This window comes from Lactuca serriola, chromosome 9 (genome assembly GCF_051521515.1).
Source record: "Lactuca serriola cultivar US96UC23 chromosome 9, Lser_US96UC23_V15, whole genome shotgun sequence".
Lineage (NCBI taxonomy): Eukaryota > Viridiplantae > Streptophyta > Magnoliopsida > Asterales > Asteraceae > Lactuca > Lactuca serriola.
In genome coordinates this window covers 110,709,935-110,782,023 of record NC_136416.1, presented here as the reverse complement: position 1 = coordinate 110,782,023, position 72,089 = coordinate 110,709,935, and the positions used below count along the sequence as shown (strand labels likewise).

The 72,089-nt window shown below is 34.1% G+C and overlaps 4 protein-coding genes and 1 long non-coding RNA gene across 5 annotated transcripts; 3 read left to right on the top strand and 2 right to left on the bottom strand.

Annotated features, from left to right (window-relative positions):
* Positions 1-8,114: 8,114 nt before the first annotated feature.
* Positions 8,115-11,559, top strand: LOC145072537 (phospho-2-dehydro-3-deoxyheptonate aldolase 1, chloroplastic-like). The gene is made up of 5 exons (XM_079018983.1): positions 8,115-8,764; positions 9,263-9,540; positions 9,774-10,050; positions 10,234-10,479; positions 11,200-11,559. The coding sequence occupies exons 1-5, from the start codon at positions 8,186-8,188 to the stop codon at positions 11,446-11,448; spliced, it is 1,629 nt and encodes a 542-aa protein (XP_078875109.1). The 5' UTR covers positions 8,115-8,185; the 3' UTR covers positions 11,449-11,559.
* A 1,922-nt stretch (positions 11,560-13,481) lies between these two features.
* LOC145073746 (uncharacterized) lies at positions 13,482-15,026 on the bottom strand. The gene is made up of 4 exons (XM_079020249.1): positions 14,631-15,026; positions 14,374-14,456; positions 14,013-14,215; positions 13,482-13,878 (listed from the first exon to the last, which is right to left on the bottom strand). The coding sequence occupies exons 1-4, from the start codon at positions 14,993-14,995 to the stop codon at positions 13,768-13,770; spliced, it is 762 nt and encodes a 253-aa protein (XP_078876375.1). The 5' UTR covers positions 14,996-15,026; the 3' UTR covers positions 13,482-13,767.
* A 17,441-nt stretch (positions 15,027-32,467) lies between these two features.
* Positions 32,468-39,883, top strand: LOC145075253 (putative glycosyltransferase). The gene is made up of 16 exons (XM_079021553.1): positions 32,468-32,876; positions 33,249-33,359; positions 33,464-33,522; positions 33,607-33,749; positions 33,839-34,036; positions 34,120-34,319; positions 34,619-34,718; positions 35,906-36,403; positions 36,905-37,027; positions 37,145-37,225; positions 37,298-37,629; positions 38,568-38,813; positions 38,881-38,965; positions 39,051-39,225; positions 39,299-39,455; positions 39,532-39,883. The coding sequence occupies exons 1-16, from the start codon at positions 32,722-32,724 to the stop codon at positions 39,659-39,661; spliced, it is 2,793 nt and encodes a 930-aa protein (XP_078877679.1). The 5' UTR covers positions 32,468-32,721; the 3' UTR covers positions 39,662-39,883.
* Positions 39,884-40,742: 859 nt separating this feature from the next.
* Positions 40,743-42,671, bottom strand: LOC145072968 (small ribosomal subunit protein eS6-like). The gene is made up of 6 exons (XM_079019488.1): positions 42,546-42,671; positions 42,394-42,458; positions 41,753-41,810; positions 41,559-41,667; positions 41,203-41,475; positions 40,743-41,114 (listed from the first exon to the last, which is right to left on the bottom strand). The coding sequence occupies exons 1-6, from the start codon at positions 42,549-42,551 to the stop codon at positions 40,876-40,878; spliced, it is 750 nt and encodes a 249-aa protein (XP_078875614.1). The 5' UTR covers positions 42,552-42,671; the 3' UTR covers positions 40,743-40,875.
* A 6,212-nt stretch (positions 42,672-48,883) lies between these two features.
* LOC145076701 (uncharacterized) lies at positions 48,884-50,279 on the top strand. Its single transcript, XR_013692762.1, has 2 exons — positions 48,884-49,640; positions 49,738-50,279. It is a non-coding gene; the product is annotated as an uncharacterized LOC145076701 (long non-coding RNA).
* The last annotated feature ends 21,810 nt before the right edge of the window (positions 50,280-72,089 follow it).

The following is a 72,089-nucleotide window of genomic DNA, read 5'->3' as shown; positions in this document are numbered from 1 at the left end:
TCGGGTTATCATCAGATGAGGGTCAGGGAGGAAGATATGCAGAAGACCGCATTTCGGACGCGTTATGGCCATTATGAGTTCGTGGTGATGCCGTTTGGGCTCACCAATGCTCCTGCCGCGTTCATGGACCTCATAAACCGCGTATGCAGACCGATGCTGGATCGGTCTGTGATAGTCTTTATCGATGATATCTTGGTTTATTCCAAGACTCGGGAGGAACATGAGGAGCATCTGAGAGAGGTGTTGGAGACCCTGAGGAGGGAGAGCTTGTATGCCAAGTTCTCCAAGTGTGAGTTTTGGTTGCGCGAGGTGCAATTTCTTGGACACCTCGTCAACCAGAACGGGATTCTGGTCGATCTGGCCAAGGTCGAGGCCGTGATTAGATAGGAGGTTCCGAAGTCTCCATCTGAGATTCGGAGTTTCATGGGATTGGCAGGCTACTATCAGAGATTTATCCAGGATTTCTCCAAGATAGTCGTACCCCTGACGCGGCTGACGAAGAAAGCCATGATCTTTCGGTGGGGACCCGAGCAGCAGGCTGCATTTGAGACGCTGAGACAGAGACTGTGCGAGGCGCCGATCTTAGCCCTGCCAGAGGGCGTGGAGGATTTTGTGGTTTATTGTGATGCATCCATTTCTGGGTTGGGCGCAGTACTGATGCAGAGGGGGCATGTCATTGCCTACGCTTCGAGGCAACTCAAGCCTCACGAGGTGAACTACCCGACGCATGATTTGGAGTTGGGGGCGGTGGTTTTTGCCCTCAAGATTTGGCGACATTACCTCTACGGGGTTCGATGTACCATCTACACAGACCAAAAGAGTTTGAGGTACCTCATGGATCAGCCGAATCTGAACATGAGGCAGCGTCGGTGGTTGGATGTGGTGAAGGATTATGATTACGAGATCCTTTACCACCCGGGGAAGGCCAATGTGGTGGCCGATGCGCTTAGCCGCAAGGCGGCGCCAATCAGGGATGTCTGCTTGAGGATGACCATGGTGACTCCCCTGTTGGAGCAAATTCGGGAGGCTCAGCAAGAGGCTATCAAGGAGGAACATCGGAAGAGTGAGCGTGTAGTGGGTCAGGTGTCCTCCTTTGATTATGATAGCCGAGGACTGTTGACACTACACCGTAGGGTGTGGGTGCCGTATCACGGAGGCGTGCGCCAGATTTTGATGGAGGAGGCACACAAGTCCCGATTCTCTATTCATCCCGGGGCGACAAAGATGTATAGGGATCTTCGTCTGGATTACTGGTGGCCCTGCATGAAGCGGGATGTGGCATGGTACGTCGAGCGGTGTTTGACCTGCAGGAAGGTCAAGGCCGAACATCAGAGACCGCATGGCAAGATGCAGCCGTTGGATATTCCACTGTGGAAATGGGAAGATATCACGATGGATTTTATCACAAAGCTTCCCAGGACCGCACGTGGAGTGGATTCGATTTGGGTCATCGTGGATAGATTGACCAAGAGTGCTCACTTTATTCCGATTCAGGAGAGCATATCGGCCGAGAAATTGGCCGACATCTATATCAGGGAGATTGTGGCACGGCATGGGGTGCCAGTATCGGTGATCTCGGACAGGGATGTGCGTTTTACTTCCAGATTTTGGAAGAGATTCCATGAAGAGTTGGGCACTCGTCTGCATTTTAGCACTGCCTTTCACCCGCAGACGGATGGGCAGAGCGAGCGGACCATCCAGACTCTGGAGGATATGCTGCGGGCGTGCGTGCTAGACTTCGGTGGTAGCTGGGATACCTATCTTCCCCTGGCCGAGTTCTCCTACAACAACAGCTATCACGCGAGTATCGACCGCCCTCCCTTCGAGATGTTGTACGGACGGAGGTGCAGGACCCCGATATGTTGGGGTGAAGTTGGCCAGAGAGTCATGGGGAGCACCGAAGTGGTGCTCAAGACGACCGAGAGGATTCAGCAGGTCCGGAGCAGGCTTCAGACTGCTCAGAGTCGGCAGAAAAGTTACGCCGACAAGCGTCGATCCGACTTGGAGTTTCAAGTCGGGGATATGGTTCTCCTGAAGGTGTCGCCTTGGAAAGGCGTCATCCGATTCAGGAAGCGTGGCAAGTTGGGCCCGAGATTCATCGGACCGTTCAGGGTTGTAGCCCGGGTGGGCAAGGTGGCGTATAGGTTGGATCTGCCAGCCGAGCTCAGCCAGATCCACAGCACTTTCCATGTTTCTCAGCTGTGAAAGTGCTTAGTGGACGATCCAGCGGTAGTGCCGTTGGAGGATATTCAGGTTGATGACAGCCTGAATTGCATTGAGCGCCCAGTCGCAATCCTCGACAAGAAGTCGAAGGATTTGAGGAACAAGAGGGTGGAGCTAGTGAAGGTGCAATGGCAGCACCGCAAGGGTTCGGAATGGACTTGGGAGCCGGTGGACGAGATGATGGAGAATTACCCCGAGCTGTTTCAGGATCGAGCAGCAGACTTCGAGGACGAAGTCTAAAATAAGTAGGAGAGATTTGTAGCACCTGGTTCCTGGTACGTAAATCTTATTTGCGTATTCTCTTTCTTTTTGCCATGGACTCGGCGAGTCATAGGTCAGATTCGCCTAAGTTGGCGACTCGGCGAGTCCATATTCTGGACTCGGCGAGTCACCGCTGTTGGATGAAACCCTAAGTTTCAGGGGTTTGCACCCTATTTAAGCAGCCTATCCGCCCCAGGACAGCCCCCATTCACCCCCCAGAGCTCCCAACCCTCGTTCTTTGCTTGTTCCTTGAGAGTTTAAGGCTATTGTGTGTGTTTTTGAAGGTTTTGAAGGAGGAAGGAAGTAGATCCAGAAGAAGGGAAGCCATCCAGGCATTTTTGTGTTCTTCCAGCAATTCCTTTGAGTTATAACCCGTTTTCCCCATGATTCTATGCTTAGTACTTCATTTAGGTCTTTCTTGGACAAATCCCCAAGCTTGTATGTGCATTATATGTCGTAATAAGATGTTTGGCCTCTGGATCTAGGCAAGATTGAGCTCCAGGAGCTCAGATCTGTTAGCTTTATGGCCCCATGTTGCTTGTTAACCCTAGATCTACCCTTTTGAGACATTTTGAGCCCTAAAATCCATATTGGTGAATATCCACACGTAAAGTTGGAAACTTTACGTATGATTCGTGTCCTAGAAGTCCAGATCTGTGAATGGCATGGACTGGAATCGAGCAAATCTGTGTATTTAGTGGGTGCATGGCAACGACTCGGCGAGTCGTTCATATGACTCGGCGAGTCTGCTCGCGAGTCTGCGAGTTTGTCCCTTTTTCGTAGTTTCGAGTGAGCAGTGAGTCACGGGGTGTGACTCAGTGAATCGGAAGCTGAACTCATCCATGGAGGTACTCGGCGAGTCAATGCCCTGATGGGCGAGTTCAAGGCAATCTCCTTAGATCAAGAACAGACTCGGCGAAGTTGTTCATACAACTCGGCGAGTCTTAGCATAAGTGTTCATCGGATGATGATGAACTCGAAGAGTTGTTCATACAACTCGGCGAGTAGGATGAAGGACTTGAGTATCTGTTAAGAAGGAGAACTCGTCGAGTCGTCGCCTAACTCAACGAGTAGGATCGGGATTCAGGGCAAACGTTTGGGTAGGGACTCGGCGAGTTGGAAAGCCAACTCGGCGAGTCGGGTCAACTGAAAGTTGACTTTGATTTGACTTAGGTCATAATCAGGGGTAAGATGGTCATTTTACCCAAAGGACAGTTAGTAGTGTTTGATTGAGTATGTTGTGGGAATTGCAGCCGGAGGATTTCCGGAGCAGCAGCAGTAGACAGTCAGTTCCCGCTCAGTTCAGCAGCTACTTCGAGGTGAGTTACCTTCCAGTAGTGGTGGGTCTACGGCCACAATGTCGGCCCACCAGCAGGAGTCGTATGTTAGATGATTGTCTTTGTGATATCATCTAGGTTGCTACTATCTGATATGTCATATGCTAGCATGATATGTTGTATGTGATAATAGTAGAGTTCGGTTGTTAGGACCGGAGGGTAGTCAGACACCCCAGAAATGTCTGACAGTACGTGATGATATGTTTGCATGCTGGCCTGTTATGTTATATGCGATAGTGGTAGTAGGAGGGGACTAGTCCCCGAGGATCGGTTGTTAGGACCGATGGGTAGTCAGCACCCCAGAATGGCTTGACATGGGTAGTCAGCACCCCAGAATGGCTTGACATGGGTAGTCAGCACCCCAGAATGGCTTGACACGGGTAGTCGGCACCCCAGAATGGTCGTACCAGGTAGTCAGGCACCCTAGAATAGCCTGGCAGTATGCGTGTTATTTGTTTGTATGGTATGTGCTACGTTGGGGGAACTCACTAAGCTTTGTGCTTACAGTTTTCAGTTTTGGTTTCAGGTACCTCCTCAGCTAGGGGAAAGGAGCCGGCGCGGTAGCAGCATGTCATACACACACTCTCCGGTTTCCGCATTTACGAGCTTCACTGGGATTTATACTCTGATATTTTGATGATTGTATGATTTGACTTTTAGACATGGCTTACGTTTTGTTATAGTTTGATCAAACAATGTTTTAAACTATTAATGTTTTTCCAAAGTAATGTTTTTAAAACGAAATTTTTGGACGTGAAATTTGGGTACTTACATCATCACTTTCGACCAGGTGCACGACACGCACCCGACCATGTGCGCGATGCGCAGTTGCGCACCCTTTCCCATCTTATAAATATTTTTGATTTCCAGCTATTTTCTACACACCCTTTCTCCTTTTCTCTTACGATACTTTCTAGATTTTAGCCCTTTACTCCTTAGTTCCTAGCTACTTTAGTGAGTCCCTGCGGCATCGAAGAGACGACGATTAGAAGCTCTTGGGTCAGAGTTAAGCCCGCATAATCCCGATGTCACTAGAAACTCTTTGTAAGTTAGGATACACTTGCTATGTTATAAGTGTAACTTGTATTTATATTCATACTCGTAGTTATAACTATGTAAATAAAGATTTATCAATAATCCCAGTAATAATACCGATCAATCAACTTACGAGAGAGGTGTCTAGAATGGTAATGTTGGATTGGTTGTTGGATTTTAAAAAAGCTAAATGCCGAAATGATCATGTCTCCCAACTGTCCTACATGGCTGATCCTTATTTGATAGAGCTATCGTTATTCATTGGTGATAGGTCTAACCTATATTACCAAATTGCCCTAGGGATTGATAATCTCTAGTATTATATGTTAACACCTGTTAGGCGCATACTCTCCAGTTGAATCAGGCCCCGTTTGATACGCATCTTTCCAGGTCCAAACAGATCTTTCTGGCTAAATGGACCCGAAAGACTGTTTGATTTGCACAAAAGAAGGGGTCTTTCCCGGTAAGATATGTCTTTCCCAGAAAGCCCCAAAATCATATCTTTCTGGCTGAATGAGCTGGAAAGACAATTATACACCAAACCCGGCTCTTTCTTTCTTTATTGGATTATTAATTTTTTTAAATAACTTTTTTTAAATTTATTTTTTTATTGAAGTATTACTTTTTTTCATCATTCAGCACAGTCAATCATATATACAATCAAACAACATGGTTTCTTTCCCAGTCAGAAAACTTTCCCAGACAACACTTTCCCAGATAGAAACTATCAAACGGGACCTCACTCGGTTAGCTGCTAACCATCTAAGAAACCGTCAAGTGAGTTTTTCTCACTATATTATATACTCCAATATGTATCCTATGTATGTTAAGATATAGCTACCCTGTAGTATGCACTTAGGCAATTAGACTAGGATAGTTAGTTGTCTGTTATATGGACTGTTGTTATATGTTGATATGTATATACAAAGTTGATGGCGGACCAAATTCGTGTTGAAGGCCAATAGCCTTGGGCGGACTATCTTTATATTAAAGGCTAAGGGGAAGCGGACCAGCTACGTGTTGAAGGCTATATAGGGCGGACCAACTATATGCTGAAGGCCAAGGTGTGGACCAGCTATTAGCTGAAGGCCAATATGTGTATGCATTGTATGTATGTTGTGGTATGTGGTATTTTGAGGGAGTTCACTAAGCCTAGACTTACAATTGTTGAATAATTGTTTTACATGTTGTTCTTCGGATCGAGGAAAGGCTCTCTCATGACTCTACTTGCATCGAGAACAATAAATAATATTTAAGACTTCCGCTAAGACTCACTTTTATAATTAAATATGTAATATAAAGTGTGTAAGACTTATAATTTGGATAAATAAAATTAAAAATTTGTCTGTGAAAATCAAGACGTTATATTGGGGTTAAAACATAACAAGTTTGTATATATAATGGCTTTTGTGGAATAAACTCTTTTCATCTTCATCGAATTTTGGGTCTTTTAGTGGCACAAAACAAAACCATAATCTCTAATCTTCCATCAATACAAATTGTGAAATCGGGTCGATATTTCTTTTACTGGCAGAAAAAAATTTATAATAAAACTTTTTTGGTGGTATTTAATAAATTGTATAACACAAAATAAATACTTTTAAATGACATTTTTATATTATTGTGCCACTAATAAATATGAATATTAGTGACACAAATTGTTAAATGCCCACTAAAGGTGTTAATTTTTATAGCGGTACATAAGATATGCCACTAAAACATGATATAGTGGCATAAACAAAATATGCCACTAAATATGTATGCTACTACATAAGACATGGTGGTCAAGAGGGTCAGGTCTGGTCTTGACCATGGCACGGTCAACGTTTGTTACGACGCGTTGACCGTTGACTTTTTGATCGGTTGACTTTTGATCAAAGTTTACTGAAAGTGTATTTTAGACCATTGGGTAAAGGAAAAATGGTATTTTGCCCTAGTTAAGGATTAGGAAAAGAAAGACTCGTTTAGAGATGAAAGTTAAGAAGTATACCTTAATTGCTAAATTATAGTTAATTCATATGTAGTGTTTCGAGGCGGTATTAATTCCATCTAGCTTGTTGTGTTGATTAGCTAAGGTCTCACAGACTTCCTTATTATGTGAAATGCGTGATTATTAGGGGTGACAACTTTCGATTCAATTCGTAACCCGACACTGACCCAACCCGAAAATAGACGGGTTTGGGTTGGCATTTTTGACCCGCCAACCCACCAACCTGTTTATTTCATGGGTTGGGTTATCTGTTTGGGTTCGCGGGTCAACCCGTCAACCCATATATATATATATATATATATATATATATATATATATATATATATATATATATATATATATATATATATATATATATATATATTTAATTATTAATGAAAATTGATTTCCACAAGTATTCCTTCCCTATTAGTATGTGACTAATCTGCGTTTGCGGTTCGTTAATCAAAAAAAGAAAAAATACATGTCGTTATTTTTAGATACTCACAAGTCACGAATGAAGAACACATCTATTTTCTATGAATGTTTTCATTTTTCATTTTTAGTTTGATGTTATTGACTTTATGGATTGTTGTTGAAAACCTTTTTTTATGTTAATTATTTTAATCATTTTAAAAATTTATGTTGAAAAACCCTCAATTTTTTAAAATACATTGCTTATTTATTAAACGGGTTATATGGATTGAGTTTGACCCATTAACTTGTTAACCTGTTTAAGTATATGGGTTGGGTTGAGCTTATGTTTTCTGACCCGCTAACCCACCAACTCGTGACCCGCCAACCCGAACTCAACTCAATTGTCAAGCCTAGTGATTATGTTATGCACGACCACAAACAACCACTTGCAGGGAAGTGTGGTCATTTTCGGGCTCACGGTTAGATTTGAGTTCATATATCTTCCATAACTCACCTACAAGTAAAATAAAAAACACATCAGCTAATAATTTACAATTTAGTGATTTAAACATACACAAAACCAGTTTACAATTTCGTGATTTAAACATGCTCCAAACCAGTGATGAACATGGACAGATAAACATATACATCACCAATTTCTAGTTATATATTTCTACCGACCGTTTTTCCAATATCCATACTTTTGCAAAAAAAATAAATAAATAAATAAATAAATAAATAATCTCGTTTTTTTGTTCTTTCACGAAAACAATATGATTTAAAATTTACAATTTTACCGGAATACCCTTACCTACCTAACCCCCCTCGTCGAGAGCTTCCACCAAACCTGCCACCGATTCCCTCCTCCCTATTAATTGCCCCCATTCCGTCCCTCCACTCCCACCTACAAACACAAACCAAGAACGCATACATTTTCATCAAAATGGCTCTTGCTAGTAACTCTAACCTCCTCACAAAATCTTTCCAAATCCATTCTCTCCCACCACAACTGAAATCTGTCTCCACCACCACCACCACCTCCGCCGCACCCACCGCCACCACCAGATCCATCCAACCAATCTTCGCCGTCCATTCTCCCGACCCATCGAAGACCCCCATTGACAAATCATCATCAAAACCTGCTTCCCCAGCCACCGCCGCTACCGCCACCACCACCACCACCCCAACAACCGCCCCAGATACAAAAAAACCCAAACAATGGACCATCGAAAGCTGGAGAACCAAAAAGGCCCTACAACTTCCGGAATACCCGGATCAAATCGAGCTCGAATCGGTGCTCCAAACCCTGGATTCCTTCCCGCCGATCGTGTTTGCCGGGGAGGCACGTAACCTTGAGGAGCGGCTGGGTGAGGCTGCTATGGGAAATGCGTTTCTTTTACAAGGTGGCGATTGTGCTGAGAGTTTCAAGGAGTTTAATGCGAACAACATTCGTGATACGTTCAGAGTCATTCTTCAAATGGGTGCCGTTTTGATGTTCGGTGGTCAAATGCCCGTTATCAAGGTCACATTTTTTTTTTTAATTTTTAAATTCCATCATTCATTTTACCTCTTTTTCGTGTGTAATTTTAAGCTTACTTATCAACACTTTTAAATACTTTTGGCTATCACATGAAATCCGAATCATGAAAAAATTCCAACATATCTGAATTTTAAATTTTTTAAAGCTATGATCTTTGTGGAGTGTAGTAAAGCCTTTTGATTGATTTAATATAACATAAGTATGAACACAAGCTTAATATAACATAAGTATGAACACAAGCGAATATCTGTGGAACTAAATTATGCGACTTTCTTTCATTTTCATAGTGTGAATATCGTATGAATATATCTAGGTATGCCACGTAGTTCTTTTTCAAAGTTAAAACAGTTAGATAATTCATCATAATCTATAAAAGATGATCTTTATGGATGGTGTTAAAGCTTTTTGAAAGATTTAGTTAATCTAGATTATGAATTACACTGAAATTGATTTTGGATTGTGGGAATTTGAGTAAACCAGGTAGGAAGAATGGCTGGACAATTTGCAAAGCCTAGATCGGATCCTTTTGAGGAGAAAGATGGTGTGAAATTACCAAGTTATCGAGGGGATAATGTTAATGGTGATGCATTTGATTTGAAGTCCCGAACACCCGATCCTCAAAGATTGATTAGAGCATACACCCAATCTGCAGCTACTCTTAATCTTTTGAGGGCTTTTGCTACAGGAGGTTATGCAGCTATGCAAAGGGTTAATCAATGGAATCTTGATTTTTCAGAACATAGCGAACAGGGTGACAGGTATGTTGAATTTACTTATTTGCCCCTTTATGATTAGGATATGGTTTCATATCGTATATGTCCATGCGCGTTGTGTTTAGTTATTTGCATGAAAATTGCCCTTAAACCTTTTACAACTTTGTCCCCTTATATCTTTCTACTTTTGATTTTCCCAAGTGTGCAATCATTTTCTCAAATACTTTTTTTGAAAATTATATAATTATGATGTGGTTTTTTGAATTGTTGCATGGTAGATACCGAGAGCTGGCTAGCAGAGTTGATGAGGCACTCGGGTTCATGTCTGCAGCCGGTTTGACCGTTGACCATCCAATCATGACCACCACCGATTTCTGGACATCACATGAGTGCTTGCACTTGCCATATGAGCAATCTCTTACTCGTTTGGATTCAACTTCTGGCTTGTACTATGATTGCTCTGCTCATTTCCTCTGGGCTGGGGAACGAACTCGTCAGTTGGATGGCGCCCATGTCGAGTTTCTAAGAGGAATTGCAAATCCCCTTGGAATTAAGGTATTGACCTTCACATACATTTTGCCTGATACAATTGTATCAGGCACGATGTACATGTGTCTGATACAACTGGTAACACAGTTGTATCAGACACAAGGTACATGTGTCTGATACGGAATGGAAACATCCATTCAGTATCAAACACATTGTGATTATAGAGAGCTAACATATGTTTTTGAAAAGGTGAGTGACAAGATGGATCCAAGTGAGTTGGTGAAGCTCATCGATATTTTGAATCCCGAGAACAAAGCAGGAAGGATTACAATAATAACAAGAATGGGAGCGGAGAACATGAGAGTGAAACTTCCCCATCTTATTAGAGCCGTTAGAAGAGCGGGTCAAATCGTGACGTGGGTCTCGGATCCTATGCATGGCAACACCATCAAGGCTCCGTGTGGTCTCAAGACTCGACCCTTCGATGCTATTAGGGTAACTCACTCTTCCCACTACTTGTGCATTTACATTCTTTGTTATAATTTGGCCCCTGGATAAATGATGTTTAAAAAAGATAAAAATCGTGGGATATAGCAACATTGTAAAATGCTTAATTAGCTACCAATATAGGCAATGTACTTTTTTTTTTGCTTATTAGCAACGTGCTTAATTACTTTTGTTTGTAATAGCAACGTACATAAATTCATATATAAAACTTGTAAAATGCTTAAAATTTTTGATTCTACATAACTATTATTATCGGTAAAGAAATTTAAGTATGTTGCTATCATTGGTAAGTAATTATACGTACATTGCTATTATGGGTTTATATATTGCTATTATAAAAAATATAAAATATAAAAAACATAAGTACGTTGCTATTTTGAGTAAAGAAATGTAAATACATTCTATTATGATGAAAATGATAATAATATAAATGTATTATTATTTTCATCATAATCAAAATGTATTATTATTTTCGGGCCGACCTTGTTGAGCTTTTCTAATATTCTCCCAAATATACCCTTTATTAATTATTAAAAAAAATAAATCATTTTACCTATTTCACCTGACTTATCAGCTAGTTTTACCAAACATCCTAGTTTATTGGATTGCAGCTAGTTTTTCAGCTAGCAGATAGTTTTTCGACTAGTTTTTCAAACATAGGCTAAGTCGTATAATAATAAATCATACATGGAATGTTGTTTGTACTAGGCGGAAGTGAAAGCATTTTTTGATGTGCATGAGCAAGAAGGAAGCCACCCGGGAGGAGTTCATCTTGAAATGACAGGACAAAATGTGACGGAGTGCATTGGTGGATCTGGATCCGCAACAGTCACCTTTGATGACCTTGGATCGCGATACCACACACACTGTGACCCGAGGCTTAATGCCTCTCAATCACTAGAGCTATCCTTTATAATCGCAGAGCGCCTAAGAAAGAGGAGAATGAAGCAATGTTAAGAGCTAATTAGTTAGTTTCTTTTAAAACATTTATGTTGTTGTAGACTTTTTTTTGTAGTTCATAAGTTATGATAATAACAAGAGCCAATGAGTTAGTTTCTATTTAAAACATTTATGATGTTGTAGACTTTTTTTGTAGTTCATAAGTTATGGTAATAATGCGTTGTGTTATTAAGAAATTTTTAATGATATGAGCAATGGGTTAGTTATATCCTGAGAAGTTTTTTGATGTGGTTATCTCAATTATAATCATTTTTATAATTACAATATGTCATATAATCCTTAATTTCATTTACTCCTTGATATTCTACATACAAAACATTAACTTAGTGATGACATGTTTGTCTCAAGAACTCCCATGATTGGGAAGCTGATTTTTCCACTGAAATTTATATACATTACCAATTATGCCCCTCATTTAATCGAAGACATACAAAAAGATCTACCATTTTTTATTGAGACCCATGTATTACATGGGTTTATTTAAAAAAAATATGAAATTTTAACAATTTGAAAATCTTGAATTTGTAAGAAAAATGAGAAAATTTTTGAATTATTAAAATTAATGAGCCTTTAATGTATTGAATACATTATATATATATATATATATATATATATATATATATATATATATATATACATCATTTTTAATAAATACCTTACATATTAAATGTAGAATTTTAATTTAATAAAATGAAAAATACAATAAAATGACACGTGGAAAATAAAAAATTTAAAAATTCTATAAAATGTCATGTGTCCAAATAAATGAGTAGAGGATACGTGGCAAAAAAAACATTCATTTATTAGAGTACACTTGTTGGTTGCCGCGTCTACATACCAAAACTATGAAGTAACTTTTTATTTTCTTCTCTTTTTCATTCTTTACATTACTATCATTTAAAATATTTAATTTTTTTAATACTTAATTTTTTTATGAACCGAAAGATTCACCCCATTTTAATACTTAAATAGGACTTGAAATAGCTAGCTTTATGTCAACACTAGGCGAACACCCCGTGTTATGTAAAATACAACAATATATTTTAAATCTTTACAAATATATGTTTTTAAATCAATGACATTGTTGTTAGTTCTTATATAATAAATCTTATAATACGTTGATATAAACATTGTTTGTTTTGAATTATATGATAATGTTTTAAAATTGTATAATCCTAATTGTCTCAATAATTTTTATTGTGGGTTATTCATGAATAAAATTAAATGTAATATACTATCTTTGTATGATATTTTGGTTGTTAAAATAACAAAATTGTTCTCTTTGAGAGAATTGCTTTTTAATTGCTAAAAATAGTTAGGTGTTGTTTGTTTTGGAAGTGGTTAAATGTCTTTTGTCTTTTTTCAAGTTTGCGGAAGAAGACATGCACTTACGAAACGTCTACCCGCTAAAAAAGAAAAGTGCTCAAAAAGTACTTTTGTAAAAAAAACAAACGACCCCTTAGTGTTCTTTGAGAAAATGACTTATCGGGGTAAGAATGTTTTAAAATCATTCGAAAAAACATCGAAGTTTTACATGTTCAAGAAAAATATCATTCAACTGAAATCTTTATATAAAAAACATCAATAAAATATATATTTTCTTCGCATCCCACCTAGTGGTAGCCGGTTCTTGTGGGTTAATTGTTGGTTATGATTAAAAAATTGTTGAGTTGGCCCAAGATTAATAACATGAGAGAAATAGTGGATGACATGGCATTTATGTGTGTATTTTTTCTTTAAATCCAATAACTTTCCCATGTACATAAGCAGCACCCAAATCCACTTGGTAATTAAGATGAATAATGCACTATACCAAAGCTCAAAACATTTGCTTAAGCGGTTGAATATATTAACATAAAAGATACAAACGGAGTAAATAAGCCTCTACAACAAAGCAAAATAAACTTAAACATCAAGTTAATTGGGAAACAGATTACAACAACAGCAATACATAAAAACGCAACTAATAAGAGTAAAATGTTTCATGTGTTCTATAAATTGTATTGTTGCTTTACTCATAACATTTTCATAAAATTTAGTGTAAATAAGTCGAGACACATGTTTTGTACGTGGTTATGTAAGTTTCGATTTCATATATATTTTAGGTGTCATCGTGACTATACTATTTCAAAAGGATATATACAATCCGTATTTGATGAAATATTAGAATGGACTAGTTCAAAGCAAATAGTATGCTAACAGTAAGAATATATATTACAAATAAATGAAAAAATTGATTTTAAAGCTTCTCCTAATCATAGGTCAAACTTTAATACGTTGACCATCGTTATCTTTTTCTCGAATATCAATAACTATTCAGTCTTTATGGGAAGAAACTTCATCCTTTTCCACAACTTGCATGGAAACCTTTTCCTCGTTTGCATGGGAAAGAATCAAGGACTCTAGTTTATCTTCAGCTTCTTCCACCTGCGCCATATATTGACATTTTCAATATTTAATCTTTTTAATTTCAATATATAAACTCTACGTATATTAATAGTTACCCAACTTTGACCCCTTCAAGTCATATGTACGTGCTTGAAAAAGATCAGTATTCAAACCTTGTCGATGATATCATTCGCGATATGAGCACTCATTGCTACTCCTTCGATCAGCTCATCAATGGCTTCCAACCTTTTTCTGAGTTTACTATCTTCAGGAAGATCATCAGTAATGCTATCGATCACCTTATCAACTTTTCCAGCCACATCTTCCATAACTTCCGCTATATGCTCCGCCATGTCTACCACTGTGTCCACTCTATCTGTTTTGTTGTATTAAAAAGATAGTTATATATCATTTAGCGTCTTTGTTATATATCTATACACAATAACGTCAATAGAACGCATAAAATAATTAGAAGCAAAATAAAATATGAAAGCTTCGTTTTCACATTAATAATCATCGGCAATCTCTTCTTACTTTTTAGTGCAATCAATGGCCCCCATTTATGCGTGATAAAAGGTAAGACGAATGTCAACACGATACACATAACCCAACTTTCCCTGAAAATTACACAGAAATTACACGTTAACTACAAATATATATACAGATGAACATAAAAGGTATATTCTGTTTCTCTTTTGGTTGCTTCAAAATTTTGTCGAGATCACAAGTGAATACATTGTTTAAATTCAAGACATACTCGAAAATTACTGGAAAAATTGGTAAAAGATTACATAGAACCCGAAGGTGATCCTGAAGGAAGAGGAACTCCGGGAAGTGGAGTAATATTGCTGTATACAACAAACTTTCGTCGTGCAATCATCAACCTGGGGTGATACTGCAAGTTTCTGCTATTTAAGCCATGAACGCTGCATGAGGCAAGATACTTTGTTTTTGAGATTGCTGCATGAGAAGTTGATTTAACTATAGAAGATGATGTAGTGAGACTTGGGCTTGTAGATATTAATGGAGCAGCATTTAATGTCGACATGCACAATGACATTTCTTGGCTTTCGGTACTTCTGGTTGGAATTAATGTTGCTGTTGCTCGGAATCGAAGTCTTGATAGATCTGAATTAGCGAATACTGTTTGAAACATATTTATGAGTAAATTTTGTGACTGAAGAAGAAAAATGGGATGACAATGGAGTAGTCGAAGGGTTCTATGTGTACTTATAGATATTAATGAAGATATAGAGTACGATTCAAGGGTCATAGAAGTAGAGCTACCACACGTTGTTTGTTTATGATCAATGGTAGAGCCGTAGAGGTTTCCTGTCAATTTCATTTGTTATTATCTTAAACTAAGTCAATACCGATGCACAGTATATAGAATATATGTATCTAGTTAAAATATTTATATTTATAAAAGGAAAATTTTCAATAAAGTCCCAATATTTTAGGCCAATTTACGGTTTAATCCCATATTAAATTTTGTTTACAAAAAAAAGACAGAATACTGGCTAAAACTTTGGATTAACCATTCGTGGCCGGTTTCACAGATTTAGCCAATATTCCGGCTTTTTCGTTAATTCGTCAAAATATTGAGATTTTTTTGTTAATTCAGCTAAAACTTTGGAATAACTCTTTTATCAATATATTAAAAATGGTTTGTTTTTCAATGAATGTATTTTTTTTTTCATCTCTTTTTATATAACGTTATATATTTAGTTTTAAAAGACACGAAATTTAGAAAAAGTATCTATACAATGCAAAAAACTAACAACCTTCATAAATTTGCTGAAAAACATAACTGGACGATAGAGTGCTCCATGATTGCAAAATGAAATTCATACAAAATTATTGTATCTTTTTTTAATTTCAAGATTAGTCTAAGTAATGGAATAACCAGAAAACATATGTAATAATACTAACCGGGTATACTTAAATCTATGAATAACCTTTCTCGTTTATATTAATTTCTTGTTGAATCATGCACTTCAACATACTCATGTTAAACTTGTACCTCAATTTGCCAAAGACAGTAGCAACATCTTAGTAGCAACTAGTATTGCCTTGGTTAGACCACAAAACACATACTCGCTTAGACTTTGATTCCCTTCTTTGACACATGCACACACATGTTCTAGATCAGAAACTTTTATGCGTGTGTGCGCACATAAAAAGGAAAGACAGAGGTCTATCTAAGGGATGTGTGTATGCATCCTTTATCGCATCATTCCCAATTCTGCAATAGATAGAAAGAAACAAAGGAAGAAATAGGGCATATGGATTAAGGTTTTAAACAACCAATAGAATGAAGAAGAAAATGAGTATGCCTAATTAATATTATTATGTATGTTTTGTGGTAATTCTAGTACTTAGACCAATGTTGAAATCAAAAGAAAATATACAATAATTTCGTATGAATTTCATCTTGCAATTATCGAACACTCTATCTTCCATAAACATTTTCAGACAAATTTATGAAGTTTGTTAGTTTTTTCGATTGTATAGATACTTTTTTTCTAAATTTCGTGACTTCAAAACTAGATATATAACGTTGTATAATAAAATGAATAAATACATTCATTGAAAAAACAAACCATTTTTAATATATTGATAAAAGGGTTATTCCGAAATTTTAGTCGAATTAACGAAAAAGTCCTAATATTTTAACGAATTAACGAAAAAAGTCAGAATACCGGCTAAATCTGCAAACCAGCCACGGAGGGTTATTTCGAAGTTTTAGCCAGTGTTTTGTCCTTTTTTGTAAACAAAATTTAATTTGGGATTAAACCATAAATTGGTCTAAAATATTAAGACTTTATTGAAGATTTTTTCTTTATAAATATACTAAGTTATAATCCGTGGAAACCACAAGAGGTACGGTTAAAAATTTTATATAGACAAAAATAAAAGTAATAACTTAAAAAAAGGCATATGATTCTGGATGGTAATTAACTACAACTTTATTTGATAAGTAAAATAAGCATAACACTTTAAATAGATTTTTAAATACTTCATTGAACACAACATTAGAAGTTTTATTAGTCAAATTACCATTCTTATCTAAACTCAATAACTTCAATCATTCTCTTCTCTTTACTCTGGATAAAGCAACATAACCGTGTGAGAAAATCGGTTCTCGCAAAAACAACCCAATCAAAAATTGTTTGCCTATTTGACTTCTCATTATCGGTGTCATATATGTATAACTGAGAGAATTTTGGTTTAGATCTATTTGAGGGTAATAGACTTCCAATTCTATGATAATTTTGGCTGTCAAGTCTGAATATGTATGGACCTTTACCACTTTTAATGGATGCATCAATTTTCCCACCCAATGAGGTAAATGAAAACATTGAATTGTAACGATGAATGATGTTCATGAAGTATTTGGATTTAGAAACTGTTGAACGGTAAGGATTTAGGTAAGTTGGCGATGCTTCTTTAGAATCTGGCAACTCAACCTTGCCATAACCACAACATAGTGAAAACTTGTATTCTATTTATCTTTTCCTCTAATCGATTAATCCATCCATAACTTTACATTATATATTTGACATACAACATTCTAATCACTATGATCAATGTAATCTGTTAAAAAAAATTAATGTCAAATATAACAATCTATATAGTTGTAAGAATTTCATAAATTTAAGATAATAATTAATTCAAATATATTTTTTTTGTGATGGTTACATTTTGAGACACCTCTTAGCTATGTTTGCATGGGTATGTTGATCATTAACTTCTTCATCTATTGTCAAGTCAAACATAGGAATTGCAGATATGTTGGTAGGCTTCCTTTTTAATCATTGGGTTGGTCTTGTTAAATTCACAGAGGAATAAGGTTGAATTATAGTCTATGAGTTTATGGATTGTATGCCATTGGAAAAGAAATAGTAATGTCTGTTATTTGATATTGGTTTTTGGATGTTATTATAAGAATATTATATTCCTATAAAAAAAATGAAAAAATGATAGAAGAATTAGATAGTATAATTTTTGTTAGAATTTATATACATTTAATGAATGACAATAATAATAGGTGGTAGAAAATTACTCATACTATTGGAAATGTTAGATGATGGTGTTCTAACATTTCAAACTGAAGAAGGAGATTGTAAGTTTCTTTGTTCATATGAAAATGATGTATAAGTGCTTGTATTTTCATTACCAACATTTTTTGAACTGTTTGAAGGTAGTAACCGTCAAGAAGGATTGTGTAACCTCCCGATTCCTAGGTATAAAATTTAGTATTTTAAAAGCCAAGGTTCCCTTGGAACTCGTCGAGTTGATGGCCTCAACTCAACGTGTTGGAAGGCCTTGGGCCACGCATCTTTTTGGACCAACTTGATGGGTTGGGGAGGCAAACTCGACGAGTTGGTGGCTGAGTAAGAAACCCTAATTTTTAGGGTGTTGCACCCTATTTAAAGGCCTTATACCCTTTGGATGGCCTACTTACCAGTCTCATCTGTCCAGAAACCCTAGTTTCGTGCATCACCTCCCATATTTGTGTATGTGTGAGCTTGAAGAGTGATTTCTTGGTGTTCTTTTGAAGGAGCTTAAAGTTTGAGGTGACTTAATTGAAAGGAAGGCTATAGATCCAGAACCTGCTCTTTTGTTGCAGTCATTTTGAGATATAAAGTCGACACCTTGCTTATCTATTGCTTAGATCTATTTCTTGGAAGTCTATTGTTATATTTAGATCTATTTCTTGGAAGTCTATTGTCATATTTGGCTCATTTTTTGGGTTGAGTATTTCATGAAGTTACTGTCACAAACAGCATTTTAGGGCTAGAAATCTCTATCCATGTACAACTAATTCCTTGATGTAACCATGTAACTCTATGTGTAGTATAAGTAATTTCAATACAATATGAATTTATACATTCAAGAACTGATGTTTCTAGTCAGAACTCCCTCACGTAAACTCTAAATATAACCTAATAAGTATATTTACTCAACTTTGGTCCTTAGCCCAAGTTCTCTCGGTCCAAACCCCCTTATGGGCCAAAACTCTCTTATTGGGCCTAATAAGTCGGTAACCTCTCACATTGGCTTTTTTGGGCCGAACAACCATAGTTGGGCCATTGTTGGGCCGTAAGAAATTATTTTAAAGCTTAATGGGCCACAAATCACTATTGAACTTCCAATTGGGCCTTGAAAGTCCGGAAATTCAGTATTGGGCCCCTTTGGGCCGAAAACACTTCCATTTAGTGTTATTGGGCCGAGAACCCAATTATGGGCCCTAATGGATCAAAAATCTCTTTTGGGCCCTCTCACTGAACCAAAAATCTTTATTGGGCCAAATTCATTTCTTTTGGACCCATTATTGGGCCGAAATCATTTTGGGCCCGATCCAAGCCAAAAACGTGCAAACCGAAAATACCATTGGGCCTTGGATGTTCTTGGTTGTCTTCAAGCCCAAAACTATTTCTTTTCGCCTCCTCATAAGGCCCGATCGAATTCTTTTAATAAAAAAGGATAAAATTAGGAATTATTCTTGTGACACCTCACCATTATCTTGCATGTAAGCATGCAATTTATATCCCATACATCTATGCAAATTGTATTAGCCATTAAGTATTAACCCTTAATATCTCTTTCCCTTTCCTCCTTATCTTGGTTGATCCTCTCTCATTCACCCTCACATTCATTTCAAACTTCACACACACACACACACATATTCCTTCCTCTCTAATCTTCAAGTGCTCTCTTCACTTCTTGCTCCTAAAAACCGTGGGTTTTGGGTGTATGCAATAAGAAGTTCACTTCAAGCTTTACATCTTTGGTAAGTTATATAGCATTCAAGCATTTTAGTTCCATGTTACACTAAGAATCCTTCCTCATACAATTTCCTTTTCGTGTTCATCCTTCTTAAAACCATATAACCACTGAAAACCTCTTCAAGAAGCTAGGTAAGGCTGAAAACTCCATTCCTCTTCCTCTTCACAACGAGAAAGCTCAAGGTGAGCTTCATACCCCTTTGTTTTCTTGAATTTTCCATCTTTAGGGGGGGGGGGAATACAAGCTTATTTTTGTATAAAAGCTTTGTATATATGCTTGCATGTGTATGCTTTCATGTTATGGTGTGTGAAATGTTATAAAATCATGATAAATACCCATGAACTCGAGATTTCATCCAAGTTTGAAGTTTTGGGAAATAAGTTACCTTATGTAACTTCATAAAATGTTGGATAGGTTAAACATGTTGAAAATTTATCAAGAAACTAAAGAAAATATCAAAAGGGACCATATTTGTCAATAAAGTGAAAAATGGGCCTTTTATTTACACTTTCGGTATTTTGGGCCAAAATAGTCATTTTTTATAAAAATGGGTCTTTTATGTCATTTTCGGTATTTATGGGTTAAAATTGACATTTTTGGTAAAAATAGACCAGTTATGACATTTTTAGGTAAAATGTGCCGAAAATGGGCTTCTTAATAAACTTGGGTCATATTTGGGACTTTTATTTAAAAAGGGTCGAAAATGAATTATTTAGCAAACATGGGCCATTTTTGAACACTTTTGCAAAAATGGGCCTCAAATGAGAAATTTAGTAAAAATGGGTCAAGTTCGACAACTTTGGCATTATTGGGCCATTTATGTACATTTTAGTAATAATGGGCCATTTAAGGTCATCCTTGATAAAATGGGCAACTTATAACAATTTGGATAAGATTGGGGCCTTATAAGACAATTTTATGTTAATTGGTTCTCAGTGTCAATTTTATGTTAATTGGGCCTTAGTGTCAATATTATGTAAATTGGGCCTCTCGTGAACATATCGTCAACAATAGAGTGTTTTGATAACAACGGTGAAATAACAAGCTATTCTGACACTTTCGATAAAAATGATTATATTTTTGCTATTTATGAGTTATAGTAAAAAATATACACTCGTAACATTATTTTAACACTAAATAATGAAACACATTATTTGCGTAAAATTCCGTTAAGACTTTTGTGAGACACTCCTTCACTCGTATCTACCTAGTGTACATAGAAAGTCTTGTAGTCATAACCAGAATCTCCTGATGGGAGAGCGGGAATTTGTGTATAGATCTATACGGGGTTGCCATCCCACACATGAGCTGCTCGCTACAGCTAGACAGACCAGTTTAGGGTGACAAATGTCTTCTCGGTAACCGACACCTGAAGAACGTCAAGACAGGCACTCCGTCATATTAGCATGATTATAATGACTCACATAGAGAATAACAACACAATAAATTTACGGAATACACATACTCTACTCATGTTACAAAGTACGAACCATACATTCACTATTTTACGTTTAAGTCCACCACTCAGGTCTCAGGGTTAAGACCACATTTTATTTTATAAATCAGAAAATACAGGATTTTCCAGGGAAACACCCTCTATACCCTATCAACAATGATACACATGCTATAATACAAGATTTGATATGAAACTCACAAACTATTTATTTTAGAAAATATCGGATTTTCTGGAGTTTACAAACCAATGCAAAGTTTTCATATAAACATGCTTATGAACTCACCAACATTGTATATGTTGACACTTTTCAAAATAACTTGCATTCTCAGGAACTCACTAAACAGGTTGGCAACTAAGGAATTTGGATGTTGGTTGTATTTTTGTTTTCACCATACACATGATATTTTTGGGATGTAATGTATGTACAAATACAATGATGTAAACCATGAATGTTGTTATATTTTATGTATGGTGATGATGATGTCTATGTTTCATTTATATACACTTGTTATGATATTACAAGATGAAGTCATCCGCCCTTAGACGTTTCCACCGTTCCGGTTCGGGGGTGTGATAGTTATCACTTCAGATCTAGACGTTTTGTAACGCCCCGTTCCGAATCACTTTCCTAATTCGGAACTATGGCCTGAGGATATGTTATCATGGGGCTTAGGGCCTTTGTTAAAGAGATAGATCTAGACCCATTTAGGTACGGATAATGTAATTGAGGTGATCCGGGAGTTGGGTTGTGTCTTGGAGCCAAAAGGTATATCGGTAAATTGGAAGTTTGAGCTATTTATGAGTTTTAGGTTTTATTCGGAAGGTTTTAAGGTTTGGACGTGTTGTTAGCAGTGTAGGGCTTCTCGCCACCTTTTCGTGGATATAAGGTTCGTCGGAAATGGACCTCGTATGAGGAAGATACGATACTTTGAAGTTATTCACAATTTTAGTCCCTAGTGAAGATTTATGGCAAGGCAGTCCCATGCATGCATGGATTAGCATGCGCGTGTTTAGCTGTGTACCCCTAATGTAAGTTGGGTTACACCCAACGTACAAAGTCAATTGGTTGCGGGTGGTTTGTGAGTACGTCGGGCGTACTAAGAGGTACGTGGGGCGTACTTCATTCAGACCAAAACCGTAATTTTAGGTTTTGGCACTATAAAAGGAACATAATGCCTCAATGGTCAACCTCCCTTTCACCCTAAAGAAGCTACTACGAAACCCTAATCCATATTTGAGTGATTTAAGAGCTTAGAAGGACTTGTGAGAGCATTTTGGTGTTTTGGATCCATTCTTCAAGGAAGCAAAGGTCAAGGAAAGGTGTTGGTGCAAAAGAGAAGTTTGAGATCTGGGATTGTTGCTTCATTTCAGACATTTTCAAGGTATAAAGTCTTGAACTTGGTCCTTGAGTGCATTAGATCTCTTATGTTGAGTTTTGAACCTTTTAGTCCCAAGAATGGAACTTTATGGTTTCAAATCCGTTTCTAGGCTTAGGTTTGCCACCCTTGATACTATATGAGTCCCTAAGGTAGAAAGTTGCCATCTTGAAGGTCTTAATGGGCTTATGCAAGAGTTATGGTCATTTCCATGGAAGTTAGTTGCCATATTTCAAGTTTGGGTCCATTTGGTGGGTTGCAAGCCACCAAGTAATCGACTTTATGGGTTAAGACACTTTAGTCGACTCAGATTTTCATTTGGAGCTTAAGGTCTTAAGGGATTAAGCCTTTTTGGATTTTATGGCTAAACAGGTTAGTACGTTGGGCGTACAAAAACCGTACGTGTAGTGTACAAGATATGCAAGTTGTACGCTTAGCGTACAGAGGAGTACGCGCCACGTACTCAACAGATTTAGGCTTTTCATATTTTGGGCCTCGGTTTGGGCCAATGCATGGACTTTGTTTCTTTAGGCCTTAGTGGGCCATCAAAAGCCATACATTTTGGGATAAGTATATGTTTGGGCTTTAGGGTAAGGCCCATTAGAGGGGTATGCCCAATTTAGAAAATTGGCCATTAGTGGGCCACTAGTGGGCTTGGGAAGTCTCCCTAGTATTGGGCCTTAGGTATGGACCAAATCAGATTAGGGGTAAAATGGTCATTTTACCCTAAGGAAGATTATTGGTTTTGACTAAGTGTTATTTTGGTAATGGTAGCTCAAGGAGTCGAGAGATCAACAGTTTGAGGATCTGCCAGCTAGCAGCCAGAGGACTATCTGTGAGATTCAGATTTGTGAGGTGAGTTTCCTCCTGTTTGAACGGGTCGAAGGCACCAATGTCGGCCTATATTTATGTTATGTGGTTCCATATTACGATTCGATATCGGCCGGTGCTCGAGGAATGTTAGTATGCTTGATGTCTTCGCGATTCCTGCATGTGTCTGTATTGTATGTTCCGGATTACGGTCTGATGTCGGGCGATGCCCGAGGAATGTCTGTATGCTTTTTGAATTACGGTCCGATGTCAGGCGGGGCCCGATGAATGTTTATATGTATGTTTCCGAACTCTGGTTCGATGCCGGGTGATATGCGATGAAGGAATGCATGTTTAGTTATACTTGTTGTCTTTGTGATACTTGTATGTGCATGGTAGGGAGGTGAGTGTGGGCGGGGTCCCGTATCTCATCACTAGCTGAGTGTGGACGGGGTTCCATATCTCACCATTAGCAGAGTAGGGGCAGACCCATGTTAGGCGAGGCCTTAGGACTGGAATATATTGTTGGGTTTTAAGCACTATAACACTCCTATAGTGCACATGAAACCCTAGATGTTGTGGATCTATGTTTTCTCTAATTATACATGCAATTTCAATTTTCCAAAGCATACATCCTAACTAGCATACAATAGAGGATATAAAACTCATAGTTAGATGAATACCTCTTATGTAGTTTGAAGTTCTTGGCCTTAGAAAGCTTTAGCACCTCAAGGGTGATGCCTTTAATGTGTCACAAACACCAAATGCAAGATGAGACTTGAGAGAATAGGCTAGTTAGCTCAAAATCGATTATCACTCTCTTATAATGAATGGTCAACCGATTTTTGCTCTAGGGAGTTGCTTTTATAGTGTTGCAAAGGCTAGGGTTTCATCCATGCAAACCATAATGCACCACAACCCTTCATATTACTTAGGCTCCATGGGTTAAACCTCCATGGACTATCATATTGGTTTAACCCGTCCTAATTAACGATGGATCATTGGTCCACACTATAAGAATCATTGATTTACTTAATCAATACCCGTATATTTAATCAGTCTCTTTTGATCACAAAATTAATTCCAAATTAATTCTTGATCAATACTAATTAAATAATATGATTTCTAAATTAATATATTATACTTATAATATATTAATAAATCACAAATAACCTTATTCTCAAAAGTCCATCCTATCAAATTGCACTGGTGAAGGCAACCCAAAAGGACAATGCTACTATCGGGTCAAGTACATCCCAGTTATAGTTGTGGGCTTAGAAATCTAATCCAATAGTCTCCCATTTAGATAAGTCTAATAACTATAGCTGCCAATGTAACTTTAAAATCCGACTTAGCAATCGTAGCTTTCAAAAGTCGCTGTCAAACTCTGAGCTAGTTAGTGATGCGTCCTTTAGATAAGGGATCATATATTCCTCTGTTCTTCAAGATATCATGCAGACAAATACATGGAACATAGTCATACTTATTGTCCTACAGTTTGTTTCCCGATTTCCGATTTGTTTGACATAGAATATAACTGAACACATCAATTTAGTTTTGACCGGGCCCGGCACATAAGTCAAAACAAATCATCGAGGGGCCCAAGGTATCACTTTTAATCCTCTTAGGATAAAAGGAACATATAAACTTCGACATTATATGCTTGTACTAACTACTCATTAAATCATGCACAACGATATGTTTTTAACATCAAGTTACTGATGCGTTTACATATCATCAATGCACAACCAACTCATAGTCAACAACTCATATATCTTGGTTTGAAGATTATATGATATTATCGTCTCACAATCACTCGTGATAAATTTCATGAAGTGATTCATGTGAGCATGGGTTTAATCTAATACTCAAATCTTATTTCAGGAGCACTCATGAATGGTGTATCAAAACTTTTGCTATGTCTAACACCTTAGACAATCTATAAGCCAACTCATGACAGTCTAGCCTCATAACCTACTTCTAAAGTATGATCGACTGTGGATAGTTTGAATAATCTTATTATTCTGGAAGTCAAAACATGAAAAAGTGAAACAATAGTAAATAATTGACACAAGACAGTAACTTTAGTTATAAATAAAACTCCTTTTATTTAATCATCAAGTGTCAATTACAATTTAGCTATTACAAGTTTCTAAATATTTACCTAATCACTAAAACTAATCTTGGCCGTTAGCCCAATGCCCCTTGCATGCTGCAAGTGCCTAACCCTACTCAGTCCCTTCGTAAAGGGATCTGTTGGGTTGTCCTCTGACGATATCCTCTTCACCACGAGGTGTCCTTCTTCTACTTGATGTCTTATGAAGTGGTACTTTCTGTCGCTATATGGACAAATTGAATCCAAGCTGAAAAATGGTAAAAATAACTATTACATAAGGATTAAACGGTAAAGATAATAAGATATATATATATATATATATATATATATATATATATATATATATATACCCGAGTATGTTTTTATGCTAAATCTCTGGCTGAAATCCCCAAGTGCCCATATGCTTCTTCATCAAACATAGTTAAGATTGTAGAAGCAGAATCGTCTTGTACACAAACTGGAATCATGTATCTAAAAAACAAAGTTATAACAAATTAAACATGGTTAATTAAAAAGAAAAAACCTAATTTGTAATTTAAATTGATTTCATAAAAAACCTTGGGACAACAACTTTAGTGGACTTGTTGCATTCAACATTTTTACACTTGAAAAGTTTCACATCTTCATTGCTACCCGGAATTTCGACTGCCTTTGTATGATAGTCAGGAAAATTTTGGTAAAACCAAGGTTTGTCTTGGCGGATTCCTATTATAGTACCCACAATTAGGAACTTTTCAATCTACTTGAAAGAAAGTAAGATGTTAACAACCATTTTTATATAAAGATATGTTTCTAAAAATATTTATTTACCCGGACAGGTTCTTTACTTCTAAAAATTGTCTTAACCTCATGATCTTTTAGGAAATCATCATTGATTGAAACATGTTTAGTCTGAATTAAGATGATAGTACCGGATGATTGTGAAGATCCATTCTCTTTAGCCAATCACCTGATTCATAAATACAAAAAATCAATCAAATAAAAAAGAATAAACATAAAAGAAAGTAACCAACTTTTCTCTAAACTGATTGATTTCATCAATCTCGTTGTTGATGAAGACAGTTGTCACACCACGAACTCGTAATGCCCATAACGAGTCCTAAACGCCGTCTTCTGGATATCCTCATCACGCACCCTCATCTGATGATATCTAGATCTCAAGTCTATCTTGGAGAACCAATACGCCCCCCGCAACTGATCGAACAGATCATCGATCCTCGGTAGTGGATAATGGTTATTGACCGTCAACTTGTTCAACTCCCGGTAATCAATGCACATCCGGTGTGAGCCATCCTTTTTCTTGACAAAAAGGATTGGCGCTCCCCACGACGAGCTACTCAGTCGAATGAATCCCTTCCCCAGCAGCTCCTGAAGCTGCGAGGATAACTCTTGCATCTCTGGTGGCGCAAGGTGATAGGATGCCTTGGCAATAAGCGCTGCTCCCGGAACTAAATCGGTATGAAACTCCACCTGCCTCTCTGGAGGCACACCCGACAATTCCTCGGGGAAAACATTCGGGAACTCGCGCACTATCGGAACCTTGTTGACAGAACTAGGCCTTTCTGTAGCAACTCGTGTATCCATCACATAGGCTACAAACCCTCAACAGCCCTGTTGTAGACTCGTCGGCTATAGAAACTCGTAGAGGGCGACTCAACGCCTCCCGTCGGATACTGATGTGCTGGCTAAATGCTAATGACACGAAAGATCGACTCGTACCCGAGTCAAATAACACTAAGGCAGGTACAGAACTCACAAGAAAAGTACCTATGCATATCACAATATAAGAATAATATCTCAAACTCAGAGAAAGTAAATAAACGAATACATACCAGCCACGACATCGGGCGCTGCGCAGACCTCCTCCGCTGTCAACTAAAAGGCTCTCCCGCGAGCCTTCGGTGCCTCGGCCTTCGCTGGCCGAGCCTCTATAGCCCTAGCAGCAGATGAAGACCCTTGAGTTGATCCCTAAAGTAGCTATGGGCACTCAGCCTTTCGATGGCCAGTCTGGTTACAGTGAAAGCAAACTGTAAACCCCTTGGGGCAATCCCTCACGAAATGCCCCTCCTTGCCACACTTGTAGCACACCCCTGCTCTGCACACTCCCTCATGGCTCTTGTCGCACTTCCCACAAGTGCGACCCCTCTGTTCCCCAGATCTCGAATCAGCGGGTTTTACCCGCTTGATTGTCGGCTGAGACTGTGTCGGCCGCCTATCCCTCCTTTGAGACTCGGCCTCCTCCATGGCCTGAGTCTCTAGCTCGATCTCCCTCTTCCGGGCATTTTCCTGGAGCTCGGAAAATGTCCGGTATGTTGAGTTCGCCACGAACTCACGAATGTCTCTCCTCAGAGTGCTCAGATATTGACTCATGCGTGCCTGCTCAGTAGACACATGCTCAGGGCAAAACAACTCCCTCTCATGAAACATCTGTGTAATCACCGTCACGGACTTCGTCCCTTGCTTGAGGGAAAAGAACTCCCGCGCCAATCGTTCCCATGTCCCTCTCCACTGGGGGAACATACTCATCTCGGAACATGGGGGTGAACCTCTCCCAGGTCACCGCTATCATCTTTACAGAAGTGAAATCAGCCGTCACAAATTTCCACCAGTCCTTCGCTCCCAAGCGAAGCTGGTTCAAAGAGAACCGTACCCTCAGATGCTCCGGACAAGAACAGGTGTAGAAGCATCCCTCAATGTCTGAGATCCACCTCATCTCAGCTATCGGATCCTGAGTCCCATCAAAATCTGGTGGCTTCGTGTTGCTGAACTCTCGGTACAGCAATGAATCACCCCCTGTGGTCTCGCGGCAGCAACAGCTATTGTGGCTGCAGCAGCAGCCGCCTAAGTAACAGCAGCGTACCTCTCGTCAAACGTCTCAATCAGCGTGGTCTTGATAGACCCAAACATCTCCGGAATGGCCTCCCGGATCATCGCGACCACCTCGTCATGAATCATCCGACGAATCTCCTCGTTGCTAACGCCGCTGCCCCCTGGTGTGTGGCGTGTCCCAACCATGACGTCTCTGAAACACAACACAAAAGATATCATAGACTCGCTTGAGTATACTCGCACTCGATACTCAACCCTACTTGCTCCTTGGTACCCTAAGGATTCTTACTTGGACTGTTCACTGATCCGGTGCTTCCAGTAGTACGGGCCCTATACTACCTTCCACAATGCATCGGTATTCACCCTAAGTCCTCCTCGTAGGATCCCAGATCACAAGTACTATATATCTCGTTAAACACATGCTACCTTCCAGTAGACCACACATAAGCTCCTCGCTGCTACCTACTCACTCTCGAAGTATCTCATAGTAGCAGAAATCTCCTAGGCTAAGGCATCACAAATCAGGCCACTCTAGTCCTAGATATGAATACCTAGCCCACTCTAGCATGCATATCATATTACATAATATCTCATAACACATAATGTAAGGGTATTTTGGGAAATCACCATTCGGGCGCTGGCTGATCGTACACACTGCTCCGTTTTGCTTGTCTAAAAATCTTTTACTCTTTTTAGAAAATTTGTTTATTTTATGAAAATATTCTCAAATCCTCAGTTTGCGTTCAGATATTCCCGAAGGTGCATCCGAATCCCTCAAACCAAGGCTCTGATACCAACTTGTAACAATGTAATTTTTCAAAACAATTTTTCATTTTTCAACACAATCAAACTTAAATAATATTCTCAAATCTCATGTTATCAAATGTTATCACAAATAAACATATCCTAGAATCTCAAAAACATAATCTTTAACCAGTGTGTACAAATCATGCCGGCGCCTTCCCGTGATCCTCGTTGGTACCTGAAACACATAACACATAACACGGTAAGCATAAATGCTTAGTGAGTTCCCCAAAATACCACATACAACACATAAGCCACTCGAGGCTATAACTCGGTATGACCCTCCGGTCAATGTGTCTCAGCGGAACCCTCTAGTCCCGTGGCTCGTTGGATCCTCCGGTCCGGTCTATATCGTTAGACCCTCCGGTCCGATCTATAACACATAGCATATATATATATATATATATATATATATATATATATAACACAATGCACATAAATCTAAAACATACATATGCACATAAGACCCTCCGGTTTGCACATACGTACCACTCAAGGTAATGTATAATGAGAAGACTCACCTTGGGTAACTCGGATAATCTCGAATCTCGAATACTGATCTAGCCTCCGCCTAATCAAATAAACAATTTTCATCTAATTAACAACGGCTCTCAAAGGCTAGATTGATCCCCCTTATAATTCCTCAGAAGGGTAAAAGACCATTTTACCCCTCCAAGACCCAAAAACCCAATTGTTGACCAAACCCTAAAAGTCAACGAAAGTCAACTCAGTCAACGATCCAACTTTGACCAGACTCGCTGAGTGCACTCGTGGGACTCAGCGAGTTCATGCGCATCTTTTGAATCCTTTTAAGGCCTCACTCAACTCGTCGAGTTAACCTTTCACTCGACGGGTTACCACTGATCCCGAATCGAAGGGCAACCCGACTTGACTCGTCGAGTCCTCTCATGGACTCGACAAGTTTCCTCCATGGCAACTCCTAAATGACCTTCTGGGGTCAAACCTTTTTCTCTAACTTATAGATCTGACCTGTAAACACTCAAAAGTCACGTAAAGGTCCAATCTTTATGCTCATGCAACACTCATATGGCTCTATTTGATGAATTAGCTCTTAATATAACAACCAAGATCCAAAACCCCAAAGGGACTGCATAAAGCTGGATGATTGGGACTCTCTGGACCTCTCAAGGTCCAAATCTAAGGTCTATTTCGCATTGGGACTTCTCATGCTTCTTATTCCTACTCAAGAAAGGGTAAAGAAACCCTTGATTAAATAAGCCTACACAATAAAGAAGAAAAGGGCCGAATTGCTACCTCAAAGTGAAGTCTCCTTGCACGAAAGTCTCATAACAACAACCTCCTTTGGTCCTTCTTGCTGGATCACTTCTCCTCCTTAGCAAAATCACAACAAATGGCTCAAGATGGCTCTCTCTCTCTCTCTCTCTCACACTTCACACGCTTAAATATGTTAGGGTTCTTTTCTCTGGAAAGGGTGGCCGCAAATGAAGGCCATAAGGACCCTTAAATAGGGCACATGCCCAAGGATTTAGGGTTTCTGTCAACAAAACGGACTCGTCGAGTCCATTCACCGACTCGTCGAGTCCACTCATTAAACCGGGTCATCATTCACGATCCTACTCGACGAGTTAGGGCATCAACTCGTCGATTCACTCCTCATATCTCAAAATAAATAATCATATGATCATACCTGAGAATCCAGATGTTACAATTATTTTAAAATTGAAATTTAGTTTATTTATAATTACACTTTGGTTTGATATTTATTTAACCTTATTAACCAACTTATAATTATTATTAGAAAGACACAATAATTTATCACTTTTAACTATTTACAAAATATTTTTTGGGTTGTTTAAATTAAACTAAAATTTATATTTATGTTGACCTTGTAATGTTATATTTAAATTAATAATTTAAGTATTTTATACAATTTATCACTTTTAACTATTCACAAAATATTCTTTGGGTTTTTAAAGTGGAACTAAAATTTATATTGAAGTTGACCATGTAATGTATTTAAATTAACAATTTAAGTATTTTGTCCAAACTGTTTAAAAGTTGTAGCTTTAAACTAATAATGGTTTACATGTAACAACATATTAAATTTAATAAATTAAATATAATATGTTAAAAGTTAAAGATATAACTTTATGAGTAGAAGTAAAGATATTATTTTAAAATTGAAATTTACTTTATTTATGATTACACTTTAGGTTTGATGTTTATGTAACCTTATTAACCAACTTATAATCATTATTAGAAAGACACTACAATTTATCACTTTTAAATATTTATAAAATATTCTTTGGGTTGTTTAAGTTAAAGTAAAATTTATATTTAAGTTGGGCCTGTAATGTTATATTTAAACTAATAATTTAACTATTTTATACAAATTGCTCCAAAATTGTATCTTTAAAATGATAACGAGTTACATCCAACAATATATTAAAAACTAATAAATTATGTATAAATATGTTAAAAGTTAAAAAACATAACTTTATAAGTAGAAGTAAAGATATTATTTTAATATTGAAATTTAGTTTATATATGATTACATTTTAGGTTTGATATTTATTTAACCTAATTAACCAAATTATAATTATTATTAGAAATAAATTGAAAAGTAAATGGAGTTTCAAATGAATGTTGTGAAAGGAAAAGTCCATGAAAGTTTCAAATGAATGTTGTGAAAAGAAAAATGTTTCATTTATAAGTATATAACAAAATATATATATATATATATATATATATATATATATATATATATATATATATATATATATATATGCTCAAAAAAATATCTTGCGGTTATATAACTTGAAAGGTGGGGTATGCTTTCCTTTTTACTATATTGATTTGGTTAATAACACAAGGGGAAAAACACACACTGCCAAGTAAGAACCTTTCCCTATTCACCACACAAAAAGAACCCAAAGAAGTAAATGTTGTAGATTGCATCCGTATCTCTATACAATATCTAACCTTACGACATGGAAGCGTTGAGGGGGCAAATTAGGCAGCTACACATGACATTGATCCTGAGCCTTTGAGAATATTTAATTCTTCAGTATCCTGCCTTATGAAACACACTAAACATAAACTAGCAAAAAGAAAATCACATAAAGAAATGCCTAAAATTGCAGCCCATAAAACCTAAAGATAGATATTGTAAATTTTATTTTATACAAATATGATGTAACTTCTATCATGGCATTGGTTTATAATTTTTTTTTTTTTTGAAAGAGCAGGTTTATAAATATGTTTCCTTACATTTTAAATGAATATTTGTTTTGTTGAATAAAAAATATAGTTTTAATTATAAAATAAAATACATACCCAATTGGTAGCTATATAAATTTGTAGAGCGATTTCTCATAGTTTGTCCTACTTTCTATCCAATGTGAAGATTAAACTTTGTCAAAACTCCGATCGTAGTGTAAAATATAGAACTTGAAGGTCCGAATTGCAATAATCAACAACTTTCTAGCTCCGTGTTTGTCACTTACGAGTTACGTCAACGGGAATCTGATCCTCAGCCGCACGCGGCGAATCCTCGGTTAGAAAATAGAAAAATCAGCCTACGCGCCACCGCACAATTGCCTAAACATTAAGCAGGAATCGCGCCCTTTTCCATTACAATATAGATACGAGTTGAGAAAGTAGTTATAGAGAGAAATTAAAACCCCTATTGAGTTTTGAGATTAAGGAAGCAATCAATGGAGGTGGACGCGAATTCGCAAGCTCAAGTTGTTCCGAGAGATCGGAGACCTGATGCTCTTGGAGGATTCCATGTCCTTCCGGATGAGATCGTTTGTTCGATACTGACTCTTCTCTCACCTCGTGATGTCGCTCGTCTTGCTTGTGCTAGCAGGTTGTTAAATTTCTCGTACTTTGTTTTCTTCCAAATTCGAAATTCAGGTGTATATTATGTTTATAGAAGTAAGAGAAGGTTACTGATTTGGGAGATTTCCGAGGATGATCATACTTATGGGCTTGATTACAATTAGAATGAATGCTTATTGTGATCTTCAAACAATAAGCAATTCGATTTACTTACTCCTTTCAAGTTTTCGATACGTTGACAAAAACTGAACTTAGATCTGTCAAAGATCTTACTGCATACTTTTTAATGTTTTCTAGCAATGTTTACAAAGTAGTTCTCTTGTCACAATCTTGCTAAGTTCATAGAGTAGGAATCAATTGAACGAAATTGAATCTGCTTAATTGGGGTTATGGTTTGCAGTGTGATGTATATCCTCTGCAATGAAGAACCTTTGTGGATGAACTTATGCCTTAATAATGAAAATCGTGAGCTTCAGTACAAAGGATCATGGAAGAGGACAACACTGAATCGGTAGGTTTTTAGAATTTCCTTTTGCTTTAATTCAATTTACATGTAATTTTCTCAGTGACATCTTTGAAAGAATATGATATTAACACGCCTAATATGAACTGCAGACTGCAAGTTCTGAGTAAATGTGATGATGACCCTTACAGAAAACCACTACACTTTGATGGTATTCAATTCTATCACATTCACATGTCATAGTTTTCAATCACTTTAGTTGCTTTACTAAATGTTACATCACTTCTATTTACAGGATTTAACTCTTTATTCCTGTATAAGCGATTATATCGTTGCTATACTCAGTTAAATGGGTTTGCTTTTGATCAAGGAAATGTTGAAAGAAAGACAGACATTTCACCAGATGAATTCCTTCAGCAATATGATGCACATAAACCTGTAAGTCATTCATTTAATTCAAAAAGTTATCTGCACTTGTATTTTTATATTATTTGATTCAGAAAGTTATGCTATCTTGCTCCATGTAGGTTCTAATTTCTGGATTGGCTGATACGTGGGCTGCAAGAAAAACCTGGACTCCTGAACAGCTACTACTCAAATATGGAACTACACCTTTCAGAATCTCTCAAAGAAGTGCTAAAAAACTATCCATGAAGTTTGAGGATTATGTGTCCTACATGCAAGAACAACATGATGAGGATCCCCTATACATTTTTGATGACAATGTACGTTTTCTTACTCTCATTTATTTCTCCACCTCCCCATTTTCTATTGATAGTTTATAAGAAATATGAGTTTGTAATTGCAGTTTGGAGAAGTTGCACCAGATTTATTAAAAGATTACAATGTGCCAAATCTATTCCCAGATGACTATTTTGATGTTTTAGCTAATGATCAAAGACCACCTTTTAGATGGCTTATTATTGGACCAGAGAGATCTGGTGCATCTTGGCATGTTGATCCTGCTCTTACCAGTGCTTGGAATACTCTTTTGTGTGGGCGTAAAAGGTAATTTTTATAAAATTTCAAGAAAATTGTTTTCTTTTATCATGCATGCTTTGATCTATTCCTTTGTGTAGTATGCTTATAAGTTGTTTTGGTGCTTAGATTCGTAGTATACTTCAATAACATAATGTTAAATGAATTTTAAAACTAGTTTTGGACTATTTTTTGTGAAAGAATAATATGCTACAACAACACGAAGGACTTCTTGTTTTTTGCCATGAGTATTTTTCAGTACTTCTTATGTCCTAAATTTGGCATATTACTATGAGTGTTGAAGTTATATGTTACTTTTATTTGAATAGGTGGGCCCTGTATCCTCCTGGACGAGTACCTTTAGGTGTAACAGTACATGTAAATGATGAAGATGGTGATGTTGACATTGAAACTCCATCATCATTGCAGGTAATATGATGTATAAATGATAAAGAATGTTGATGTTAACTTTGAAAAAACTACCCAAATATAGTACTATACTTCCACTTTTTTGAAAAATCTACCCAATCATAGCAGTGTAAATTGCTTTGTATTTGGATGACATTGCTATAACTAGGTAGATTCTTGGTTTAATCTCATAAAAGACCTTATATTTTGTGTTCTTTACGGATTAAACCTCATCTTTATTTTTTTTCATGAAAAAGACCTAATATATTTTTTTTTCCGGAAAAAAAACTCAACTTTTCTTTTTATTCCGGAAAAACCCCTCAACCTTCTAAATGTTTCCAAATAAATCCTCAAACTTTTTGAGTAGATTATTGAAATCGTCCCTATGGTTTGGTCAAAATTACACGTTTAGTCCCTAACCTTTTTTTTTACACTTGGATTGTCCCTGTGGTTTGATTTTGTTGCGTTTTTCGTCCCTTACATACATAAAGTTAGGGACCAAACGTGCAATTTTGACCAAACCATAGGGACGAAAAACGCAACAAAATCAAACCACAAGGACAATCCAAGTGCAAAAAAAGGTTAGGGACCAAACGTGTAATTTTGACCAAACCATAGGGACAATTTCAGTAATATACTCCAACTTTTTTAGTTTTTCATGAAAAAACCCTCACATTTTACAACTTCGTTTGCGAAATCTCCACTAAAGTCCCAATATTTTGGGTCAGTTTACGGTTTAATCCCAACATTTATTTTTTGAACAAAAAAAGTCCCGATTATCAAATTTTACACAATAATCTGTCATTTTCTATTGAAAAAAAATAAAGACTGTTTCATTAACATAAGCAAAATACAAAATATAAAATAATCAGGACTGTTCTGTTCAAAAAATAAATGTTGGGATTAAACCATAAACTAACCCAAAATATTGGGACTTTATCGGAAATTTCCCACTCTTTTTTGAAAAAAAAACGACTAAAAGGGCCAGATCAGAAAAACTGAAAAAACACAAGGTCTTTTTCATTAAAAAACAAAATATAAGGTCTTTTATGAGATTAACCCTAGATTTTTCAAAGTACAATGTTGTAGTAGGAAGAAATGAAAGTATATATATATATATATATATATATATATATATATATAACAAACCAACAAAAGTATGTTGCCATTTTCTTATGACATGTCATCTTTTATTTATTTATTCTCAGTGGTGGTTGGACTTCTATCCACTTCTTGCTGATGAAGATAAGCCAATAGAATGCACACAACTACCTGGTGAAACTATTTATGTTCCAACTGGGTGGTGGCACTGTGTTCTAAACCTTGAAACCACAATTGCTGTGACACAAAATTATGTGAACTCAAAAAATTTTGAATTTGTATGTCTCGATATGGCCCCTGGGTATCAACATAAAGGTGTTTGTCGTGCTGGATTGCTCGCCCTTAGTGAAGGGCATAATGGGGAATTCTCATCCATGGATGACAATGACAATGAACTTTCTAGAAAGGAGAAAAGAGTGAAAATTGATGACCACATGGAGGAGTTTTGTTATGATATAAATTTTCTTACCATGTTTTTGGATAAGGATAGAGACCATTATAATTCGTTATGGAGCACAAGTAATTGTATTGGACAAAGGGAATTGAGAGATTGGTTATGGAAGCTTTGGATTGGGAAACCTGGATTAAGAGACTTAATATGGAAGGTAGTAATTTTTTGAGTAAATTACACGAATAGTCCCTATGGTTTGGAGTAATTTGCACGTTTGGTCCCTAACAGCCTAACTTATTTTTTTAACTCGGAAGGTCCCTAGTATTTGTTTTTGTTATGCTCTTGGTCCCTACTGTTTGTTTTTGTTACGTGTTTGGTCCCTGTCTTACCTAAAATGACTATTATTTAAATAAGGAAAAATGGTGGGGTAGGTAAGGTAAGATGAGGGGGTGGGGTTGAGGGTGTTGTTTATTTAAATAAATTAACAAATCAAGGGCAAAATAGTCTTTTTAGGTAAGACAGGGACCAAGCGCGTAACAAAAATAAACAATAGGGACCTTCCGAATTAAAAAAATAAGTTAGGGACCAAACGCGCAAATTACCCTAAACCATAGGGACCATTCGTGTAATTTACTCTTAACTTTTTTCTTACCCTTTTTTGTTTATTTAATCCTTTTTTTCTTTTTTTAATTTACATGATGATGTGGAATTTTAGGGAGCTTGTATTGCGTTACATGCTAATAAATGGTCAAACTGCATGGAAGAATTATGTGCCTTCCATAATATTTCTTTGCCTGTAGATGAGGAGAAGTTTCCAGTTGGCACTGGTAGCAATCCTGTAAGTTCATTTTCCAATAATTTAAAAAAAAAAAAAAAAAAAAAAAAAAAAAAAAAAAAATCTTGCAATTGATTACAATATGAAATTTTAAAGTGATACAATTTGTATTTCCAATAGGTTTATCTTGTAGGAGACAATGTTGTGAAGATTTTTGTGGAGGATGGTTTAGAAGCTAGTATTCATGCATTAGGAACAGAGGTATTATCTCTTTACCTTTATATACTATAACTGAAACAATCCTTATGTAATTTGTTTTGTATCTCTATGCAGCTTGAGTTCTACAGTATAATGCAGAGATCGGATTCCACTTTGAAACATCATGTTCCTAATATTTTAGCAAGTGGGATAGTTTTTATCGAAAATGGAAAATATAAAATTGTGCCATGGGATGGAAAAGGCGTACCTGATGTAATTACTAAAAATAGTACAATTCAAGAAATATTTTCTGATACTGAGTACCCTTTTGGCATCTGGAGCAAAAAGCTATTTGAGTATAGGAAAGCTGATATGAGTTTGGACGAATTGGTCATTTCTGGTGGACAAACCAACATTTGGCCCTACATTATTACAAAACGATGCAAAGGGAAAATATTTGCTGACTTGTAAGTACACTTTTGCTCCATTAATTACACACGTCATAAACCCTAAACCCTAAAATTTCTTCTTTTTTCCTCACAAACTCTCATGTTAAAATTATATATATATATATATATATATATATATATATATATATATATATATATATATATATATACATTTTTTTAGGAAATTTCCGATAAAGTCCCAATATTTTAGATCTGTTTATGGTTTAGTCCCGACATTTATTTTTTGAACAACAGAAAATGACAGATTAGATAATCGGGACTTTTCTGTTCAAAAAATAAAGAGTAAATTACACAAATGGTCCCTATGGTTTGGGGTAATTTGCATGTTTGGTCCCTAAGTTGTTTTTTTAACTCAGAAGGTCCCTACTGTTTGTTTTTGTTGCGTGCTTGGTCATTTTCTTACATAAAAAGACTATTTTGCCCTTGATTTTTTAATTTATTTAAATAAGGTGAGATAGGTAAGTTAAGGTAATGTGAGGTGGAAGTGGGTTGGGGGTGTGTTTATTTAAATAAGTTAAAAAATCAAGGGCAAAATAGTCTTTTTATGTAAGACAGGGACCAAGCGCGCAACAAAAACAAACAGTAGAGACCTTCCGAGTTAAAAAAATAAGTTATGGATCAAACGTGCAAATTACCCCAAACCATAGGGACCATTCATGTAATATACTCAAAAATAAATGTGGGATTAAACCGTAAACTGGCCCGAAATATTGGGACTTTATCGGAGATTTCCCTTTTTTTATAAGAATGTAAGGCTAAAATGAACATTTAGATTGTTTATTTAGTCTAGGAACTTGTTCATAATCTCTCATTTGTGCAAAAGACATAAATACCCTCCTCATCCACATTATCGAAAATAGCCTTGATTTTTATTCATTTGAATGGATAGATTCAAATTCAAAATTGTTGATTAATATAGTTTTCTAATTTTTCAGAAGAGATACACTCTCATATAAGGAGGTTTCGAATCTAGCTTCCTTTTTAGGGAGGCAATTGCATCATCTCCATGTCTTACCCGTTACTCCTCTGAACGATTCAGCATATTTACAAATGGGAAAGGAATTAGGGTTGAACCATGAGAATGATTTTAATGAAAAAACCAACCTCCCAAAAGCATCAAAGGTTTTCTTCACAATTCTCAATAGGAAAAAGAAAGATGTATCAAGTCGTTTGACTAAGTGGTAAGTTGCTTCAACTTATATCATTCATTTGTTTATATCATTTCATTTCTTGCATATAATAATACAGGGGTTATCCAATTCCAAGTGCACTAATTGAAAAAGTTAATGAATATCTCCCAAATGACTTTGTAGAGTTGCATAGTTTGTTCAAGGTTAGTAGTGTCCAACTAATTTCATTGTTCTTCATATGCACTTGTATTATTTATTTGTTTTGAATTTTCTTTTTTCTTACTTTAGGATAAAAATGGTTTGTTTGAAGTGAGGAATTCTTGCTCTTGGGTACACACGGATATAATGGATGACAATATTCACTTGGAGCAGTGCTCTAGTGGTGTGAATGGGTCAAATAATGACAAGGAAATATCATCATGGCTTCCAAGTTATATTTATGATTTCAGCAATATGTCTCTAGGTAACAAGGGCATTCTCGTCTTTTTTACATAAACATAAACGAGTTTCAAATTTACTTTTTTTTTTTCTTTCAGGTGATCCAATATTGGATTTGATCCCGATTCACTTGGATATATTTCGTGGAGATTTACAGCTCCTGAATTTGCTTCTTGAAAACTATGGACTTCCTTTTGGGAAAAGAAATTCATGGGACAATGGAAGTGTAGTCAGAAGAATATCGTACCTAACAATGTAAGTCATTCATAAATAGGCTATAAATAGAATATATATAAATAAATTATTGAAAATGGTATTGATTTTTGCACAGGTGTTATTGTATAATACACGAGGAGAATATATTAGGGGCGATTTTTGGTATGTGTAAAGAATTGAGGAGTGCAAAATCATGGGAGGAAGTTGAGGAAACTGTGTGGGGTGCTTTGAATAACTACTTTTAGCTAACATATTTGATTTTTGTATTATTTTTGTAACATTTTTGAGATAAAGTAATTTACCAGAATTACAATATTTTTATTCGGTTTGCTACATTTTATACCTGGATAGTGTTGATGGAATGGTTTGTTTTTATTCCAATAAAACTGTAAGAAAAAAAAAAACAGTATGTTTTGATTGATTGAATGGATCATTTAAAGTAATATAACCAATTCTTATTTATGTAATTCTTAATGTTTGATTTTTTATTTTTTATTATAAATTTAATGTTTATTATTATTATTATTATTATTATTATTATTATTATTATTATATACTTATTTTAGTTTTGATGAACTTCATAATAATTAGTTTTCGTTAGTTCTATACGAAAAATTCTTTATATATACTTTGATGTAAAATAATTAATAAGTTTTAACTATATATTATTATTTCCAATATAATATAATATAAAAATAATGACAATTTATTTTAACATCCAACTTTCCTTTTTTTCAGTGATAACCTACTTTCAATTTTATTTTCTTTTTGTAATAATATTGAACAAGTTAAATTTGTCCATGTATAATATTAGAAATGAAAGTAGGGGGCTATAATGTGAGGCTTTAACTTTTGCAACATTTATTAGACTTGGAGCTTTATATAATGTTAGACTTCAAAAACCAAGCTGAAAATCGAAGCTCTTTAAAGGAACCAAAACATATACCCGAGAAAGCTACTACTTTTATAAACCTTTAGTTTTGTTTTTGTTTATAACAAGCACCATAAACTCTTGTAGTCTTTTAAAAAAAAAAAAAAACAACGTTTTTTATTATTTAATATTTTAGTTTTTTAGAAGACATCAAGAACGACCTAGTTACACACACTTGAAAAAGCCATTTAAATTTTAAACTGAAAATTAAGCTTTAGTAATCACTAATTATCATCAAATAACAAGTTGTTTATTATTTAATATTGAGCTTTTAGTAGACATCAAGAAATTGGTGCTGAGATATCACTGACTTTACATGTCCTATATTACGTGTTAGGTTTAAAATGAATTTAACTTGAGCACTGCAAAATCAAAATCCCAAAAGCAAAAACATATAGTCCAAACAGCCTCACTTAACAATAATAACATCCAACAATAAAGTAGAGTTGAACATCAAAACAAAAATCCAAAAAACATCTGATCAAAATTATGACAAAAACATGTTGTGAATCAAAAACAACATAAAACCTAAGCCACAATAGATGGCTTAGATGCAGTAGAAAGCCTGGATCTCTTCTTAGCTAAACTCTCACTTCGCTTCTCCCTCTGCTCCTTCAATCGGCTTGCAAGAAGCTTCTGATACTCAGCAGCCTCCGACTTTGCCTTGGCAATTCTCTTCTTCTTATCAGCAATTCTCGCCCTCTTCCTTTGCAAAGTCAATGGAGTCACCAACCTTTGAATCTTTGGTGCTTTACTCACCTCCTTACCTGTGTTCACATAACAATCCAATTAGTTCTCATAATACAAACACTCTTTTGAAATACTTCCTAACATCATACAAAATAAACAGCTCACCAGCTTTGTTGGTGAATGTTCTTCTGTATGTGTTAACATACTTCCTAACATCATCCTCTTTTGAAAGGTTGAAAAGCTTGCGAATCTTTGACGCCCTTTTTGGACCTCTCATTCTTGGTTTCTCCACATCAGTCAAACCAGGAAGATCGTTGTCTCCCTTTTTCACAATCACCAAATTCAAAACCGAAAGGTCTTGGCTCACAATGCAACCGCGTACTGACTTCCTCCTCCTCTCTCCATTCCTTCTTCCATACCCTCGGAAACACGGTGTTCCTGATACAACAACATACTTTCATTCATTTGTTTTTTATAAGTTTTAAAAATTTATTCTCGATTGAATAAGTAAGGTTACTTACCTCTGACCAATAGAAGGCGAACACGCCCTGGAGTCAAAACTCCTTGTTTCATTGGGAAACCTTGCTTGTCACAACCTCCCATGATTTTGAAGACGTACCCTTTGAATTCCTATTATATATTTTTAATTTAAATAGATTATTGATATATAAATATAATGTTAATAAAAGAAAGAAGAAATGTGAAGTAAATGTACCTCTCCAAGGGCATCTCCATTAACTTCCTGTGAGATCCTCTTGTCATAGAATGCTCGACTAAACAATAGAAAAAAAAAATTAAAAACGGTAAGGAAGAAATTGCTAAAATTTCACTTCTTCAATTATTCATGTTTAAGTGTTTTTCTTCTTCCTATATCATATGATATAATAGTTTTGGTTTTATACATTTGGATCCTAAAAAAATAAATATTACCAAAAATAACCTCTATGAAGCCCTATACTTGCAACATCATCTGATAAGTGGTCCTAGTTTTATATACATCACAAGTAACAAAAAAAAAATAATATCACTTTGAATTTAAAAGCTAATAATCATAATCAATAAACATAAAATGACAAAAATCCTCAAAGTTGATCAAAATGTGTATATCATGCTTTGAACAAAATCAGGTAAACAAGCAGTATAAATCTATTTGCATTTCACAGTACTTTGAATTTACCTCAAAATATGATCACTTATTAAATAGACCAAAAACCTTAAAACAGATATTTGAACAAAATCATTAAAACAGATATTCTACGAAACCCTAATGTTATTCCAAGAAATCGCCATTAACAATGACCTCTGTTACAAATCCAGAACACGAAAACGTACATGAAACAACAAAATTAAACTTACAGTTTCTGATCATCGTCAATCTCGAGCTTCTTCTGGCACCCAGTGGTGGGATTGGCAATGTTGAACTACGAAAACGCAGATATAATTTAAGAATGTTTAAACTACCGGAAACACAAATAAAGTTCATTGTAAATTTTGAATAGCATTCAAACCTTCATCTTCAGTCAGATCCTTGAATCTGCGGCGGCGTTTAAACAGCAGCTAGGGTTTCCGCTCAGCAGTTCAAGGGGTTGTGGTGTTGTTACGTTTATATACAATGTTTTGGTGCTTTTTTTACAAATCGACCCCTTGTACTTTACAAACTAGTTAAAGTCGTGATACCAATGTTCTACAAAAAGGCCCATTTAGTTTCACTTTTTTATGTTCTATCCCGGTTTTGAAATATATATATATATATATATATATATATATATATATATATATATATATATATATATATATATATATATATATATATATATATATATATATATATATATATATGAGTAAGACCAATTGAGAACATTAAAAAGGTTGACAACACGAGAATACATTTGGCTCATTTAAATATTTAAATCTAAGGCTATTATCAAACGGATAATTTATGTTAATTCTAAAACTATTAGTAGTAAAGTGTAACCTTTAAATGACATAAAGGTATAACAGTAGTTGAAACTTTAGGTCATCCTTATAATTTCTCATTCCCACTAGGGATAATGGTTCCGCGACGGAACCGGTACCGACCCGTACAGTTTCCGATTTTCCGAATACCGAATTTGATTGAAAGTTAATCCCAAGTACCGAACAAAATTAACATTACATGTACCAGTACCAGGAATGGTACTAGTACATACTAGTACCGGTACCAGTGGTACCGATTCCCAAATTTTATGTATTTTGGAGTACCAGGTACCATCCCATATATTTATATTCGGTACGGTTCGGTACCGGTTCCGGTACGGGATCGAGATTTGGAAAAAACTGCTCATCCTTAGTTCCCACACTTATTTTCATTAAAGATTGTCGTCTCCCTATTCACCCCCCTCTCAAACGATTTTCGTAGCCCTAATCGTGAGAACACCAATCTCCAACGTCGCCTCCTCCTTCAGCTGCGCTAACCCCGAAATTCGCTGAAGCCGCTTATCCACACAAGTAGTGTCACAATCGGTCGTGATCAGACTCTTGTCGTCGTTGCTATCTTGTGCTAGCTGTCAAACTCACCTCGTCGGAGCACAAGAACCAAAAAACATACCATCATCGACATGAAAGGTCTCTTCAAGTCAAAACCTAAGACGATCTTGATTAAGACGTGGAGAAATTATCGGAAGAGGGCAAAGCAATTGGTCCCACCAGTTTTAGGAATCATATTCTTACGGCGAATGCATGTATAAAATTAAGTAAATATATAGGTTGTGCAATTCTTACTTTTTAATTTTTAGTGGTGTTAGTGATTGACTTTTTAAAATAGGGACATGAAAGCTTTTGAAATTTAACTAAAATATCTTTATTGGAACAGATTCATAGGAAAAGTTTGCCCAGGAAGCTATTTGATGAATTTTTCATATAGAGATATTATTCATTGAACTTAATGATATATATATATATATATATATATATATATATATATATATATATATATGTATTTTAATATGGATTTTTCTGAAGGTCCTTTGGAATTGTTTGAGAAGATAAAATGTGAAGAATTTGAGCTAGAGCAGAATGAAAAATTGTATTATATTTTGGTTTATTCATCTATGATAGGATCTACATTTAATTATGAATAGCAGGGTATTCATGTGTGAAAGAATGTATTTATTTATGATTATAAGTCTTCATTTTACAAAGATATGTTAATCTTTATATTATTTTTATTTTTATTAGAAGTGTATATTAATGATATACATTCATTTATGAATATAATTACAGTTATAGGATTTCATATGCATTTTATATTTTGTTCATGTCTCTTCATATATAATTCGACATCATATGTGTTTTTCTAAATGTTTTTTACTTAGTTGATTGTTAATTGTATTTATTTCTTTATTTGACAGTGTGTAGAGGAAATCGAGATGCTTTTACAAACGGAATTTTGGAGTGCTAATATACAACCAAACAATACATAGTGGAAGAGATCTCGCCTTATTCAATTATGATTTTATAATAATAATAATTAATTATTTTTATTATAATTTTTGTTTATGTTGTATTCAAATGTGATTATAGAAAAATAGATATGTATTACATTGTAACTTTTTGTGTTATTATTTATGAATAGATGTATAATCCGTATATATATCCAATATGTTTTATTTATTTATGATTATAGTTGTATTGTAATTTTTCTATATAAGTTGTGTTATATTCGTTTATTATTATAACTTGATTCATCTATCCATTCACGATTACAACAGATTCAAATATGACTAGAAATATGTTTTTATTTTTGTATGATTACATATATTCGGTTGAATGATTAATTTATCAATTTTTTTTGATATATTGGTAAAAAAATAAAAAATAAAAAACATTTTTTTAAACATGGTAAAAATGTTTTTTTAATAATTTTATTAATTAAAAATAGATTAAACTCATTTCTAATATTTAGGTAAAAAAAAATCAATTAATTAGATAGCATCCCATGATTGTAGGAATTAATTAATTATCCATATTTAGTTATATTGTAAAATTCCTTTTGAGCCCTTATAGAATGACTGGTCTATAATTGTTCTCGTGTTCTCAACCTTTTAAGTGTTTTCATTTTATCCTCTCCATATATATATATATATATATATATATATATATATATATATATATATATATATATATATATATATATATATATATATATATATATAGGGTGGTTATACGGGGTGGCTATGCATGGTATATTTATTTCAAATTTATTTAATTTTGGTTTAGTATTCTATAAGAAATTTATAAGTTTTAATAAGTATGATTCAGAGACACAACCAATGATTGGTTGGATTAGCATAAAGCGCGCAGATAATGACATAAGTCGCGGTGCCAAACCACAATCATCGTTGGGACGATTCCCCTCTGTTCACCGTTATTAAAACAAGTAAGTTTTCTTATAGTTACTTAAAGCAAAGTTAATTAAATATGAGTAAATTTGCAGGCATACTATCCAAAAAATATATTCCTGGTAAAAAATATCAACAATGAACAAGATTATGATGATAATCACATAAATTCTATTGAAGAAACCGTTAATAACATAGAATAAAGTTTGAATAATTGGACAATACCTAAAATTAATATTAATACAATATATATAGAATAGGAACTTTTGATTGTTTTCAATGTTATTCTATTAAAATGACAGAACAAACTTTGTCTATTGGTCAAAACCAACAAAATTTACATTTGTTATCATCACGATCTATTCTAGAGCATAGAATGAAATATAAATTTTTACATGTCGGTTTAGTCCAAATTGCTATCAAGCCTTTATTTAGAATTGGAATGGATGTCCCTGTTTTTAAGAGACAAGTGTCACACCCTCGGCCGCCGGCGGAAACGTCGAGGTGCGCGACGTAAATCAATAATCACAGTTATTAAACATACATTGAACAGTACAAATATAATCTTCTATTATTACCGAAATAGAAATTACATTAACAATGACTATTGCTAAATCGTGACACATGCCTGACAATCCGGCGTTTATAAAGATATAATATAACTAACGGAGAGTCTTCTGAGCGAATACTTCCGACCTGCTAAATAACCTGAGAATACATGCATTAAAATACGTCAACAAAATTGTTGGTGAGTTCTACAGGTTTTGACACAGAGTATTTTTATACCCAACATTGTTTGATAAAATTTAGCTGGTTGACCGGCTTTTATAAATGTTTACTTTTCTATAAAAAGTATAAAATAATTGAGTTATAACAATGTGTTATGACTCATTCATAAATACAATTTGTTCAAATTCAAATGTACAAAGTTGTTGGAAAATACATATATGTAATTCTGACTTATATCAAAATGCATTTTTATATAAAGATTTTGAATATCATATTATATAAAAATAGGAAATGTTACCCTTTGAGAGAACATAAAGTAACCAACTTTACTCTTGAAACCTTATACAAGAATTTGTATCATTTATATGAAAAATTCATAAGTATTGAATTTATGAACTTTGTAAAATCCTATTGTGGCAATAATTAAGTATTACCTGACTTAATTTGAAAACCGACACTTAGCCGGTGGGGTAGACTCCTCCCACATAAATATTGTGTTTTCTTATAAAAACAAATGGTTTATATAAATAACTTATTTTATGTAAGTTAATAAATCTTGTCGTGTCGTGTCATGATATTAATTAAATGTTATCTGACTTAATTTTTGGTACTGACACTTATCGCTCTGAGTCACAAGCTATCCCACTAAATACAGTTTCTTTCAACTGGAATGAGTGAACATAAACCTCGTATAAATCCAATATCGATTCTATACGGTAACGAAACAAAACTGGGATTTTATAATGAAATCATAACCGAACTCGTGACACTGTACTTTATTAATGCACCGACACCATAATAAGGCGCGCGTGCTAAAGTCATTCACCCCGTTGTAACACGTGGTAATGTTTCGATAATGCTAACGTCAACGCCAAAATTCATCTCGTTAGATGTAGTTGTAGCTAGCAACTCCAGGCGGGCGGTCGTACCGTATAAGATCAATAATATGACACTTACACTCGATGTTAGTCGTTCCCTCGAGGATTAACGGTTATATATTGGAGAGTTTCTACTAAGTATTGAGATCTTAGCTTTCACGAAACCCGGAATAGTTTATAATGGAAACTCAAAGGTATTGGATATGGTATTCATAATATGTATGATGAACCTATATGGAATATATGAAGTAGGTATGATGAACCTACATGGAATAGGTATGATGAACCTATACGGAGTAAATGGAGTAGGTATGATGAACCTACATAGAATAGGTATGATGAACCTATACGAAATACATGGGGTAGGTATGATGAACCTACATAGAATAGGTATGATGAACCTATACGGAATACATGGGGTAGGTATGATGAACCTACATAGAATAGGCATGATGAACCTATACGAAATACATGGGGTAGGTATGATAAACCTACATAGAATAGGTATGATAAACCTATACGGAATACACGGGGTAGGTATGATGAACCTACATGGAATAGGTATAATGAACCTATATAATCCATTCTAAATTCACTGGATATATAACATTATTCACCATTTAGGAAAACGATAATTCAAATTCTTATAACTTCAAGAATTTATCATACAAGATACGGTTTCGATGTTGTATTAGCATAATAGCTAAATTATGAATTTATCCAAGTTTGGATTGACCGTAGATCTACATTCCCCATATTTTATATGAATTATGCGAGAATAATTTTAATACATTTAATTTGGGATAAAGATAAAGTCTTTAAATACAATACTCGACAAGTATTTATCTCGTAAATAACGACTCTTAAGCTTTGAAGTCGATCATGTTATTTATTATGATAAGAATAAATAACTTAGTATAACGAAGTTATGTTGTTATAATTAATATAAAAATATATTAATAAATTCTCACTTCATTTATACATAACCTTATATATGTATTAAAAGTTAAATCTTATAAGTTTAACTAACAATCATATAATTTCATGAATTTAATCATTCCATCAATTATGACAATGTACTTTCGCTTTATACGCGAATAATAAGTTTTGGTCATTTTTATACCTTTTCGTGCTTCCATGAGATACTTCAACTTATACATATGCAATCATCATTCGTGTGACTTATAATATCAACATGTGTTATTATAACAATCTACTTATAATCTTAAGAATTTTCTCAATATCTATATTTATATTTTACGTATAGTATAAATATATCATCTTTTAACAATCTATTTTAACTTAATAGATTTATTGTTGATTTATCACATTTTTAGATTGCTATATCATAAACTTTTGACCAATAATAAAGTATGATGCTATTTTGTATATAAAACTTGAAAATCATCAAACTTTAATAGACACGCATATATTCTCCTCCCAAAATATTAAAACAGTAAAAGAGGGGCCGTAGAAACTCACATTCGATGCGTGATCTCGATTTGGCTGCAGTCGGTTTATTTGTTGCAGCTTTTCTTGAGAAACAGCATCTTATGTCTTTCTGAACTAAAACAAAGCCCGAGACTATTCTTGTAATATTTTAAACTAAAGGGACTTGTTTTGAAATACTTTATATTTGAAAATTGTTGTTTTGTAATGTGTAAATCAAATGGTACTATTTTGTAATGACTAATTCAAATGGGACCTTATTTGTAATAACTTGTACCAGGGGGCTATTTTGGCCTTTTAATACAAAAGAGGGCTGATCTATCCAAAACTAATACCACGAGGGACTGATTTGGTAATAACCTAAACATATGGGTCCTGATTCGGGTCATTAATTACAAACAATTAGATTTAGGTATTTGTTCCTCTTCTGATCAAGAGGAAAGGAAAGAACGGACGAAGGGCAATGAACAACAGGGTAGCGGACTGGTTGGTGATTGTTTCGATGGAAGAGGAGATCAACGGCAGCAACACGTGACTCAGGTGGTGGCAATCGATCCCAAAGAGCAATACAAGAGGTTTATTATCAAGCAACTACAAATGAGGGAAAAAGGATCTTCGATCCTTAGTCTTCGTCTTTATCTGATCAGGGAGGAAAGACGAAAAGAAGTAGCGGGAGGCAGATCAAGGGTGCTTCGGCGGTTCTTGGTTGCCTCATTTTTCCGATAGGAAACTCCAAAGAAAAAGGGAGGGGTCCATCGAGTCCGGCGCTCCTTTGTTGGTCGAACCTCCGTCACCGACAATCATGGATCGAGTGGATGGGTGTTCGTGGTCATGCAGCCACAAGAAGCAGGAGGCATCTCCGGTGTGATTTGCGAAGGAAATTGGGAGGAAAAAGCGGCAGTCGGCGGCTGTTGCTGTTGTATGCGGTGGTGAGTGGGAAGAGAGCAGTCGATCTGTCAACGATCTCCTTCTATCGGTTCTTCATCCTTCGATGGTGCAGCTTCCGATGACAAGGAGGAAAGGGGGTAGCTCCAGTGCTTCTCTCGTCTGCTGCATGCTGTGGAGTCGAGGAGCAGCAGTAGCGATAAAAGGGTTTGTTTTGGTTGTGCTCGATGGGAACAAGTGGAGAGGAGGAGGAGGAGGGCTGCCATAGCCGGCAGCTTCACTGGTTCCTTCTTCTTTATCTTTTTATTTTGACTGTAAACCAATGGTGCTTGATCAACAGGTTTAGATGGGTGATTGGGTTTGTTACTCGACAATTGCAGGTGGAAGGAAACTGGATTGAAAGGAGAGTAACAGCTCTTTTCTTACTCTCGGTTCTAAGCTTCAAATGGAGAAAGGGGCTGAAAGATGAGAGAGCTTGATAGGTTAGAGCGAGGAAGAAGATGAGAATGATTGCTAGCTGTAAATTCATGATCTCAAGTAGATTTTTGGGAGACTTTTGGTACAATATGATCAGATATAGGATTTGGGGAGTACTCTTGCAATATCTTATTGGATTTCATGCATGTGTGAACTTTGGTTGAGTTGAGACACACAGATAATGAATGAGAGAGATTATTAGATGTTCATTATACTCTCAACATATATCTTTTTTTTTTTATTAAATTGCATTTGGTACGTTCAAATCTAAGTGAGAATGAGATATGTGAGCTCATACACATTCATAAGTTGTATATTTAGATCGAGATTTTTGGGATATAGGGGTGCCAAATTTATTATGTATGTATTAGTATCTTGCTACTTGGACTTATGCCTGTATATGTACATACATATTTATTTGAATAGATACATATAGTTGTAATCAGTGTATTTAATAAATACTTAAAGCTTACACTTTAATTGTTTATAAAAATAGGTTCCTCACACATATATATTGATGTACACATTTTTTTTTGTTGGGCTATTTCCACCGTTAAAATTCACATAAACCGGATTGGAAATTTAAATTATACTCGAAATGGCTTAACCACAAATGAATCCATATCGAAACTAATTATTTAGGGTTTCACGTTTAGTCTGGTATAATTCTACGGTTTTCATGCCACTATTTACCTATTGTATATTAACGTTTAAAATGAACTTGAATGAAAAACCATAAATCTTTCATTTCAAAATATGGATTTTCGAGCAATTAAGTGTAATATCATTTAAACTTATTTAATAAACCTTAGTGTATCGTACATTTGGTCTATATTATACCAACGCTTTCAGTAACTGATCGTCAGTTGTAGTCATAATTTGTCAATTGTTACAACAAGAGACATAAAGATTTTCAAAATTCTATTTTAGCTGTGGCTGAAACAAATATTGCTAACGGACCTATTTATTTCAATTGTTATCCAAATTTTTCTGTAGGATTATTTGATAAAAATATTTTAGATACTTTGGTGTTCACTACAGAAACAAAAAATTTAGAATTTAAAGATGATACAAAACCTTTAGCAATAATTTATCGTGTTTGTTACAAGACTATGACAACTACACTTGAACCGAAAACACGTTTATCAAGTCCTATAAATGTAACAATTGTTTTTGAAGCAAATACTAACCATACCAAAGTTCACACACCAAAAAGATTAAAATGGTCTGATATAACTCAATCATGTAATTGAAACTTACAAAATGTTATCGATCCAAAACCACTAGACTCTTCAAAACAAATCTCAAATATTATTGAATATAACGATGGTTCAGTAGATATAAATTTTTCTTCCTTAAATATTTCATCATCCAGATTATCAACTTCTTGTTGGATTAGTGTCTAAGTTCATAACTATTTTGGTATGTACTTGACCCGATGGTGCATGGTCCTTTTCAGTTGCCTTCACCAAAGCAACTTGATAGGATGAATTATGGAGAGAGAGGATTAATTATGATTTATTAATATATTATAAGAATAATATATTAAAGGAGAAATCATATTGTTTAATTAATATTAGTCAAGAATTAATTTTGTGACTAAAAGAGATTAATTAAACTTAAGGGGACTGGAATTGTAGTTATAAGATAATTGCAATTGGGCTATGGATTACCTAATAATATCGGTTGGACGAATTCTATGGGAAGCCCATAAGGAATTCGTCCAAGGGATATGATAAAAGGAGTTCATGGGCTGCTTATGGCCTAAACAGTCAGATTAGGGTTTCCTAAGTGCAAAACCCTAATAGCCTAAGTATATAAAGACCCCTAAGGCCCCAAAAACATGGCTAATCTTTTCAAGAGGGTTTTTGAACGTTTTTGGAGTTCTCGTTCTCTTTCTTCTTCATCCTTATTGCTTATGGTGTTTGTGATTCCATTAGAGGTGCAACACTTGAGGCACTAAGCTTTCTGAAACCAATCAAAGCAAGGAATTGATTGTTATTAGTACATAACAATCAAAAGTATTTATCTAAACCCTAATTCAGTTTATAATATGTTAGATCTAGGGTTTATAGCTTTGGATATTCAATTGCATGTTCATTAGACAAACTAGATCCAAAAGCTATTAGGGTTTGCATGTACACCATAGGAATGATGTATTGCTCAAAACCCATCAGTGGTATCAGAGACTATGGCTGTTTGTTTAATGTTTTGATGCATATTTGCTCATTCTTTGCCTGAAAATTGAATTTATTTGCCCTCTTCCTGACTGACTCGGCAAGTCAGTGGATGAACTTGGCAAGTCCGGTCCCTGACTCGGTGAGTCCAAGGGTCAGACAGAGGTATGTTCGGGATTTTTTTGCTGATTTGGCTTGGATAAGATACCAAAAACGGTTTTAACACTTAAAATACGAGTTTTTATGTTTGGTATTGATTATCTTTGCTAGAATAGTAGATAATTGTCAAATTAATTAGATAATCATTGTCTTATGTGATAAACTTGATTTATTTGAATTATTTGATGGATTATCTTGCAAGAAATTGAATTATGTCATATTTAGATAATCACAAATTAATTGTTTAATTGTTATAATTTGTTATTTGATCTAGAATGTTCTTGATAATGTTTTGAAAAGTTTCAAAACTTGCCCTCTAGTTTTGGAATTTAAATTTTGATTAAAAGGTTTGATTTTGAAATATTTAAATTCTAAACCCTAATGATTTGAAATGTTTCAAAACTTGCCCTCAAGTTTTGGAATTTAAATTTCAATTAAAAAGTTTAATTTTTAAAATGTTAAATTCTAAAACCCTAAGTTTTGAAAAAGTTCAAATTGCACCCTTATGGTTTTATTAAATTAATTAAGTGTATAATTAAAAGAGAGTTAATAAATCCATAGTGATATGGTTTACATTTAATTAAATTAAAATTATAATATATTAAATTAGACCACCTAGTATTTTAAAAGTGTAAAATACACCCTTATACTATATATAACATTAAAAGTCTAATATTATATATGTATAACTTAAACTGCTAGTCTTACCGTTAGTAGGCCTCATTCACGAAGCCGATCTATAAGTGGGGTATAAGGTTATGGCCTATAAAATGGCCGTTTAATGGGTGTCCACTCTCAGCCACTGCTTCCTTGATTAGTGGAGGGTCGTTAGCCGAATGGGTAGGATAGGGAAAACCCTTTCCATTAAAAGTATAATGAAGTATAAAGTAACTAAATATTTTATACAAAAATTCCCAATCTTAGTTACTTTAGGCAAAAGTGAATTTGATGCAATTCCATGAAATTACACTTTGTACCCTTGCGAAGACGTTAGTGGAGCGTGTGTGGTTAATCGGCACACTAAATGGTTCTAAGCAAAGGTTGCAAAGGGTGACTCAATGTTAGTCATAGATCGGTGGAGCGTGTGTGGTTAACCGGCACATCGAATAGGTGACTGTAACATTGGGGGCACCATGTAAGTTTGCATGGTTATTCACACCCTGTTTTGTGATCCTCGGCATCCCAGTCACAAATCGAGGGGCATATCGAGATTTAAACATGCCATTGAAAAGTTCAATGGATCTCAAAGGATCTAGGAGTTTTTTCAATATATTTAAAACCTAATCTCTTTTTCGTTTTTCATGGTGGAAAATTAGTGAATCGTCATTCACTTACCTTCAAATATTCTACAATTTGGGTTACGACATCCCTCTCCCAAGTTGTGGAATATTGTGTTGGGTCTTAGCCTTAATATCTTATTTGGGTGATTTATTAAGGACTCAATCAATCAACTAACTTGAATTTTCTCCCGTTTTGTAGATATCTAAGTATGACAACTATGGTCTTCCCAAATCCCGTGGAACAAGCTTTCCACATGAAGATGATATTCCACGATTCAATCGAGGAACACGAGATCATGCTTCACTTCCTCCACCTCCTCCTATTGTTCTCTCTAACCCACAAGTTCAAAGGCTTGAAAAGTTCAAACTCACTCAAGCCCTTTTGGCAAGTAAACATGAAGAAGGAAAGTCAGCGTATGCACACGTCCTAGAGATGAAGTCACACATTGATAGGTTAAGAATGTTGGGATCTGTTGTCTGTGAGGATATGAATGTTGACTGGGTTCTTCAGTCGCTTCCTGACTCATATAGTGAGTTTATAAGAGAGTACTATATGATAGACCACGACGTGACCCTCATCGATCTCACCTATTTGCTCATTGCTGCTGAATCAGCGATGATTTGGCGCACTGGAAAAGCAAAGTTGATTGGTGAATCTGCCTTCCGGACCTCTATGGACATAGGCAATGGCAACGAAAGGCATGCTATGGTTGAAAAGTTTGATCATAAGAAGAGGGCAAAGTCTGAAGTAGTTCTGTGTGCTGTTCCAAAAGAGTCAATTTGCTTTTATTGCTAAGAGAAGGGGCATTGGAGACGAAGCTGACCTGTCTACCTGAGAGATCTAAGATATGGGAGAGTCAAGATGTATGGCTTTACTTCAGGTAAAATCCACCATCTAACTCCATTAAGTTCCTATTCATTGATTCTTAATACATAATGTGATAAGATTGCATTTGAATGTTTTGCAGGATCAGTGAAAAGAGAGGAAGTTTGATGGAAGAGCAAGATGAGTTTGATCACGAAGAAATGGATCACGATCGCATTGATTCAAAGATCAGATTTTGAGCTTAGAAAGTTATGATAGAGTTGTTAGGAATATTTGATTACATATTTTTTCAGTTGATCTTGCATTGTAAGGACATGTTTTCCGCTGCTTTTATGAATAAAATAAATTTTAATTTATCTTATTTACGTATATCCTTGCAATATATGAAATCGTTGTGAAAAATTGATGTTTGTGTATTTCTATAAATGGATGTGATTCTTAGTTATGTTATTTATGGTAGTGTCAAAATTTTCTAAGTAAAGAAAGATTCCCATCACCCAAGTTTCAATTGGACAGAAACTTGGAATCATATGATTTGAATCATGTGATGTACGAAAATTTTGGTACTTAGGAAATTAAGACTAATTCCTTGATCATACAAGTATGTGAGTCAAGTAAAGGACTAAAGGAATAGAACACAATGTTGTGCGCCAGTCAAGTCCACCACAAATAACAATAAAACTGTTCTTCATAATTTACTAAAAGTCTAGTAAATGTGGTTATGCTTACAAGATTAAGTGGAATTCTGAATCATTGAAAAGTTTCAGTGAATGGCAGAACGAATAAGAAGAATCAATTAGGCAGAAAGATAAAAGTTTCTCCAATCTAAGAAGAAGGGAGAATACTTTTGTATCGTTTTATGATCATCTTAATAATTAAGAACCATATCACAATTGACCCTCTAAGGACATATTGTCACACCCCAAAACCAAGAACGGCGGAAACGTTCTGGGGCGGAGGACGTCATGTACAGTATCACAACAATGAAAAGTAGTAAACAAGTAACAACATCATCCATTGCATTAATAATATAATTATTATACAAATATGTTCTGTCAAATTTTGATAAATACTAAAGCATAAATCAAAATGAAAGATAAGTCTTGAACAAGCTCCATCTTCCTTTCTCCTTGCATCGATACCTGTCTATGATGACCTGAGGATACAAGTAATTTTGAAAGCGAGTATCAGCTTTGAAGTTGGTGAGATCATAAGTATTTTAGTGACTTAATTTGTATGTAAGAATTTGTAAGTATATGTATTGTAAGTATTGAAAGTGTATATGAACTGTAAGTGTTTGGAAAACCCTAGAAATCCCTATGATTCCTACTAGTATATGAAGGTGTCTTCTACCAAGACCTAACTGTTCTGAATGTAGTCTTCTATCAAGACCTGACTGCTCTGAATGTGTGTCTCTTGTAAGAGTATGTGTTTTCCCAAGTATAACTATCATTATCCAAAAATATAGTTTCTACATTACCGTGCGTCGGGTGAATGTTCACGAAGTGAATGTAATGGGAAAATGAAATAGTACTATGGTGTAGTGCTATAAGAACTACTGCCGTACTAACTACCTTAAACCGGATTTATATTAAGGCATTATGTGATAAATCGCACCATACTATTGACTGATAACAACGACATACGAATGGTCGTAATAACGGAATGACGTTTGGCACCCGCAGACCTGCAGGTCCGGCTGTAGCTAGCAGCAAGGTGTAGGATTGTCAATCCAGTATAGATCTATACGCAAACTCACACTCTCCCTCCAAGAGACTCTGGCTACAACTTGGGTCATGACATTTAAGTCATGCTCCGATTTAAATCACAGTAATTAACGTATTCTTGTATATGTAATGTAATGAACTGTTCTAGCTGTAATATACGTGCTCTTTACCTAGCATGTATAGTAATGTAATCATTCTAGTATAGATGTATATGTTCTCTTCCTAGTATAGATGTATATGTTCTCTTCCTAGTATAGTTGTATATGTTCTCTTCCTAATATAGTTGTATATGTAATGTACTGTAATGTTCTAGAAAGTATTGACTCATGAATGAACTGACTCATTGTATGATATCGCGTTCTAGTAATTGTTCTAGTATCTTCCTAAAACTACCCATATGGTAGTTTACTAGTAATCTATCTGGTACGAATAGACATGGATGTATACCCTTGCTACCCAAGGACATGGGATGAACTGGAAGGACCTTTTATGACTATATATGTACACATGATATATAATTAATATTTAAACAACCTTCGGACGAGCGCCCGATATCCCACAAGACCACATCTCAAGCGCGAAAAGGAAATAGGGTGGATAGCCTTCCTAAGTCTTTTAAACATTTCTTATATAACTATACATATAAAGGCATGCAATTTATAATATAAAATCATAAATAAGTTTTGTAAAACATTTGAACAATAATATTATTTAAAGAATCGATCGACTTGATGTCAATCTATAAAACAGTTTGAAGGCATGGGTTTGATAAAACAGTTTTGTATATAGAAACATTTGTTTGAAACACAGTTGTAAATAAGTTTGAAATGTGATATACAGAGTAAGAGGTACAGTGTAATAAGGAATTTAAAACATATAAAATGTTTATAAAAATCATTTGAAGGAAACTGTTTGGTAAAACGGCTAATGAGTAGCCAAATCATTTGAATGTTGTATATTAATCACATGTGATTGATGTAATAAGTAGCATAATTCTACTTACTAATCACATGTGATTGACATAATAAGTAGCATGATTCTAATTGTATCCCCCCTCATAAAACATTTAAAAATAGTTTAAAACATTAGTTAAGGGGTATGAACTCACCTGCAGTAAGTGACTGGAATTGAACGGACTGTTATCGTAAGGAAGGATCGGACAAGTGCTTGGTGTCAAGTGAAGTCTTTAGACACACACAATGATCCTAATTACATATGAAGACATATGTATATAAATAATTAGTGATTAAAACACTAATTATACAAGTATAGCCATTTAAACGCGAGGAAAACACTTTTGGTCAAGTGCTAGGAGGCTAAAGGGTTGCAACAAAGGAGTGCAATGCCCCTAATGGGAGTTTATGGTCTAAAGACCATATGCCTTGGAGTTTACGGCCCAGGGGAGTAAACTCCTGGCCGTAAACTCTCAACAAAGCCCCTAATTGAAGTCTAATAATTATACAACTCATGTGGTGAATTGTTTCAAGGCTAAGTCAAGTGTTTGGGTGCCATATCAACTCCTTTAAGGAGTTTACGGCCATGGGACCATATTCCCTTGGAGTTTATGGCCGTAAACTCCCTTGGGAGGGTGGTTATGGTGTTTTCAAGTCTCAAACATTTCTAGGTAATGATCTATGTTGGGTTCTAGGCATAAGGAAGGAGTTAGGGTGTCATTTGACCCCTTTTTAGGTGTTTACGGCCCAAGAGTTTTTCTTGGCCGTAAACTCCTTTTTCCTTGTGTTTCCTTATGTTTTCTAGGCTATAAACACTTTAGGGTACTTGTCCTTTTCTAAGCCTAAGCCTTAGGTGCCTTAAAAGCACCATTTGAGCCTTCTTTTTGGAGTTTACGGCCTAAGATATTCTTGGGCCGTGAAATCCCAAACTTGGGTGATTCTTGGTTGATTTCATGTCCTTAACACACTCCTATACAAGTCCAAGGTAGTTACAAATCACGGGGGACAATCTAGGCTTGGTTTCAGGAGTTTACCGCCCAAGAACACCTTGGGGAGTAAACTCCTAAATCGGATGATTTAGCTATGTAATCTATGTTATGAACACATTTAAAGCTTTCTAACACTACTAGAAAGAGTTACTCACAATTTGGGATAAAAACCCGAAGATCCGTGAGAGAGAATTTTGGCTTTTCTCTAAATGGAATTCAACAAATGAACCAATTTAGTTCAGAATTCTATTTATAGTCCTGAGATATTTTGGCAGAAAATATTTTTATTCCTGGAACGAATTCTAATGTCTTAGAGTATTGGAATAACAGTGTTGCACAAAACCCTAGTGCAACCACTCTCCTAATATCTCCTTAAGTGTAAATCCTGAAAACTGCTAAACTTACACTCAGAGTCTGAATTTTCACTGTAACTGTTCTACTTCTATTGTCTTGATATGGTTTGTAAAGAATGGAAATTTCGGGTTGTCACACATATTAGTGCACTGGTATGGCTAAGATGAGGAATCAGAAATTGTTGAAATGGTTAAATGAAAAGAATGAGTCATACTTCATTCCAAAATCAAGTCTTAGAATCATACTCCAAGATTGTGAATTGAGTGACACACACTCATCAAATGTGAAGTAGAAAATTGCTTTTCCTACTCTTGCATGTTTGAAATTGATAAGTTGTGATGTCATGGAGAAGACAAAGACCAACTAAAACCAAATATGTGTAATGTCTTGATATAGACACACACTAACTCTTGGATATTTGTTTTGTGAAGAAATGTTTCTTCATAAGAGAATCTTATATGTCAAGAGTTTAGTGGGAGTCTAAATGATCTTGAAAAGTTTCGAGAACTAATCAAGAGTAAACCTATTATTAAACACTAGCACACGACTTGGGGTTTGTAACCTATCGTGTTGACAAATTTTACTTCTATGCCAATCCAGTTGAGTGATTATGCATATGAGTTCTATGAGTTCTCAATAGGTTGTATAAGGGCAAACACCTTGTTCAATGAAAGTACATTGACTGGCATAGGTGAGCTGCTAGATAACTTGGAAGCAATGGTGGGACCCTTGATGCAAGAAATTAAGAACAAACAAGTTCTGTCCATAAGCGTTTGAATTTGTCACAATCATTATCTTTCGATTATGGTAATTTCACATGGATAGGAACACATACACCATAAAATCTAAGTGTCATAAGGTTTCTGTCCTTCATGAAAATGATTGTGAGGAAACGCTTTCACTAAGAGAGATTTTAAGGAGATAGCAATTATGTAAATTGCATTCTCAAATTCGATTATGATTACGACATCCCTTTTCATAGTTCGAATTGTGAGATTTGGCAATTAGTCTGAACATTTAGGACTTAGTAAAATAATATCTGAATTAGTTTAGACACACATATGAGCTGTATAAGGAAAGGTGTGTGATTTTGAGAAGCTTAGATAAAGGCTTATCGAAGCATATCGTATTAGAAACAATGAACTTTGGAAGTCAATAAGTATTGATTCCTAGAAGTTTAGCTGGTTCCTAAATACGTGTCAAAGCTAGTGGGAGCATAAGGGTTATGCTGGAATGAATATAATCATCATGTTAGTGGGAGCATGATTATTATTTAAGTATTGCAAGTTGGCAATATTAATTATAGAAAAACAAAAGTTTCACTTTGCAAGGTTGCAGGGGTTGAAGAGATGTTTTTGCTATAACTAAGGGAGAGAATGTTATACTTCGTTTTCAATCTAAGCTTAGATCGCGAAATTTAATTGTATTTAGTCAAGGGTATATTTATTATTTGCATTCTCAAAATACGAGTATGATTACGGCATCCCTCTTCATAGTTTGAATTTTTGAGAACACGACAAATAGAAATATTATGACGATATTATAGTAAGAAACTGATAAAGTATCATGTTTTTATTATGAATTGCATCCCATATGCTTCGGGTATAGGATCGATTGCATATGCTATAATATTCGACTGTTCTAAAATTTTCCAAATGCCTGGGGCATTTAGAGGGAAAAAGGAAATAGAACCGGTTTTGACTAAAATAATTAAACAACTGCCAAGGACAATCTAAGGTTCGCCAAAGATTGGTCGCTTGTGGACAATTGAAAGTATAGTCATGGATGAACCATATTGACATTATTATGAATAGATAAGATTCTATTTAGAATGAGTTGTCATGTGGAAAATATGGAAACGTTTCCATATTGGGAGTTGGATATCGAGAATAAATGTCTAGATTAGAATCTTTTATGCAAGAAGGATGTTCAAAGGAATATACTTTGAATGTGAGACTTCATCACTATGGAATTGTCTTCCATTAGAGTATTTTTGTAATTTCATTGGCCGAGTCTTGGTGACTTTTGTGCCATGACATTACGAAAAGGACTGTTGCATAAAATGTTAGAATCTAACATATTCTAGTAGTGGCAAGAATTTTGTATTCTTACACTAATGGATTAGGAATTATGAAATGAGTGTGATTAAAAATGTTATTCAATTATACTATTTCACAAAGTAAGGACCATAGGTAAAGATAGTGTGCATGCTAAGAGCATGGGACAATTGTTGTTATAATTCAAGTAAGAAATTGATTACCCGGAACAACAAATAATGAGTAATCAATATGGTGATTAAATAAAATGTTTTATTTATACCCAAAGCTGAATAATTAAATTATTTCAGAATAATCAAATTATTCGAACAATCCACAGTCGTTCATATGTTGGAAGTAGGTATGAATGAAGACTATCGTGAATTGGTGTGTGGATTGTCTAAAGTGTATTAAACATAAGCAAATGTTTTCTGCAACGTTCATGAGTGCTTATAAATATGATTTAAGCATTGGATTAAACCCACGCTCACTTGGATCGCTTCATGGATTTTATCACGAGTGATTGGTGAGATGATAATATCTTATATTCTTGAAACCGAGATGTGTAAGTTGTATCCTGCGAGTCGGTTACACATTGATAATATGTAAACGCACCAGTAACTTGGTGTTATAAAACGTATTGTTGTGTGTGATTCAGTGAGTGAGTGCAAGCGAGCATTGAATCGAAGTTTATCGGTTCCTTTTACCCAAAGTGGGATAAAAGCGATATATGTGGGGCCCTCGATGATTTAGTGATGACACCTAAGCGCTTGGCCAAGCTGGGACTAATTTGATGTGTTCAATTGTAGTCTGTTGTCAGTCGTCATAAATCGGAAATCGGGAAACAACACATAGACAGAGAGAATGATTTAAATCCATGTCTTAGTCTATCCGATATCTAGAATGGAGGAATATATGATCCCTTATCTAAAGGACACGCTTCTGATAGGATCAGAGTTGACAGCGGCTTTTGAAAGCTACGATTGCAGATCAGGATCTGAAGTCATACGCAGAATAGTTATTAGACGTATTCAAGTGGGAGACTGTTGGATTAGTGTCTAAGTCCATAACTATTTTGGTTTGTACTTGACCCGATGGTGCATGATCCTTTTGGGTTGCCTTCACCAAAGCAACTTGATAGGATGAATTATGGAGAGAGAGGATTAATTATGATTTATTAATATATTATAAGAATAATATATTAAAGGAGAAATCATATTGTTTAATTAATATAGTCAAGAATCAATTAAGAATTAATTTTGTGACTAAAGGAGATTAATTAAACTTAAGGGGATTGGAATTGTAATTATAAGATAATTGAAATTGGGCTATGGATTACCTAATAATATAGGTTGGACGAATTCTATGGGAAGCCCATAAGGAATTCGTCCAAGGGATATGATAAAAGGAGTCCATGGGCTGCTTAGGGCCTAAACAGTCATATTAGGGTTTCCTAAGTGCAAAATCCTAATAACCTAAGTATATAAAGACCCATAAGGCCCCAAAAACGTGGCTAATATTTTCAAGAGGGTTTCTGGATGTTTTTGGAGTCCTCATTCTCTTTCTTCTTCATCCTTATTGCTTATGGTGTTTGTGACTCCATTAGAGGTGCACCACTTGAGGCACTAAGCTTTCTGAAGCCAATCAAAGCAAGGAATTGATTGTTATTACTACATAACAATCAAAGGTATTTCTCTAAACCCTAATTCAGTTTATAATATGTTAGATCTAGGGTTTATAGCTTGTGATATTCAATTGCATGTTCATTAGACAAACTAGATCCAAGAGCTATTAGGGTTTGCATATACACCATAGGAATGATGTATTGCTGAAAATCCATCACTTCTTTTATCCCAGAAACAGGCTCTTTTTAAAATCTTCTTTATTAAAGTCGAGATCTTTAAAACTAAAAACTGTTGACTATACTAATTCTATTCCCAAACCATTATATCAAGATGATCAAAATAGTGAAAATAGTCTTCCTAGTCCTACTAAATCAGATTTTATTGATGAACTTCAAAATTTTAAACAACAATTATGAGTTCTAAAGTACAAATTAATTGTTCAAAAACTAATAAGCTTTGGGCTAATATGTTAAAAAGACATTGGAAGATAAATTCTAATATATGCAAAACCATTCAACATTTAGAAGAAACTAGAACTCATGAAAATTATAATTTATACAAAATACCTCCATACACTAATAAATATAATAAAAAAATAGAAAAAATTTCTAGGCTAAAGATAGGAATAAAAGAATACGAAAAATCAAGAAGTCATAATTTAGAATCAATAAAACATATTTCTTCAATCTTAACAAAAACAACCTGTTAAAATGAATTTCTCGAATTTAGAATATCAAGTTGATTTTGATTACTTATAAGATATTGAGTATTATAAAGATTATAATAATAAAAAAAGAGCTTGGCACGAAGAAAATTTTCCATACTATTTAAGATTTTTCCATTTAGGCCTTTGGGAAGATTATGTTTTATCAAATAAAATTCATTCTCCTTTTTTCCAATTGGTTTGAATTAATTTATGCCCCTAAACATAAAATAAATTACCCATTTAAAAATGATTCTATCATTCCCATTTTAGAGAAAAAAAATATAAAGATATTATTTCTAATAAAGAAATTATTGCTAATTTTCCACCAAAAGGAGAAATTATTATTAACGATATGCTTATTGCAACTCCTTTAGTTCAAGCCCCAAATCAATTAACTACTGAAAAGGGTCTTCAAAAAATTATTTACCAAAATAATTATGCAAACGAAACCTTATCCAGTATTACCGAGCATTTAGTTAAATTGAAGAAAAAAATTTCAAAGATAAAAATGTTAATAAGCAAGATATGACAAGCACTAGTAATATAAGTTTTGTTCCTTGCCAAATCGATGGTAATTTTAGTATAGGAAATACATATTTAATTAACGAATTAGAAAAAAGACTTTCAAAACTTCATATCTCAAACACTAACAATATTAATATTCTTACCAGTGACGAATCTGAAAATAATGATATTAGTAGTGAAACAAATTTTGAAACTCTTGCTCAACAATTTGTTAATACAAATGATGATATTAATCAACTCACTAATGACTTTTCAAATCAAAATAAAATTCATCAATCAAAGCAAAGCACTTTCGGAAAGAATCCAAAACCAACCATAAGAAATTATTGGAATAGACCCTCTCTTCCAGATGTTCAACTTGAAGAATGAACTTTTCAATTTGATCGTTCTCAATATGATGGTAATTTTGTTTATGAATGGAATATTGATGGCCATTCTGAACATCAAATTATGAATATTGTACAGAAAATGACTATGGCTGCTAATGCTTATAAAGCTCATAATAATACTCAACTTCAAATTGTTAATATTATTACTTCTGGTTTTACTGGCAGTCTTAAAGGCTGGTGGGATTTCTATATTTCACAAGAAGAAAAAGATTATATTTTATCTGCTAAGAAAACTATTATAAAACAAGAAAATAATCAACAAATACAAATGTTTGAAGATGATATGGTTAACACTTTAATTTTTGCTATTATCAAAAACTTTGTAGGAGATCCTACTACTTTTCAAGAAAAACCTTCAGAAATTTTAATGAATTTACATTGTAGAAAACTTACTGATTTTAGATGGTATAAAGATAATTATCTTGTTAAAGTTTTTTCAAGACCTGATTGTAAAGAGTCTTATTGGAAAGAACGTTTTATTGCTAGCCTTCCAAAATTCTTTGCAGAAAGAGTTAGACAAAAATTAAGAGAAAATTTTAATAATACCATCCCTTATCAAAATTTAACTTATGGAGATTTAATAAACTACATTAATAAAGAGGGCTTAGTAGTTTGTGCTGATCTTAGGTTTAAAGAAAAACTCAAAAAGGATAGAACTAACAGTAAAAATGAATTGAGAAATTTTTGCCAACAATATGGTTATCAGCCCTTGAATGGTCTGTCTACTTCAAAATCTAGATTATATAAGAAAAGATCTTCAAAATATTTCAGGAAAAAGAAATATAATCTTCCAGAAAATTATAAAAAGGGCAAAGATTACGCTTCAAAATCTAAAAAACCTTATAAACCAAATTATAAAAAATCTAAAATAAAATCAAAAGATATTATTATTTGTCATAAATGTGGGCGTAATGATCATACAGCTAATAATTGTTATGCTAAGACAAAAATAAACGAGTTAAATGTCTCTGAAGATTTGAAAAAACAAATAAGAAAATTTATTTTAAATACTGATTCAGATTCCGATGAAAGTATTTCTGATTTTCAAACAAATGATTTAAATATTATCGAAAATACTACTTCAAGATCAGAAGATTCTGATATTTGCGAGTGTACTGGTAAATGTCACTGTAATAATTTAATTAATGTAATTACTAGTAGTTTCATTAATGTTCTTTTACAAGATGATAAAGATCTTTTAAACTCTCTTGATTCTATAAAAGATAAAAACATCCAAGAATTATTAATAAAACAGATGCTTAATAAAATTAATAACATAACTCCTGCTAATAATGAAAATTTTAATTTAAAAAATATATATGAAAGATTTACTGAAGCAAAACCAATTTCTATGCAAGAACTTCAAGAAGAATTAAAAATAGTAAAACAAGAAATAAAAGAAATAAAAAATAAAATTTTAATTTTAGAAAAAGAATAACCTTTTACTTTTAAAAACAAAAATATAGAAATCAATAAAGAAGAAGAAAATAAAATTGAAAATGTAACTATTGGTAAAATTATAAATAATCAAGTTTCTCAAAAATGGAACACTCAAATTACTTTAGTCAAGGATAATTTTAAAATCAACCTAACTGCTTTAATTGATAGTGGTGCTGATATGAATTGTATTCAAAAAGGAATTTTTCCTTCACAATTCTATAAAAAAACTGCATCTAGACTTACTGGTGCCGGAGGTACAAAATTAATTGTAAATTATAAAGTATCCGACGTTCATATTTGTAATGACCAAGATTAATGTTATAAAACTCACATAATTTTAGTAAAAGATCTCTCTTCTCCTTTTATTCTAGGAACACCTTTCATTACAAAACTATATCCTTTTATGGTTCATGATGATGGTATAAGAACCAATGTTTTTGGAAAAGAAATTATATTTAAATTTTGTGAACCTCCTTTATATTCAACGATTAATGTCCTTAATTATAAAACACAACAAGCCAAATATCTTATTAACGAAATAAATAATGTTCGAATAACTAATCAATTAAATAATAATAATATTCAAAATAAAATAACAGGTTTAAAATTAAAATTTGAAAAAAAAAATGTTTGTTCTAATATTCCTAATGACTTTTGGAATAGAAAACAACATATTGTAAAAGTACCATATATAAATTTTTTTAATGAAAAAGATATTCCTTCAAAATCTAGAGCCATTCACATGAATAATGAACTAGAAAGTCATTGTAAAAATGAAATTCAAGATTTAATAAATAAAAAACTCATAAGACCTTCTAAATCATCGTGGTCTTGTTCAACATTTTATGTTATGAATGCCACAGAATTAGAAAGAGGATCACCAAGATTAGTTATCAATTATAAACCTTTAAACAAAGTCTTAGAATGGATTCGTTATCTTATTCCCAATAAACGAAATTTGCTAAAAAAGCTTTATGATTCAAAAATATTTTCAAAGTTTGATATGAAATCAGGATTTTGGCAAATACAACTTCATGAGGAAGATAAATACAAAACTGGTTTTAATTTTCCCTTCGGACATTTTGAATGGAATGTAATGCCTTTTGGATTAAAAAATGCTCCTTTTGAATTCCAAAATATTATGAATGATATCATAACTCCTATAAGTAGTTTTGCTATTGCTTATATTGACGATGTCCTAATTTTTTCAAAATCAATTGATCAACATTTTAAACATTTAAATCAATTTCATGATTTAATTTATCAAAATGGTTTAGCTGTCTCTGCAGCAAAAATGCATTTATTTAAAAATGAAATTCGTTTTTTAGGACATGATATAGTCAAAAACACTATTAGACCTATTACAAGAAGCTTGCAATTTTCTACTAAATTTCCTGATGAAATTAAAGATAAAAAGCAACTTCAAAGATTTTTAGGATGCTTAAATTATATCCATGATTTTTTCAAATATTTTGGGATTATATGTAAACCGCTTTATAATAGATTAAAAGACAATCCTGAACCACGGACTAAAAAACATACAGATATAATTAAATATATAAAACAAAAGGTTCCTACTTTGCCATGTTTAAATTTACCTCATCCCAATGCCAATATCATAGTTGAAACCAATGCTAGTGATGTTGGATTCGGATGAATTCTAAAACAAAAATTTGTTAACTCAACTGAGGAACAATTGGTTCGATATTACTCTGGTGCATGGAATGATACACAAAAAATTATTCAACTGTCAAAAAAGAAATTTTAAGCATTGTTTTATGTATTAAAAATTTTGAAGATGATTTACTTATGAAAAGTTTTTTAATAAGAATAGATTGTCAATCTGCAAAAACTATTTTAGAAAAATATGTGAAAAATATTATTTCCAAGCAAATTTTTGCTCGTTGGCAAGCCCTCTTAGGTAACTTTGATTTCGAAATAGAATTTATAAAATGAGAAAATAATTTGCTTCCTAACTTTCTTTCTCGAGAATTTTTGCAGGGAAAATGAGTTCGTCGTCCTCTTCCAAACATGATGACAAGAAGCCAGTCTCTCAAAAGCTTGTTCCATTTCAAAATCAAAATCATTTTTCTCCTTTAACTCCTACTTCTAAGAATTCACAACTTTATTCTAATATCCTTTAGTCAAAACTTGTTACTCCAAAAGTTACTTCAACCGACACGATAAGCCCTTTTGCAAAACCTATCACTCCTCAAACTCAAAAATCCGTTACTCCAAGCCCTTCTACAAAAACCCCTTATGTTCTTAATCTAAATTTCTTAAGAGCGTTCAAATTCTTGATGATTTTCAAATCCATAAGTTACATCAAGGTTTTCATATTCTCACAAATCATCTCTTTGGTCAAGGGAAAACCATTTATGTCGATTCATATAAAACTCGAGAATATTATCAAGCTATTCTGCAAGAATCTGGTTCAATCAATTTTGTTCATCATTCTAATTCAAAAGAGGGAAACATTGATTTTAGCAAAGCTCATATTATAAAAATCATCTCTCCAGAAAGTTGGGTTCAAACCTTCACTCTGAAAAACCTCTTATAAGTTATCCTGCTTATCCCATATTTTCTTACTATGATTATCAAGATGCCTGGACTAAGGCATTCTTTATTCGGAATTATTCACACTCATGGTTTATCTTCTTTGATTTGAACTTCAATTGTGAATATCCATGATGGTTTATCAATTGGTACAAATATATGGGAATTCTTCCAAATTGTTTACCAAAAGAAATTTACACTGGATATCTCAAATTTAAGGAATTGTTTATTCAACAAATTCCAGAATTTGAATATATGTTACAATTCACCATGATATCAAAAAGTTCCATGGATAATGTCTTGGACTTTTCATTATCAAGAAGCAAAGGATTCCTCTCCTCCCTGGCTTAATCGCCAATTTCACTCAAAATGGTGGGATAAAATAAAGATTTCTCAAGCCAGTGAACAGACAGTAATTAAACATTATCAAGAAATATATATTCAAAAACCAGAGGTTGAAGCCACTTTTATGAACAGTCTTCCTCAAAGTGATGTGGATCTAATTGCAAGAATTAAAGATGCTGCTACCTCTACTCCTGAAGAACTTCAAAAGCTACTTCAAGAAATTCGCCAAACTCCATCACTTTCAGACGATTCTCCAAAATCTATAAAAAAATGATTTATTTCAAGACTCTCAAGACCCTTTTGATGATCCTTATGAAGAATAAGAAATTCTTATCATTAAATTTGGTGTAATACCTTCAATGTAAGGTATTTCGTTTCTTCTATTATCAAAATTATTATTTCAAATATGAGTGTGTATAAACTGTGTGAGTATACACTATATATGTATTTATAGTGTATGGATAATATTTGTTTAAAAATGAAATTCGTTTTTTAGGACATGATATAGTCAAAAACACTATTAGACCTATTACAAGAAGCTTGCAATTTTCTACTAAATTTCCTGATGAAATTAAAGATAAAAAGCAACTTCAAAGATTTTTAGGATGCTTAAATTATATCCATGATTTTTTCAAATATTTTGGGATTATATGTAAACCGCTTTATAATAGATTAAAAGACAATCCTGAACCACGGACTCAAAAACATACAGATATAATTAAATATATAAAACAAAAGGTTCCTACTTTGCCATGTTTAAATTTACCTCATCCCAATGCCAATATCATAGTTGAAACCGATGCTAGTGATGTTGGATTCGGAGGAATTCTAAAACAAAAATTTGTTAACTCAACTGAGGAACAATTGGTTCGATATTACTCTGGTGCATGGAATGATACACAAAAAATTATTCAACTGTCAAAAAAGAAATTTTAAGCATTGTTTTATGTATTAAAATTTTTGAAGATGATTTACTTATGAAAAGTTTTTTTTAATAAGAATAGATTGTTAATCTGCAAAAACTATTTTAGAAAAATATGTGAAAAATATTATTTCCAAGCAAATTTTTGCTCGTTGGCAAGCCCTCTTAGGTAACATTGATTCCGAAATAGAATTTATAAAATGAGAAAATAATTCGCTTCCTGACTTTCTTTCTCGATAATTTTTGCAGGGAAAATGAGTTTGTCGTCCTCTTCCAAACATGATGACAAAAAGCCAGTCTCTCAAAAGCTTGTTCCATTTCAAAATCAAAATCATTTTCTCCTTTAAATCCTACTTCTAAGAATTCACAACTTTATTCTAATATCCTTCAGTCAAAACTTGTTACTCCAAAAGTTATTTCAACCGACACGATAAGCCCTTTTGCAAAACCTATCACTCCTTTAAATCTTGAAGTAGTATTTTCGAGAATATTTAAATCATTTGTTTGAAAATCAGAAATACTTTCATCGGAATCTGAATCAGTATTTAAAATAAATTTTCTTATTTGTTCTTTCAAATCTTCAGAGACATTTAACTCGTTTATTTTTGTCTTAGCATAACAATTATTAGCTGTATGACCATTACGCCCACATTTATGAAAAATAATAATATCTTTTGAGTTTATTTTAGATTTTTTATAATTTGGTTTATAAGGTTTTTTAGATTTTGAAGCGTAATCTTTGCCCTTTTTATAATTTTCTGGAAGATTATATTTCTTTTTCCTGAAATATTTTGAAGATCTTTTCTTATATAATCTAGATTTTGAAGTAGACGGACCATTCAAGGGCTGATAACCATATTGTTGGCAAAAATTTCTCAATTCATTTTTACTGTTAATTCTATCCTTTTTGAGTTTTTCTTTAAACCTAAGATCAGCACAAACTGCTAAGCCCTCTTTATTAATGTAGTTTATTAAATCTCCATAAGTTAAATTTTGATAAGGGATGGTATTATTAAAATTTTCTCTTAATTTTTGTCTAACTCTTTCTGCAAAGAATTTTGGAAGGCCAGCAATAAAACGTTCTTTCCAATAAGACTCTTTACAATCAGGTCTTGAAAAAACTTTAACAAGATAATTATCTTTATACCATCTAAAATCAGTAAGTTTTCTACAATGTAAATTCATTAAAATTTCTGAAGGTTTTTCTTGAAAAGTAGTAGGATATCCTACAAAGTTTTTGATAATAGCAAAAATTAAAGTGTTAACCATATCATCTTCAAACATTTGTATTTGTTGATTATTTTCTTGTTTTATAATAGTTTTATTAGCAGATAAAATATAATCTTTTTCTTCTTGTGAAATATAGAAATCCCATCAGCCTTTAAGACTGCCAGTAAAACCAGAAGTAATAATATTAACAATTTGAAGTTGAGTATTATTATGAGCTTTATAAGCATTAGCAGCCATAGTCATTTTCTGTATAATATTCATAATTTGATGTTCAGAATGGCCATCAATATTCCATTCATAAACAAAATTACCATCATATTGAGAACGATCAAATTGAAAAGTTCGTTCTTCAAGTTGAACATCTGGAAGAGAGGGTCTATTCCAATAATTTCTTATGGTTGGTTTTGGATTCTTTCCGAAAGTGCTTTGCTTTGATTGATGAATTTTATTTTGATTTGAAAAGTCATTAGTGAGTTGATTAATATCATCATTTGTATTAACAAATTGTTAAGCAAGAGTTTCAAAATTTGTTTCACTACTAATATCACTATTTTCAGATTTGTCATTGGTAAGAATATTAATATTGTTAGTGTTTGAGATATGAAGTTTTGAAAGTCTTTTTTCTAATTCGTTAATTAAATATGTATTTCCTATACTAAAATTACCGTCGATTTGGAAAGGAACAAAACTTATATTACTAGTGCTTGTCATATCTTGCTTATTAACATTTTTATCTTTGAAATTTTTTTCTTCAATTTTAACTAAATGCTCGGTAATACTGGATAAGGTTTCGTTTGCATAATTATTTTGGTAAATAATTTTTTGAAGACCCTTTTCAGTAGTTAATTGATTTGAGGCTTGAACTAATGGAGTTGCAATAAGCATATCGTTAATAATAATTTCTCATTTTGGTGGGAAATTAGCAATAATTTCTTTATTAGAAATAATATCTTTATATTTTTTTCTCTAAAATGGGAATGATAGAATCATTTTTAAATGGGTAATTTATTTTATGTTTAGGGGCATAAATTAATTCAAACCAATTGGAAAAAAGGAGAATGAATTTTATTTCATAAAACATAATCTTCCTACTAAATGGAGAAATCTTAAATAGTATGGAAAATTTTCTTCGTGCCAAACTCTTTTTTTATTATTATAATCTTTATAATACTCAATATCTTATAAGTAATCAAAATCAACTTGATATTCTAAATTCGAGAAATTCATTTTAACAGGTTGTTTTTGTTAAGATTGAAGAAATATGTTTTATTGATTCTAAATTATGACTTCTTGATTTTTCGTATTCTTTTATTCCTATCTTTAGCCTAGAAATTTTTTCTATTTGTTTATTATATTTATTAGTGTATGGAGGTATTTTGTATAAATTATAATTTTCATGAGTTCTAGTTTCTTCTAAATGTTGAATGGTTTTGCATATATTAGAATTTATCTTCCAATGTCTTTTTAACATATTAGCCCAAAGCTTATTAGTTTTTGAACAATAAATTTGTACTTTATAACTCATAATTGTTGTTTAAAATTTTGAAGTTCATCAATAAAATATGATTTAGTAGGACTAGGAAGACTATTTTCACTATTTTGATCATCTTGATATAATGGTTTGGGAATAGAATTAGTATAGTCAACAGTTTTTAGTTTTAAAGATCTCGACTTTAATAACGAAGATTTTGAAGAGCCTGTTTCTGGGATAAAAGAAGTTGATAATCTGGATGATGAAATATTTAAGGAAGAAAAATTTATATCTACTGGACCATCATTATATTCAATAATATTTGAGATTTTTTTGGAAGAGTCTAGTGGTTTTGGATCGATAACATTTTGTAAGTTCCAATTACATGATTGAGTTATATCAGACCATTTTAATCTTTTTGGTGTGTGAACTTTGGTATGGTTAGTATTTGCTTCAAAAATAATTGTTTCATTTCTAGGACTTGATAAACGTGTTTTCGGTTCAAGTGTAGTTGTCATAGTCTTGTAGCAAACACGATAAATTAT

Coding starts and splice junctions, on each gene's coding strand:
- LOC145072537 (XM_079018983.1), top strand. CDS start 8,186: ATGGCTCTTGCTAGTAACTCTAACCTCCTCACAAAATCTTTCCAAATC. Junction 9,541..9,773: donor CATAGCGAACAGGGTGACAG/GTATGTTGAATT, acceptor GTTGCATGGTAG/ATACCGAGAGCTGGCTAGCA. Junction 10,051..10,233: donor CAAATCCCCTTGGAATTAAG/GTATTGACCTTC, acceptor GTTTTTGAAAAG/GTGAGTGACAAGATGGATCC.
- LOC145073746 (XM_079020249.1), bottom strand. CDS start 14,995: ATGTTTCAAACAGTATTCGCTAATTCAGATCTATCAAGACTTCGATTC. Junction 14,457..14,630: donor GGATCACCTTCGGGTTCTAT/GTAATCTTTTAC, acceptor TGTAATTTTCAG/GGAAAGTTGGGTTATGTGTA. Junction 14,216..14,373: donor GCCATTGATTGCACTAAAAA/GTAAGAAGAGAT, acceptor ACAACAAAACAG/ATAGAGTGGACACAGTGGTA.
- LOC145075253 (XM_079021553.1), top strand. CDS start 32,722: ATGGAGGTGGACGCGAATTCGCAAGCTCAAGTTGTTCCGAGAGATCGG. Junction 33,523..33,606: donor AAAACCACTACACTTTGATG/GTATTCAATTCT, acceptor TTCTATTTACAG/GATTTAACTCTTTATTCCTG. Junction 39,226..39,298: donor TTTCAGCAATATGTCTCTAG/GTAACAAGGGCA, acceptor TTTTTCTTTCAG/GTGATCCAATATTGGATTTG.
- LOC145072968 (XM_079019488.1), bottom strand. Junction 41,668..41,752: donor ATGGAGATGCCCTTGGAGAG/GTACATTTACTT, acceptor AATATATAATAG/GAATTCAAAGGGTACGTCTT. Junction 41,476..41,558: donor TCGCCTTCTATTGGTCAGAG/GTAAGTAACCTT, acceptor TTGTTGTATCAG/GAACACCGTGTTTCCGAGGG.